Consider the following 64,369-nt stretch of genomic DNA (forward strand, 5'->3'; position numbering starts at 1 on the left):
AGATACTCGTATAATCTAAAGTGATAAATAATCTATAATTTTGTAATGTGTATTCCAGCTTTCATCTTTTCCCTTTTGCAACTCTATTTTTTAATAAAGCCTGTGTATTTTTTAAAGACAAAAATCCTATACATATTTATTATCTTGCAAACAAATAGAAATTCATTTTATCAAGATCTTTCATTCCAGAAGCCCTTACATATCCTTATGTGAAAAGATTGCTCTAGGGCTTCTCACCTGCCTTATGAAAGCAACTCAGTGGCAACAGCTAAACCCTCATTTTGAATTTTGAAAGTTGAACCAAGAGTAACATTAGACAGTAGCTGACCCCAACAAGGAACTAAAGAACAATATTTCTATGTAACTATATAGAATAACCAGGGTATAAACAAAAAAAAAAACTCTGACTACATTAAGTAATAAGTGAATTTATTATAAGGATGTGGATATGCTCAGGATTAAGGCAAAAGTTAAAGAATCAGTCTCGGAAAAAAATAGAAAGTAGGCAACTTCGACACAGTAGCAGGAAAGAACTGACAGTCTCTTCTGCTAGAAGGAATGAACTCCAGTGCCCTTACACCCTTTCTCCTGCTCACAAAATTCCTGTTCAACAGCAGGGATGGAAAGGGGGCATCCAACTACTCCATTGGGTACCTTGAGTGACATCCACCACACTGATTCCAATGGGGCAGAGGCAGAGTATTAGTTTCCTATGGCTGCTACAACAAATCACAGCAAATTGGGTGGCTTAAAGCAACAAAAATATATTCTCTCACAGTTCTAGAGGCCGGAGTTCAGCATCAGTTTCACTGGGCTGAAATCAAAGTACAGGCAGGGACTAGGCCTCCCTCTTAAAAGGATAGATATAGTTTCGTATAGGATAATCCAGGATAATCTGCCATCTCAAGATCTTTAATTTAGTCCCATCTGCAAACTTCTTTTTTTGCTATACCAAGGAACAGTTACAGGTTCCAGGGATTAGGACCTTGATACTTTTTGGGGGCACAGGCAGAGTGTAGGTACTGGCATCAAAAGAACAGGATAGCCAAAAATTGGAAGCAATCAAAATGCCCTTCGATAAGTGAATGGATGAACAAACTGTGGGACATTAGTACAACAGAATATTATGCAGTAGTAAAAAGCAATGAGCCATCAAGCCATGAAAAAACATGGATGACTCTTAAACATATGTTGCTAGGTGACAGAGCCAATCTGAAAAGGCTACATCCCATATGACTCCAATTATGCAGCATTCTGGAAAAGGGAAAATTAGACACTGAAAAGATCCATGGTTGACAGAGGTGTGGGGGAGTGAGGGAGAATAGGGAAGGGATGAATAGATGAAGCAAAGGGAATTTTGAGGGTGGTGAAACTATCCTGTACGATGCTTAATGGTGGATACATGACATTATACATTTGTCACAACCCAACTGTACAACATAAAGAATAGACCCTGATATAAACTCTGGACTTTAGTTAATAATATTTCAATATTGGTTCATCAGTTGTAACAAATGTATCACGCTAATGCAAAATGTTAATAATAGGGGAAACTGGGAGGGAAAAAAAGGAAGTATTTGGGAACTATCTGTATTTTCTGTTCAATTTTTCTGTGACCCAAAGCTGCTCTAAGTTATAAAATCCATTAACTTTTTGAAAAAGAATAGACCATATGCTGAGGAGCCATAAGAATAATAATAGGAATCTCAGATAGATTGACTTTCAAAGTCAGATTCCATTACAGCTTCCAAGCTGGCTGGATCTTGCTCCAGTTCTCATGGAACACTGGATAAATCAGTAAATTTGTTATTATATGATATCATGAGAAAAAAGATAGTATGAATACCATAGCCTGTAAAGAATCAAAATATAGTATCATTTATAAAATATAAAATCATTTAAGTAGTAAACAAACTGCCTTCTTCTAACCCTGATCATATCCCCGAATACTTAACATGTGTGAGTAATGGAATGATACAAATTTTACCTCCTTTTCCCTCCCCAGATTACCTCTGTAAGAAGTGTTAAATACGAGGAGAAAAGACCAAAAGAGAAATCACAAAATGGATGAAATAGTGAAATAATGGATAAAAAATATGGGCCTGAGAAATCCGCAAATTGTACCTTCATTCTCCAAATTAATTGTTATTTAAAAACCCACCTTAGCCAGGTTCATTGATTGCACACCTGAAGTTCCAGCTCAGGGGGCTGAAGTGGGAGGATTGCTTGAGCCCAGGAGTTTGAGATCAGCCAGGGCAACATATTAAGACTCCATATGTTACAAATTAGTTAAATAAATAATTTAAAAAAAAAAAAAAACACGCCTTGCCCTAATTTAATATCAGAGGGCTGAAGGAAAAAAAAAATAGCCTTCAGTTTGCAGATGACTCTCTAACTTGAAAATTAATAAATCAGAGTATGGCACTGTGTGGTGTAATTATCTCACTCCCACTGCCAGGCCCCTCTGACAGCACCTCATCAGAAGTCAGAAAAGGTGGGGTGTGGGAGAGAAGGGGCAGAGGAGAGTTCTTTGAAGGAAGCAGAAAATAGACTATTGAAATTAGTATAATTCTGTCCAGTAAAAGTTGACTGCATAAATCATTTCTAACAATTGATTTGTCCTGGCACATTTGTGCTGCTGGACTTATTTAATAAGTCCAATAATTAAATATATAATTATTCAGCTGATACTTATTTTAAGCCTCCAACTGATCCCTTCCTTTAAAATAAAGTTACAGTTTCATACACCTTGGAGCACTATTGGATCAATCATTTCTGTGGCCCCTAAATTATACCTTACCAATCATTATGAAGTTTTTTTGTTTTTTTTTTTTGAGATGGAGTCTTGCTCTGTCACCGAGGCTGGAGTGCAGTCGCGAGATCTCGGCTCACTGCAGACCCTGACTCTCAGGTTCAAGCACTTATCTGCCTTAGCCTCCCGAGTAGCTGGGATTACAGGCACCCGCCACCACGCCCAGCTAATTTTTTTGTATTTTTTGTAGAGACAGGGTTTCACCATCTTGGCCAGGCTGGTCTTGAACTCCTGACCCCATGATCCACCTGCCTAGGCCTCCCAAAGTGCTGGGATTACAGGTGTGAGCTACCGCGCCCAGCCTTCATTGTGGAGGGATTTTCAAAGGGATAGTAATCCCTGAAAACTCAACCCCTAAGAAAACATTAATTTTCAACCTCTCCATATAAAATGGGTTTCATGTACATGTGAGCTCTAGCACACTGTCTACACAGTGCAGGCCAGATTCGAATCTGAAGGGTTACACTCTGCCATTTCATTAAAATCCTGCCAATTCAAGTGAGGTAGCACTTCTCAAGGGAAGAAAAACAAGTACAAGTTTCCTATTGCAGAATATTCTGACATTCTGTCTCCTATGCCTGCAGTCTATTATGAGCAATATATTTGCAGAATCACATACCAGAAATTACTATTCTCAGTTCCCTCTTCTAATTCTCTGGAGTTATGTGCATATCTTGAAGCCTGAATCTCCCACTTTCTGCCTCATTCATTGACAGATTCAAGAACCACTGACCCTGAATTCCATCACCTGCCCCAAATATATAAAAACAAGCCTTCCCAACACACAACTAGCCAACCTTTTGGTTATTTTACTCTTCAAACTGTGCCAATTTATAGATACCTATTTCTTTAAAACTCTCCTAATTTCCTTTGTTTCAGATGAACATCTGAAATGCCATAAGAGCATCCCTCTGCAAAGTTATATTGCAAGTTTTAATTACAAGAAAATGCCAAATTTGCATATAAAGGGCTATATCACTTGTTTATGCGCACAGAGATTTCCTGAGCCGCTACAGGCTGGCAGGTCCTGTCACCTCAAACACAAGCCAAAATATGAAGACTGTGCTGTTTTTTGATTCCAGACTCAGTTATGTTGCTAGTAGATGTAATGGCACCAGGTCTATCCATCAGTGAACAGTAGTGAGCCAGAAAGGAAATCTGTGTGAAGATCTGTTTCTCTTCACTCTAGGCTGATAAGGATCCTAAATCAGCAAGATTAGGGGAATACTTAACCTTCACTCTATGGACCCTGTGGTCTGCACTAAGGTCTGCTATTTCTTGCTCCGGGGCCTCTATAATTGTAGTTTTAGTCTTTGCTTATGCCCATATGCAAAGTATTTGGGTAACCAGCATTTATTAGTTGATTTTCTGCAGAGGCCTCTGCTTCTATTTAGTCCACATTCAGAGGTATTTAATACCTACTATATGCCTGGTCCTGGTCTAGGCAATGGGAATAGACCAGTAAATAAAACAGACTCCCTTTCATCCACACATTCTGAAAAATAAACACTTCTTGCTTCCCACATTATTACTTCCTTCAGAATCTTCTCTAAACCTGTCCTGCATCTGCACTCTTTTTCCCAGCATGATCCTGGGAAATCCATAATTCTCCTACATAATCCCTGTCACTAAGAAAAGGAGACTTATTTTAAACATTTCCTACCAGTAGTGTGGAAGTTTGCAATCTATACAAAAAAGATATTCTCTCATTGAGCAAAATTATGTATGATACCACAACACTTTCCCAGTACACATCCATCTCAAAATGTGTTTCTCTTCAACCGTTGTCAGCCAATTATCCTTAGGACTCCCTAAGGATGGTAGTTTTCAAGGAGGTCTTAGTGGATATTCCTGGTGTAGATTATCAAATATCATTACATGGATAACGCAGTCAGTCTTTTCCCTGATTTACAGAGTGGAAGTAACCCCCATGATTTAATCATTTCTCTCTCTATATATACATATTGGCTAAGGTTGGCAATGCTTAAATTAGGATACAAATTTGGGGTAGAGGAAGGGAGACTTTTGTCACCTAGTACTGCCAGTACTACAAACTCACTGTTCCTCTCATTTGTTATTGTGACATAGAACATCACAATTAGCACTTTCACATGAAAGGCAACCAGACAGAAGCTGGAATACTGTTAAAATCAAACTGCCAGCCTGGATAATATAGTGAGACCTTGTGTCTATAAAAAAATTTTTTTTAAATTAAACTACCAGGCTGAGCACAGTGGCTCACACCTATAAGCCCAGCACTTTGGAAAGCTGAGCCAAGAGGATCGTTTGAGGCCAGTTCAAGACCAGACTGGGCAATATAGTGAGGCCCCATCATTACAAAAAAAATTTTAATCAATCTGCCAATAGTTTGGTACCATTTTAATTGGCAAATAAATGAAAACAGCTGAACTATCTATGGTATAATGCATAAGTAAATTGTGGGTTTATCCCATGGAAAACTGCACAGCAATGAAAATGAACAAATTACAATTCCATGATATGGTCGGATGTCACAAACATAATGTTAAGCAAGAAAAGCCAGACCCAAAATAATATCTACTATGATGATTCCATTTATAAAAAGTTCAAATATGTACAGAGCTAATCTATAGCATTAGAAGTTAGACTAACAGTTACCCACGAGGAGGCAGTCACTGGAAGGGTATAATTGGAGCTTCATGGGTGTTGATTATGTTTTCTGACCTGAGGACTGGTTACACGGATGTGTTCTTTTTCTGCATAATCATTTATTTGTAAACTTAAAAGTTGTGACCAAGATGGCCAAATAGGAACAGCTCTGGTCTGCAGCTCCCAGTGTAATTGACGCAGAAGACAGGTGATTTCTGCATTTCCAACTGAGGTACCTGGTTCATCTAACTGGGACTGGTTGCACAGTGGGTGCAACCCACAGAGGGTGAGCCAAAGCAGGGCGGGGCATCGCCTCACCCAAGAAATGCAAGAGGTCAAGGGATTTCCCTTTCCTAGTCAAGAGAAGCTGTGACAGACTGCACCTGTAAAAACGGGACACTCCTGACCAAATACTGCACTTTTCCCAAGGTCTTAGCAAGAGGCAGACAAGGAGATTCTCTCCCGTGCCTGGTTAGGCAGTTCTCACACCCACGGAGCCTTGCTCACTGCCAGCACAGCAGTCTGAGATCAAATTGTGAGGTGGCAGCCTGGCTGGGGGAGGGGCATCCACCATTGCTGAGGCTTGAGAAGGTAAACAAAGCTGCCGGGAAGCTCGGACTGGGCGGAGCCCACCTCAGCACAGCAAGGCCTACTGCCTCTATAGACTCCACGTCTGTGGGCAGTGCATAGCTGAACAACAGGCAGCGGACAACTTCTGCAGACTTAAACGTCCCTGTCTGACAGCTCTGAAGAGAGCAGTGGTTCTCCCAGCATGCCATTTGAGCTCTGAGAATGGACAGACTGCCTCCTCAAGTGGGTCCCTGACCCCCATGTAGCCTAACTGGTAGATACCTCCCAGTAAGGGCTGACAGATGCCTCATGTAGATGGGTGCCCCTCTGGGATGAAGCTTCCAGAGGAAGGTTCAGGCAGCAATGTTTGCTGTTCTGCAATATTTGCTGTTCTGCAGCCTTCACTGGTGATATCCAGGCAAACAGGGTCTGGAGTGGACCTCCAGCAAACTCCAACACACCTGCAGCTGAGGGACCTGACTGTTAGAAGGAAAACTAACAAACAGAAAGGAATAGCATCAACATCAACAAAAAGGACATCTACACCAAAACCCCATCTGTAGGTCACCAACATCAAAGTCCAAAGGTAGATAAAACCACAAAGATGGGGACAAACCAGAGCAGAAAAGCTGAAAATTCTAAAAACCAGAGTGCCTCTTCTCCTCCAAATGATGGCAGCTCCTCACCAGCAATGGAACAAAGCTGAATGGAGAATGACTTTGATGAGTTGACAGAAGTAGGCTTCAGAAGGTCAATAATAACAAACTTCTCTGAGCTAAAGGAGCATGTTCTAACCCATCACAAGGAAGCTAAAAACTTTGGAAAAAGGTTAGATGAATGGCTAACTAGAATAAACAATGTAGAAAATAACATAAATGACCTGATGGAGCTGAAAACCATGGCATGAGAACTTCATAACATATGCACAGGCGTCAGTAGCTGATGCAATCAAGTGGAAGAAAGGGTATCAGTGATTGAAGATCAAATTAATGAAATAAAACAATAAGACAAGTTTAGAGAAAAAAGAGTAAAAAGAAATGAACAAAGCCTCCAAGAAATATGGGACTATGTGAAAAGACCAAATCTACGTTTCACTGGTGTACTTGAAAGTGATGGGGAGAATGGAACCAAGTTGAAAAATACTCTTCAGGATATTACCCAACAGAACTTCCCCAACCTAGCAAAGCAGGCCAACATTCAAATTCAGGAAATACAGAGAACACCACAAAGATACTCCTTGAGAAGAGCAACCCCAAGATATACAATCGTCAGATTCACCAAGATTGAAATGAAGAAAAAAATGTTAAGGGCAGCCAGAGACAAACGTCAGGTTACCCACAAAGGAAAGCTCATCAGACTAACAGAGGATCTCTCTGCAGAAACCCTGCAAGCCAGAAGAGAGTGGGGGCCAATATTCAACATTCTTTTTTTTTTTTTGAGACGGAGTCTCACTCTGTCGCCCAGGCTGGAGTGCAGTGGCCAGATCTCAGCTCACTGCAAGCTCTGCCTCCTGGGTTCACGCCATTCTCCTGCCTCAGCCTCCCGAGTAGCTGGGACTACAGGCGTCCGCCACCTCGCCCGGCTAGTTTTTTGTATTTTTTAGTAGAGACGGGGTTTCACAGTGTTAGCCAGGATGGTCTCGATCTCCTGATCTCGTGATCCGCCCGTCTCGGCCTCCCAAAGTGCTGGGATTACAGGCTTGAGCCACCGCGCCCGGCCCCAACATTCTTAAAAAAAAGATTTTTCAACACAGAATTTCATATCCAGCCAAACTAAGCTTCGTAAGTGAAGGAGAAATAAAATCCGTTATAGCCAAGCAAATGCTGAGAAATTTTGACACCACCAGGCCTGCCTTATAAGAGCTCCTGAAGGAACCACTCAACATAGAAAGAAACAGCTGGTACCAGCTACTGCAAAACCATGCCAAATTGTAAAGACCATCTATACTATGAAGAAATGGCATGAATTAAAGTGCAAAATAACCAGCTAACATCAAAACGACAAGATTGAATTCAAAAATAACAACATTAACCTTAAATGTAAATGGGTTAATGCCCCAATTAAAAGACACAGAATAACAAATTGGATAAAGAGTCAAGATTCATCACTGTGCTGTGTTCAGGAGACCCATCTCATGTGCAGAGACAAACATAGACTCAAAATAAAGGGATGGAGGAAGATCTACCAAGCAACTGGAAAGCAAAAAACAAAAAGGCAGGGGTTGCAATCCTAGTCTCTGATAAAACAGACTTACAGACTTTAAACCAACAAAGATCAAAAGAGACAAAGAAGGCCATTACATAATGGTAAAGGGATCAATTCAATAAGAAGAGCTAACTATCCTAAAGATATATGCACCCAACACAGGAGCACTCAGATTAGTAAAGAAGTCCTTAGAGACCTACAAAGAGACGTAGACTCCACACAATAATAATGGGAGACTTTAACACCACACTGTCAACATTAGACGGATCAATGAGACAGGAAGTTAACAAGGATATCCAAGACGTGAACTGAGCTCTACACCAAGCAAACCTAATAGACATCTACAGAACTCTCCACCCCAAATCAACAGAATATACATTCTTCTCAGCACCACAATGCACTTAATCTAAAATTGACCACATAATTGGAAGTAAAACACTCCTCAGCAAATATGAAAGAACAGAAATCACAACAAACTGTCTCAGTGCAATCAGATTAGAACTCAGGATTAAGAAACTCACTCAAAACTGCACAACTACATGGAAACTGAACCTGCTCCTGAATGACTACTGGGTGAATAACGAAATAAAGGCAGAAATAAAGATATTCTCTGCAACCAATGAGAACAAAGACACAATGTACCAGAATATCTGGGGCACATTTAAAGCAATGTGTAGAGGGAAATTTATAGCACTAAATGCCCACAAGAGAAAGCAGGAAAGATCTAAAATCGACACCCTAACATCACAATTAAAAGAACTAGAGAGGAAAGAGCAAACAAATTCAAAAGCTAGCAGAAGGCAAGAAATAACCAAGAGCAGAGCAGAACTTAAAGAGATAGAGACACAAAATCCCTCCAAAGAAATCAATGAATCCAAGAGCTGGTATTTTGAAAAGATCAACAAAATTGATAGACCACTAGCAAGACTAATAAAGAAGAAAAGAGAGAGAATCAAACAGATGCAATAAAAAATGATCAAGGGGATATCACCACCGATCCCACAGAAATACAAACTACCATCAGAATACTATAAACACTCTACACAAATAAACTAGAAAATCTAGAAGAAATTGATACATTCCTGGACACATATACCCTCCCAAGACTAAACCAGGAAGAAGTTCAATCTCTGAACAGACCAATAACAGGTTCTGATATTGAAGCAATAATTAATAGCCTACCAACCAAAAAAACAGTCTAGGACCAGAAGGATTTATGGCCGAATTCTACCAGAGCTACAATGTGAAGCTGGTACCATCCCTTCTGAAACTATTCCAATCAATAGAAAAAGAGGGAGTCCTCCCTAACTCATTTTATGAGGCCAGTGTCATCCTGATACCAAAGCCTGGCAGAGACACAACAAAAAAAGGGAATTTTGGACCAATATCCCAGATGAACATTGATGTGAAAATCCTCAGTAAAATACTAGCAAACTGAATTCAGCAGCACATCAAAAAGCTTATCCACCACAATCAAGTCAGCTTCATCCCTGGGATGCAAGCCTGGTTCAACATACACAAATCAATAAGCATAATCCATCACATAAACAAAACTAATGACAAAAACCACATGATTATCTCAACAGATGCAGAAAAGGCCTTTGACAAAATTCAACAGCGCTTCATGCTAAAAACTCTCAATAAACCAGGTATTGATGGAACGTATGTCAAAATAATAAGAGTCATCTATGACAAACCCACAGCCAATATCATATTGAATGGGCAAAAACTGGAAGCATTCCCTTTGAAAACTGGCACAAGACAAGGATGTCCTTTCTCACCACTCCTATTCAACATAGTGTTAGAAGTTCTGGCCAGGGCAGTCAGGCAAGAGAAAGAAATAAAGAGTATTTAATTAGGAAAAGAGGAAGTCAAATTGTCCCTGTTTGCAGATGACATGATTGTATATTTAGAAAACCCCATTGTCTCAGCCACTTAAGCTGATAAGCAACTTCAGCAAAGTCTCAGGATACAAAATCAATGTGCAAAAATCACAAGAATTCCTATACACCAACAACAGACAAACAGAGAGCCAAATCATGAGTAAACTCCCATTCACAATTGCTACAAAGAGAATAAAACTTACAAGGGATGTGAAGGAATTCTTCAAGGAGAACTACAAACCACTGCTCAAGGAAATAAAAAAGGACCCAAACAAATGGAATAACATTCCACGCTCATGGACAGGAAGAATCAATATTGTGAAAATAGCATACTGCCCAAGGTAATTTTTAGATTCAATGCCATGCCCATCAAGCTACCAATGACTGTCTTAACAGAATTGGAAAAAATTACTTTAAAAGTTCATATGGAACCGAAAAAGAGCCCTCATTGCCAAGACAATCCTAAGCAAAAAGAACAAAGCTGGAGGCATCAAGCTACCTGACTTCAAACTATACTACAAGGCTACAGTAACCAAAACATCATGGTACTGGTACCAAAACAGAGATATAGACCATGGAACAGAACAGAGGCCTCAGAAATAACATCACACATCTACAACCATCTGATCTTTGACAAACCTGACAAAAACAAGAAATGGGGAAAAGATTTCCTATTCAATAAATGGCGATGGGAAACTGGCTAGCCATACGTAGAAAGTTGAAACTGGATCCCTTCCTTACACCTTATACAAAAATTAATTCAAGATGTATTAAAGACCTAAATTTTAGACCTAACACCATAAAAATCCTAGAAGAGGGAGGCCGAGGCGAGCGGATCATGCGGTCAGGAGATCAAGACCATCCTGGCTAACACGGTGAAACCCCGTCTCCTAAAAAAAAAAAAAAGTACAAAAAATTAGGCAGGCGTGGTGGTGGGTGCCTGTAGTCCCAGCTACTCAGGAGGCTGAGGCAGGAGAATGGCATGAATCTGGGAGGCGGAGCTTGCAGTGAGCTGAGATCGCGCCACTGCACTCCAGCCTGGGTGACAGCGCCAGACTCCATCTCAAAAAAAAAAAAAAAATCCTAGAAGAAAACCTAGGCAATCCCATTCCCATTCAGGAGATATGCTTGGGCATGGACTTCATGACTAAAACACCAAATCAATGGCAACAAAAGCCAAAATTGACAAATGAGATCTAATTAAACTAAAGAGCTTCTGCACAGCAAAAGAAACTACTCTCAGAGTGAACAGGCAACCTTCAGCATGGTAGAAAATTTTTGCAGTCTATCCAACTGACAAAGGGCTAGTATCCAGAATCTACAAAGAACTCAAACAAATTTACAAAAAAAACCAAACAACCCCACCAAAAAGTGGGCAAACGATATGAACAGACACTTCTCAAAAGAAGACATTTATGCAGCCAACAGACACATGAAAAAATGCTCCTCATCACTGGTCATCAGAGAAATGCAAATCAAAGCCACAATGAGATACCATCTCACACCAGTTAGAATGGCAATCATTAAAAAGTCAGGAAACAACAGGTGCTGGAGAGGATGTGGAGAAATAGGAACACTTTTACACTTTTGATGGGACTGTAAACTAGTTCAACCATTGTGGAAGACAGCGTGACAATTCCTCAAGGATCTAGAATTAGAAATACCATTTGACCCAGTGATCCCATTACTGGGTATACACCCAGAGGATTATAAATCATGCTACTATAAAGACACATGCACGCGTATGTTTATTGTGGCACAATTCACAATAGCAAAGACTTGGAACCAATCCAAATGTCCATCAGTGATAGACTGGATTAAGAAAATGTGGCACATATACACCATGGAATACTATGCAGCCATAAAAAAGGATGAATTCATGTCCTTTGCAGGAACATGGATGCAGCTGGATACCATCATTCTCAGCAAACTTTCACAAGGACAGAAAACCAAACACCACATGTTCTCACTCATAGATGGGAATTGAACAATGAGAACACTTGGACACAGGGCAGGGAGCATCACACCCCAGGGCCTGTCGTGGGGTGGGGGACTGGGGGGAGGGTTAGCATTAGGAGAAATACCTATAAATGATGATTTGATGGGTGCAGCAAACCAACATGGCACAAACCAACATGGCACAAAACCTGCACATTGTTCACATGTACCCTAGAACTTAAAGTATAATATATTTTTTAAAAACTTAAAACTTGTGTACTTTTCTATATGCATTTTAAACTTCAATAAAAATTTATCAAAAATAAAAAATAAAACTATCATTAAATAACCTAAGCAAATTTTAAAATCTAAGGTGATAGAAAGGTCACTCATCCATGAAAAACAATCAATGATATCTTAAAATATTTCCCCTACCACTACCCAGATGACTTTGGACATCTGTAGCAGTGAATTTAAACTTTAGCTAGTGACTAAAAAACAGTGACTGTAAAATAATTCATCTACCAAAAGCCTTATAATAACGGTCAAGAAAACAGAAAATCTGGATGGCATAAAAATTAATGGAAAAGAAGAGGTATTTTTTGCTTTGTATTTATATTTGAGAACTAATTCAAAAATCCACAGATTAGCAAATTTAAATAGCTATGTGTGTCATAATAACATTGACAATCTGGCTCAGATTATCTAGTATGCATCACCTATTAACTCTAACACTAAAAATAAATTTAAAGAATTCTATTTTTCGTATGCAATCAAGTTGTAATATCTTTGGAGTATATGCAATATTGTAAAAGAATTTAATCAACTTCTACAGCTAAGATCAGAATATTGTTAGGTTCAAGGAGATGGGACTAAAAGACAGAATGAGAAAGAGATGATACTTGAACAGGTATCGGGACCTGTTAGACTAAACCTAGCAACAGGAGAGCCCTTAATTCCCAGCCTCATCTCTTGCCATGTTTTGTATCGCTGTGTGCATTTTACATTTCATATCTACCCAAGTACTTTCATCTCCCCTAACACATTGTTTAAATGGTCTCTCTACACTGCATGCATCTCCTCCTCTAGCTACCTGACAAACACCTGACTTTTTTTTTTTCAACTTTTATTTTAAGTTCTGGCGTACATGTGCAGGATACGCAGGTTTGTTACATAGGTAAATGTGTGCCATAGTGATTTGCTGCACAGATCAAACCATTACCCAAGTATTAAGCCCAGCATCCATTAGCTCTTCTTCCTGAAGCTCTCCCTTCCCTCACCCCCAACGACAGGCCCCAGTGTGTGTTTTTCCACCCAATGTGTCCACGTGTTCTCATCATTCAGCTCCCACGAACAATTGATTGAATTTTAAGACCCCACTCACATATAATCAGCTTTCTGAAACATTTTTTAACCCGCATGTTTTCCCTCTTACTCTGTTAAAATCCCTCTTTCTTTTATGCCCACTCTCTATGTACATTATTGCTCCAACGCCTTTAATTCACATCACATGACTTCTTTTATATTTGCCTGTCCCGAGGACAATAGATGCTGGGCCTCCTCTGATTCATATTCGTGTCAATATTACTTAGCACAGTATCTATTTCACCTAGCACATCTCAGATAGGTGCAGTTCTCAGTAAACAATTTTTGAATCAGTAAGTATCAGTAAATATTTCTTGAATCATTGAGCTGATTATCTGAATGCTATTCAACTGAAAATCTAACCTTCTACTCAAATGACACCTATCATACCTAACCACATAAATTTAATAGGATTTAGAGCAAAGTTTCAAGAGTAAAAAGACTGAGTTTTGAATACCTCACTCTAGAGTTAAGCATGTTGATGACTTCTTTCCATTTTATTTTTATTATTATTATTATTATTTGAGACAGAGTTTTGCTCTTGTTGCCCACGCTGGAGAGCAGTGGTGCGACCTTGGCTCACTGCAACCTCTGCCTCCTGGGTTCAAGCAATTCTCCTGTCTCAGCCTCCCAAATAGCTGGAATTACAGGCATGCACCACCACCCCTGGCTAATTTTGTATTTTTAGTAGAGATGGGGTTTCTCCATGTTGGTCAGGCTGGTCTCAAACTCCTGACTTCAGGTGATCCACACGCCTCGGCCTCCCAAAGTGCTGGGATTACAGGTGTGAGCCACCGTGCCCAGCAGATGAGTTATTTCTGGCCCACACCCATCAGTTAAAGATGTAGAGCAGGGAAAGGGGCGTTGACTCCTCACGAGCAAACAATTCTACAAGTGACTTCCATATCATAGCTCAAGATATTTGAAGCACACAGAACACAAAACAGCGCTGAATCCCCCAAACAGTCCTGGGATGTAGATGACAATAAAAACCATCTAATTTTTCTTTCTCTTTTAAGATCATTTCTCAATCGAAATTCTTCACCCCCGACCCATAGACAAACATTCTTCTAAGTTTAAGGTATAACTGTGTGATCTCGCCAAGTATATAAGGTTGTCTTGTATGCATGTGTTTTTATTTTATGTAAATTATAATTTCAGATGCATACATGTATACACATATACATTTACACACATGCCTATAGACAATCTCTGTCACACACGCACGCACACACACACACAATTTCTATTTTCACTCAGCACGATGCTTTAGGCTCCCTCCAGGTTGCTATGTCTAACTGCTGCAAAGCACTCTGTAGATGCGTCTCTCACATTTTACCTACCCACTTTCCCAGCCATTATTACCCAGTTTCCACTTATTCCTCAACGTCACAAATAGTGCCACAAACAAACATCCTCATGTGTGTCTCCTATGAAGTATGCTTGGACTTTTTTTGAGATTTACACTCAGGAGCAAAATTGATGGGTTACAGGGTTTGTTTATATTTAATATGACCAACTATGGCCATATCGCTTTCCAGAACACCTGTACTATGCTGCCACCATCAATCCATGAAGATTCTATATTCCCACATCACCAGCAATGCTCAGCACCTCCCAGCCAAGCTGATATACAGTAAGCTGTGTGTATTTGAAATGCACAAGCTAATAAGTTTTAAAATTTGTATAAACATGAAATATTAATACAAGATAACAAGAATATTCATCACTTTCAAAACTATCTTCATAACCTATTCTTGTCTTTCTGTTTTCTATTTCATTGATTTCTGCTTTGATCTTGTTTTTCTTTCTTATTACTTTGAGTTTCATTCACTCTTCTTATGGTTTCTTTTTTTTTTTTTTTTTTTGAGACAGAGTCTCGCTCTGTCGCCCAGGCTGGAGTGAAGTGGCCGGATTTTAAATTGGAAGCTGAAACCAATTTAAGAAAGCTTTTTCTCTAATATAGGCATTTACAGCATTAAATTTCCCCTAAGTACTGCTTTAGATATAGTCCACGAAATTTTATACATTGTGCTTTTATTATTAAAATATGTTAGTTTCCCTGTGGGAGGCCCAGGCCAGTGGATCACCTAAGGTCAGGAGTTCAAGACCAGCCTGGTTAACATGGTGAAACCCCGTTTCTACTAAAAATACAAAAAATTAGCTGGGTGTGGTGGCGTGCACCTGCAGTCTTAGCTACTCGGGAGGCTGGAGCAGGAGAATTATTTGAACCTGGGAGGCAGAGGTTTCAGTGAACCAAGATTGCAGCATTGCACTCCAGCTTGGGCAATAAGAGCATAACTCCATCTCAAAAAATAAAAAAAAAAACTGTTAGTTTCCAAATACTTGGGGATTTTCCAGATATCTTCTTGTGATTAATTATTAGTTTAATTCCATTATGATTAAAGAACATACTTTGTATAACAAATTTTTTAAGTTTATTGAGACTTTTATTATGGTCCAATGTATGAGTTATCTTGATATATGTTTCATGTACACTTGAATATGTTTTCTACTTTTGTTAGTTTGAGTGTTGTACAAATGTTAATTAGGTCAAGTTAGTTAACAGTGTAGTTTAAGTCTTCTATTTACTTACTGCTTTTCTATTTGTTCTATCAATTATTGAGAGAAAATATTGAAATATGCAACTACAATTTTTTATTTTTTCTTGCATTTCTAAAAGAAAATACATAAAGTTTTTCATTGTATGTATTTTGAAATTCTGCTATTAGATACCTAAACATTTAGGATTATTATGTTCTATCGGTTAACTGACACTTTTATCTTTAAGAAAAGGCCCTCTGTCTGTGGTAATAGTTTTGCTCTGAAATGTACTTTGATACCACATAGCAAGACTAACTTTTCTTTTATCAGCCTCTCACAACATCAACATCTCATGAGTATAGTACAATATTAAGAAATTTACATTGATACAATCCATATTACTTATGCATATTTTGCCAGTTATGCATGTACTCATGTTGGAGAGGGGGCAGGAAGGAATACCTCTGTTGAATTTTATCACATGTAGCTTTACACAAACTACCACAATCAAAACACTCAACTGATAAAATTCAGTAGCGTTACACTTCACTGCCTTCTCCCCAACGTGAGTATATGTATAACCTGCAATATATCTATAAGCCTATGGATTGTATCAATGTCAATTCCTTAATAGTATACTATAGTTGTGTAAGATGTTTACATTTGGAGAGGCTGAGGAAAGACCGCATGAGACTGGCTGCAATCTCCTGTCAATCTAAAATTATTTAAAAATAAAAAGTGACATATAATATAGTACATACATGATCTTTTGAAATTATTTTTTCACTCAGCATCTTGCCCTTTAGGCCATCCAAGTTGTTACATGTATTAATAGTTCATTCCTTTATATTAATCAGTAATATGGTATGGATGTACCACTGTTTTATCACCATTCACACTTTGAAGGACATTTGGGTAGTTTCCATTTATTGACTCTTATGAGTAAAACTGTTATGAATGTGTACAAGTACCTGCATGAAAATAAGTTTCCTTTTTCTTTTCTTTCTTCTTCTTTTTTTTTTTTTTCAGACAGAGTCTCATTCTTTTATCGTAGGCTGGAGTGCAATTGTGCGATCTCGGCTCACTGCAACCTCTGTCTCCTGGGTTCAAGCGATTCTCCTGCTTCAGCCTCCCTAGTAGTTGGGATTACAGGCACTTGCCACCATGCCCAGCTAATTTTTGTATCTTTAGTAGAGATGCAGTTTCACCACGTTGGCCAGGCTGGTCTTGAACTCCCTGAAATAAATTTCCAGGGGAGCAATTGCTGGGTTTTGTGTTAAGTCCATTTTTAGTTTAGAAAAAAATTGCTGAACTATTTTCCAGAATGACTATACCATTTTATATTCCCATCAGTGGTGTGTAAGTTTTGTTTTCTCCACATCTTTGCCAGTATTTGGTGCTATGACTATTTTTTTAGCTGTTCTGATAGCTATGTAGTGATATCTTATTATAGTTTTCATTTGCATTTCTCTAATGGCTAATAATTATAAACATATTTTTACTTATTTGCCATCTGTATATCCTCTTTGATGATCTGACTGTTTATGTCTTCTGTACATTTTCTAATTCGATTGTTTGTATTCTTGGTTGGTTTTGAGAATTTAACACATTGTAGATAAAAGGCCTTTGCCAGTTATGTGACTTGGAAATATTTTATCCCAGTTCATAGTTTATCTTTTCATTTTTATAACAGGGTTATTCATAGAGGAAAAGCTTTTAATGTAAGTAAAATTTATCAATTTTCTCTCTTATGAATCATGGTTTTGGTGTCAAGTCTAAAAACTCTTTACCTAGTTCTAAGTCCTGACGTTTTTCATCTATATTCTTTTCTAGAAGTTTTATAGTTTATTTTTATATTTTAAATCTGTGATCCATTTTGAGTCAATTGCTGTTTCAAGTGTGAGGCTTAGGTTGAGGTTCATTTTCTTTGCCAATAAATGTGCAATTATCTATTGGCTTTTTAAGTTGATCTTAATTCTGGCAAACTTGTTGAATTCTGTTACTAGTTACAAGTTGCTGTTGATCCTGATGCTTTTTCTATATAACATTATTATCTCCAAATAAGGTGTTTTATCTCTGCCAATATTTATATACTTTAGTTGCTTTTCTTTCCTTGTAGAGTTAGGCAAAACCTGTCACTCTATATTAAACTGTAGCAATGAGAACAGGCAACTTTTTCTTATCCCTGATCCTAAAAGGACTGCATCTGAGTTTCTTCATTAACCATAATATTTGCTACAGGACTTTGATACATACCTTCACCACAGTAAGGAAATTGTCTTCTGTTTTTTACTTACCAAAAAAAAAATTATTTTAAATCAGTGTTGTATCAAGTACTTTTCTGTATCATCTGAGATAACTATTTTTCTCCATTAATATTTTAATGTAGGAATTACATTGATAGATTTTTCTAATGTAAAATCATCTTTGTATTACTAATATAAAGCGTCTTTTATCATAATATACTCTGGTTCACACAACTAGATTTGGTTACTGATTTTTTATTTACTATTTTTACCTCTATTGCCATAAAGAAAATTAAGCAATGATTTCCTTGCATTACTCTTACCTGGTTTTAGAGTCATAATTTAACTAGCCTCATAAAACAAGGTGATCAGATTACTAGTGTTTATTTTTTTCAGAATAATTCAAATAAGAAAGGAATTTTTCTTCCTTGAAAAATGAGAACTCATCTGTAGAAATATCTTGGCTTGAGGTACTTTGATTATAATGTCAATTTACTTAACACTTACTGTTTAACTCAAGTTCTTTTTGTCTTTTTTCTTGTCAATTTTGATGACACTATTTTCTGTAAGAACTTTCCTTGGATTCAGTCTGGTATTCAACATTGCAGACACATAGCTAAGATCTCCATGGGGATTACAGAGAGCATAAGAAAAACATGTCCCCATTCACCCTAGCATGACACAAGAATCATCATCTGAAGCCTATTCAGGGACATCCCAGAGGTTCTGATGGGATCTGGCATGTCCAAAGACTGCAGGGTCCTGCCGGTCCACACTGCTGAAGCATATAGCTTATTGGCTACAAGCATGACATTGGCTTTTAGACCATAGTTCTCCATGTTCCCATAATATAGCATATTCAATATTTTATTTCCCCTCTTAGAGTTGGTTTCCGACTCTCTTTCCTGTATTCCACAACTTTCTTGTCCTGGCTGGCTTAATATTTACCTTCTCTTGTTATTGATTGTTAACAATCAATAACTTTCCTCTAGACTGTAAAATACTTTCTGCCTCTAATTATATCTGGGCTGATGGATGTGTAACAAGCTATGCGAGGACTTCTCAATTGAACAAGATGTAAAATGTAGCTGTGACTACTTCAGATTCTTAGCTGTGTGCCTGATGGTTGCCTATCCCCCAACTTCACTCACTTAACTACAAAAAAGTAATTAGAAGAAATGGCTTCATTCAGCACAAATTATTCCCTTCAAGTTCCCATTTTTCTGGTAGGATGATTGAACACCATAGCAATGTGTCTGCCCTCACAGTAGCTTGTCTTTACTTTATTACTTGTAATCTGAAATCAAGTCAATAGCCCCATTTTTCCCTAGGATCCTCATTGATAAAAAGCCATATGCAGTAAAAAAAAAAAAAAAAAAAAAAAAAAGTTTGGGGATATATTCAATTAACTGGTTTAGTTTATAGTGAAGGATGCACAATTTAAATAGTACTGTTAAATTGTACCTTATAAGTAAATTTCACTACATTAAGTGTTATGCTTTAAATAGAATGAAGTGATCTAGCATCTAGATTTATAGAAGTCATAAATTTAAGATAATCGGAACTAAACAGCTAAGTGTCTTAACAAATTGGCAAAAAAATGCAGAAAGTTTGTCTCTTATCCTTGAACATAAAATACAAGAGCATGGTTCCTCAGATATTCATCATTGTCTATCCGTTCTTTGGAGGCTTGCTTCCTGGGGTTAAGAACTGTGGAATACTATGGACTGAATGTTGTGCCCCCTAAAATGTATATGTTGAAATCTTAACCTCCAATGTGATGATAACAGGAGATGGGGCTTTTGGGAGGTGTGTAGATCATGAAGGTGTGCCCTTGTAAGAAGAGACAGGAGAGAGTTTGCTTCCTTTCTCTCTGCTTTCTGCCATGTGAGGGTACAAGATGACTGCTATCTGCCCAGGATGCAAGCAGGCCCTCATGACAATAGAAGTGCCAGCACCTTGATCCTGGACTTCCCAGACTCCAGAACTATGAAAAATAAATTTCTGTGTTTAAGCTACCTAGTCTGTGGTATTTTTGTCATAGTACCCAGATTGGACTAAGACACTAGGCATGAAAGCAGAAAAACTGCAAGAAAACATCCTTCTGAAAGCCTCTGAAAATACAGAATCACAACCACATATGGTCATTCAGGTAAATTACTATGCTGATGGTGCTTGTAAGGAATGATAGCGTTTCCTGACCACAGTACTTAGGAAATCCAAATTTGAATGCAGAGACAGAAAGAGAAGTCTATGCAGTCAATTTCTAGAATAATCCAGTCTTCAACTAGAAAGAGAAGACTATGTAGTCAAGTTCTAGAAGAATCCAGTCTTCAACTGAGGGGCTAAGGATCACCAGTGCCCATTTGCCCAAGTTCAACCTTTCTGGGGCATTTTTTAAGGCAGCTTATCATTAATCTTGGTCTCTAGCTGTGTTAGAGTTCTTCAGAAAAAGAGACCAATAGGACTATGTGTGTGTTTGTGTGGGGTGGGGGGTATGGAGGGAGATTTATTTTAAGGAATGGGCTCACATGATTATAGGGGTTCCAAGTGCAAAGTCTGTAGAGCAGATCAGCAGACTAGAGGCTTAGTAAGAGCTGATGTTGTTCACTTGAATCTGATTTCTGCAGGCACTGGCTAGAAACCCAGACAGGGTTTCCATGTTTCGGTCTTGGGGAGAATTTCTTCTACTTCAGGAAACCTCAATCTTTGTTCTAGTAAGGCCTTCAACTAATTGGATAAGGCCCACCTACAATACAGAGGATGATATGGTTTGGCTGTGTCCCCACCAAAATCTCGTCTTAAATTCCAGTATGTTGTGGGAGGGACCCAGTCGGAAGTAATTGAATCATGGGGGCAGGTCTTTCCCTTGCTGTTCTTGTGATAGTGAGTAAGTCTCACGAGAGCTGATGGTCGTTATAAGGAGGAGTTTTCCTGTACAAGCTGTCTTTTTGCTTGCTGCCATCCATGTCAGACATGACTTGCTCCTCTGTCATGATTGTGAGGCTTCCCCAGTCAAATGGAACTGTAAGTCCAGTTAAACCTCTTTGTTTTGTAAATTGCCCAGTCTTGGGTATGTCTTTATCAGCAACATGAAAACAGACTAATACAGAGGATAATCTGTTTTACTCAATGTCTACTGATTTAAGCGTTAACCACATCTAAGGCAAATACTTTCACAATAATATCTAGGCTGGTGTTTGACCAAACAACTGGGCAAAGTCAGCTTGCTCATACCCTAGCCAAGTTGACACATAAAACTAACTATGACACTACCTCATATATTTGGATTTTGGAAGTCCTAGCTACATCTCTAAGGCATAGTACAGTTTCATCATATCTTGTAAATAAATGCCTGAAATTTGTCCCTTTCCAAGGTAAGGAATTAGATATTTTTTAATGCAGGTCTGATGTGTAGCCAATGCTCATCCATCCATCCTATCATTCTGTCCACTATTGTTAATAGCCCATCACTATTTTGAATGTCAACCCTGTCTTACCAGATAGTTGCACAATGTGTTAACATTTAGATTTTTTTGTTTGAACTGTCATTAAAGTGTGGAGTTTAAGGTCCTAATTGATTTCTCCAATGTGAGAGTGAAGAAGTTTTGATATACATATTGGGATAGGACTTGGATTAAACTTCCAACCATATGAAGAGTGTTTTTATTTTTCTAAGGTTTTGTTTGTGTGTGTGAATTTCTTTTTAACTAGATGTATTACATTTTTATTCAGGAAATAAAATTTATTTCATTCATTTATTCATTTCATTTCATGAAATGAATTCATATTCATTTCATTCAAATTTATTCATTTCATTCAAGTAGAAAATGATTGTTGGTAGAACTTAAAGGGAATAAAGAAGGCATATAAGCAGAGAAGCTGAGAAATAGTTCCAAATGTAACAATTTAGGTGATAAGAAAGACAGTAAAAGAAGTTGCAAAAATCAATGAGGCAGCTCTGCTCTGAAAATTCTATTAACATTTTGAGATATTCTGGCAATCACTTTCAAGTTTTACAATTTCCACAAACAGCAATATTTTGGAAACTTCTAAGACTTGGTAGCATTTCTAAACATGATTACAGTATCCTCAAACTGTCACAGAATTATAAAATGTATGTGGTAATAACTAGGTTATTATTAATAGGTAAAAGCACTAGTTATCAAGACACGCTGTTCTTTTTTGCACATTGGTCTGAATATTATATTCTTATCCAACAAATAATGATACTTTCAGAATAACTATAAAATCATTTCAGTGACTTTTATCTACTAGATTATAAACATTCTATAACTTACTTCACTTTTTGTGCAGGAATGTTGCAGAATCACCAATGTGTTAGGCTGCTTTGCTAAGGCAAAAGATTTGGCGCAGAGATAAAGAGGTGCCAAATGCTAAACAATGGTAGATCATGAGCTAGTTTTCAAAGAACAGAGACCTCAGCCCATAGTTCAAGTGATCAGGACACATATGAACCCTCTAATGCAAACTTGTCCAACCCACAGCCCGTGGGCCACATGCAGCCCAGGACAGCTTTGAATGCAGCCCAATACAAATTCGTAAATTTTCTTAAAACATGAGGGCTTTTTGCGATTTTTTTTTTAAGCTTATCTGCCATTGTTAATTTTAGTGTATTTTATGTGTGGCCCAAAACAATTCTTCTTCTTCCAGTGCGGCTCAGAGAGGACAAAGGATTGGACACCCATTCTCTAATGGCTGAGAGAGGACTTGGACAAGTGACTAGAGACTCCGGAGTCCATCTTCATAGGGAAGCTCCAGCCACTTCCTCCCACGAGATGAAAGAAACTCCTATGCTGAACTATTTCAAAGAGTTCTCATTCACATGCACACGAGCTGGAGCAATCTAGGAAGGAGGTAGAACTGTTCCAGCATTATCATCGTAAAGCTCTGCTTCCCCAAAGGTCAGACCTGGGGTAGTAAATGTGCTGAGCACAGACTTGCCTACCAAGAAACTCCTGACAGCCTATTTCCAATACCATTGCCCTAGATCCCACTGTGCCTCTCCTTAGTGCATAAATCATTCACTTTCAGGGGTCTTAAGAAAAATAGGAAATTTTTAAAAGGAGTCCTCCTTAGAAATTGTGCCTTTTACCCAGGTTATGGTCCCAGTGAGGCAACTGAAGTGAATTGAATCCATCTCTTTCCAGGCCACATATCTGAGCAGTTCAACCACCAGCACTGGCAACCATCCAAGGTACCCACCCACAAGGAGGAGTAACAGGAAGTTCTTGGGGAACAAAGAGTTGAACGTGTGTTTCAATATATAAGCCACAAGGAAGGGACAATCTGGTCAGGCTGAAAAAAAAAATCTGCAGCACAGCATAACATAAGGGAACACATCTTAAGATACATGTAAACAGTGGCGATGAGGCATGAGGTCTTGCTTGCACTTTCTGATTACATTATTTATATTTGACTTAGAGTGTCTTTTGCATAGAGAGAGAAGCATCAAGAAAAATTTGTTGACAGCTGTATTTTTGAAAGAGTTATGACAACCCAAGTGGCAATAGGATGGAGTGAAATCAACTCAGCACTAGAGGTAGACATTCAGCGTCCTGAGGTATCACTCAAATCTTTAAGAGAAGCAAGATGAATACTTGGCAAATCAACTGATAAGATATACCCAGGCCTAGGACAAGACACTGTGATTGTCTTAAGGATTCAAAGCAACTGTTAGAAAGGAGAGAAAAGAGCGCCAAGTACTATAGAAGGAAATAGTTCCAAGCGCTTACACAACATAACACAGTCCACCCAAGGACCCTGAATAATATTGCAGGAGGGGATGGCTTAATTAAACATTCAGCTCTTGACCCAAGGAGCCCTCAACCTTGGAGCTGGGGCTACTTTAACCCATTAGATACGGTCCTATTCTGACCTCCAGGATCAATGTTCTTTATAAATATGTTTAACTATAAATGTAATACTCTCCATAGTACATTTTTTCCATAATATATATGGAGAAATAGATATACTGTAGACACATATACACACACTGCCTCCACTCTGTTCTTTGTTCATCAAAAGAAATAACAAAGATGAAGCCAACACTGAAGGTGTACCCTAACTCTACTATTACTCGCTATGTGACCTTGAGAGCAAACCACTTAGTTTTCCACAGCTATATTTTTTCCTCATCTACAAACTGGGAATAATATCCACACCGTTTTTACGAGCACAAATGAGTTATGGGTAAGTGAAAATGATGCATAAATGTCCAGCACATTTCCCTCTTGTTCACTAGTGCAAAATTCTCCACTGTTTTGTGTCCGAAATTTCCACATCTCTGGGATTAGGAGTCAAAATCAACACCATCAGTCTTTCTTCACTGTCCTTTGCCTAGGTTTTCACTACCAGCTGCTGCCCTTCAACAATCCCCTTTTGACTGAGTTTCTCACAAAGGCTTGCTTCTGGCCTCTCCTAGACATCTGCTCAAATATCTTAGGACTCTAAGGTTCCTGATATCAGATACTCTGAGCTACATTGTCCAAGTGTCTCTAACTTGCACTCCATTTTCAGAGCAGCATCTACAGTAGTACTTGAGCCCAGTGGCTTCTAAAGACTTCCTGGACTCAGATTACTAACTCTCTTTTCCTATTCTAGACTCACATGTTTCCATGGGAGGGGAGACTCTCCCAAGATTTAGCAATTTCATTTAGTGTTGAGGGAGACAGAGGAAAGCTGATGTCCAGTATGTCTATTTGGAGATCATGACTTAAGTCTATAAGCCCCATTACTGAGGTAATTAACCTCTCAAAATTCCAGATGCTTGTATGCCTTTCTCTGCCATCTTCCCCACTGATGAAATATAAGACAAAAGGCAAATATTATGAAAACCCTCTCCAGTGAGATCCCCTGCAGAGCCCATTGCCTGCCTGCAGGAACCAAGAAGAGGATTTGTCGAGAAGAATTCCACAGCAGAGGAGTCCAAGGGTTGTACATAAAGATTCTAAAGTTGGGAGTAAAATTGGACAACTATATTTTATATATAGTAGCATGATATATAAAATTAGATTAAAATGGATCATAGACCTCAATACAAAGTCTAAAACTTTAAAACTTCTGAAAGAAAACATAAGAGAAATTATTTGTGACCTTGGGCTATGCAGAGTTCTCTGCCTTCTTAGGAAAAAGGACATGAGCCATGAAGGAAAAAGGGAAAATATAAATCCCAGACTAGAAGAAAATATTTGAAAAACACATATCTGGTAAATAATTGGTATCCAGAATATATAAAGCACTCTCAAATTTCGGCAGCAAGAAAACAAATAGGCAGAAGAATAGGTAAAAGAGCTAAACAAACATTTCAACCAAAAAGGCTATACTGTGGCACATAAGAATATGAAAAGATGCTCAGCGTTGTTATTACTAGAAGTGCAATGAAAACCACTGCACACCTATTATGGATACGACTACACACCTATCAGAATAGCTTTTTAAAAAAATAATAAAAGCTCGCAATACCAAGTGCTGAGTAGAATGAGGAACAACTGAAACCCATGCATAAGTGATGGCAATACAAAATTGTGCAGCCACACCGAAAACAAGTATGTCAGTTTTGCATAAAGTTAAACGTAAGCTCAAAGTTAAACATATGAACCCAAAATACCCAAAAGTTATTTACAGGGAAATAGAAACATATTTAAACATTTTTTTAAAACTGCAAAAAAACGTTTACAGTAGCTTCATTCACAATTTCCTGAATGAGATAAAAAGTGTCCATTTTCTCGTGAATAGATAAACAGATTATGGTACCTCCATAGAGTGGAATCTTACAGAGCAATGAAAAGGAATAAACAATTGATACAGCAGCATGTATAAATCTCCTAAGCATTACTTTAAGTGGAAGAAGCAAAAACCAAAAGTTTCCATTCCAGAAACAGCAAAACTGTGGGAACAGAAATGAGATTAATGGTTGTGGCTGGGGACAGGAAGAGGAGATCGACTATAAATGAGGCCTAGGAGAACGCTTTGAGGTGATGGAAGTGTTCTGCAGCCTTATTGTGCTAGTGGTTATATAGCTACCATGCATCTGTCAAAATTTAAAACTATACACCTAAAAAGGGTGATTCTACTACATCTAAAATATATCTCACTAAGTTTGACCTTTCAAAAAAACACAAGTGAGAAACTACAGAGTTCTGTTACCATTTTGTCCACTGGTCTCCAGCAATCACACTGTGATGTTTGAAAAACGTGAACGTGGGCTATGCCACACATTAAAAGGTCCAGGAACACCTTCTTCCCATTTCTGAAGACTCAGAGAGCCACAGGGAAATTCAGAACTGCGAGTCCTCTCGGCAGCAGCGGTCAGTGGTAAAATAGGAGTATTACTCTAAGAAGGCTCTCCTACCACCAAGGCACTGGGAGCAGAAACTGGGGGAGCCTCAATATATCCCTGAGTCATCTGCTAAGTCAAGTTTCCTCAGCCTCATGCATACCAAGATTTTGAGCCAAATTATTATTGCGTGGGGCTGGCCTGGGCATTGTGGAATGTTTAGCAGCATCCTTGGTCTCTGCCTACTAGATACCAGCAGGCAGCCCCCTCTACTGTGAGGGCCAAAAATGTTTCCAGACATTGCCAAATGTCCCCTTGAGTGGGGGCACAATAGCCTCCAGTTGAGATCCACAGTGCTACATGGAAAGCAAACACTGAAGCAGACCCACTGCCCCTGGGGACGCTCAGAGTGACCTACCGCAGGGGTGGACTGATCACTCATGAAGGATTTCATGAGAAAATGTAAACCCAGATGAGAACAAGCTTATCATTACAAGGCTGGGCCCAGTGAGAACCATAGAAGAAGTCCTCTGGGGGCAAAGAAGACAGACGAAAAACAGAAGAAAAACAGAAGACGAGGATGAATACGTTCTTACAAAAGATCCTACCACTGTCGTGGGTATGTACTGGGATAATTAAAACATGCCAGAAAAGAGAGATAAAACCTCCAGAAAGAAAAAGCAAAGATCCAGAAATATCTGAAAAGAGCCCAGAAATTAGAAAGCCTACAAAAATTTAGTGCATTTTTACTTTAACTTTCCTTCTCAGTTCCACACCAAGTTAACCTCATGAAGTTGAAAACAAAATAAATAATAAGTAACAACAGCTAGCCCATATTAAAAACAACTATAAACTGCCGGGTACAGTGGCTCACACCTGTAATCCCAGCACTTTGGGAGGCCGAGGTGGGTGAATCACAAGGTCAGGAGTTCAAGACCAGCCTGACCAACGTGGTGAAACCCTGTCTCTACTAAAGATATGAAAATTAGTCAGGTATGGTGGCATGTGCCTGTAATCCCAGCTACTGGGGAGGCTGAGGCAGGAGAATCACTTGAAAACCTGGAGGCGGAGGTTGTGGTGAGCCGAGATCGCGCCACTGCATTCCAGCCTGAGTGACAGGGCGAGACTCCGTCTCAAAAAAAAAAAAAAAAACAACTATAAACAATCATAAAATTCCTGTGGCAGGTTCACTCAGGGCTCCCACTTAGAAATGGGCTGGAGAAAGAAGCTCTTAATGTAAATGCACAATATTTAAAACATACCACAAAACCAAATGCATATAATGCACACAACAATCAAAAGGTAATTTCACCACAGATAAAATTCAGAAAAAAAATCAGCAAACTCAGAGAGTAAGAACTAGGTACAATGATTTCAAGGAAACAAAGACAGAAGTTCAGGTCAGACAACAAAAAACAGGATAGAAAGCAGTGAAATAATTGCCCAAGTCCTCGTGCTAGGAGTCCGGAAAACTAAGTATTTGTTCAAGAAGTATGGGGGCAGCTACAGGGTATTATATAAAAAGTGGAGTTTTATACAAAGACCAAGACCTTCTGAGTGGGGTCCCTGTGTAATTTTTGCCCAAGACCTGGACTTTTCGAATTAGAACTGACCTGAGCCTATTAATACAAACTAGTAGGTATGGTGAACTGAAGAGAGTCGTGAGAAAGTGGAACACCAGGGCTTTTTTAAATCATTATTTAGATTTCTGCAAAATTTAAAAGGATAAAAAATAAATTTCTTCTTTCTTTCCTTTTTTTTTTTTTTTAAGACGAAGCCTTACTCTGTCGCCCAGGCTGGAGTGCAGTGGCGCGATCTCAGCTCACTGCAACCTCCGCCTCCTGGGTTCAAGCGATTCTCCTGCATTACCCTCCTGAGTAGCTGGGACTACAGTCACATGCCACCACGCCCGGCTAATTTTTTGTATTTTTAGTAGAGACAGAGTTTCACTGTGTTAGCCAGGATGGTTTCGATCTCCTGACCTTGTGATCCGCCTGCCTCAGCCTCTTAAAGTGCTGGGATTACAGGCGTGAGCCACCGCACCTGGCCTAAATTTCTTCTTAGCCAAAATGGCTAAGTGACAGTCTTAAGTTCAATATTAGAACAATTGTTGCATCCTTCTTGGGAACCAATACCTCCAGTTCAGCAAAGTTCAAAGTTGTAGGGAAGGGAAGAGAAAATTCTATGGGTGGGGTTTTTTTTGTTTTTTTGTTTTGTTTTGTTTTGTTTTGTTTTGTTTGAGATGGAGTCTCACTCTGTGGCCCAGGCTGGAGTGCAGTGGCGTGATCTCGGCTCACTGCAAGCTTCGCCTCCTGGGTTAGTGCTATTCTCCTGCCTCAGCCTCCTAAGTAGCTCTGATTAGGGTGGGTTATTAATGTAATAGTGAGAGGAACAATTCCCACATATACACTTTGATTGTTGCACTCACATATTGGTCCATACACTCAGCCAATGGAAGAGGAAGCCTCATATATTGGTTGATGATTCAAAGTACACCCTTGTGTTGTAAATGGGGGAGTGAGTCTCCCTTACAGGGTCTTTAAGGATCGTTTCAACATGGCTGGGGAAATAATACTCAAAGAGAACTATGAAATTAAATGATTTATTATACTCATAGGTCCTAGAGACAGGAGGTATGCCACCCCACACCACACAAGGAGCACATTCAACCAAGCAGGGGTGAGCCAAGAGAGAGTTTAGGGGGAGAACGCTTCAGCAAGAAACTTTACTGGGGGTGAGGGTGGAGTACACAAGCAAAAGATGTGGTGGGGTTATACAGGTGTGTTTGAATGTCACTAGGTTACAGTCCAGGGATGCAAGACATGGAACTTGGGGCAGGGACCAGTTTTATCACACCAGTGTACCTGGGAAGGGGTCATAGCCTGTTTGTGGGGATAAAAATAAAAGTGAAGTTTTGTTGCAATACAATACTGCCTCCTATATGACAGAACCACAATCTTTTCAGCTTGTTACCTCCCAACTGAAGTTATAACTGAATCTCCAATAAGCTATTTCAGCACTGTGTTAGGACAGCTGATCTGGGTGATAAGGTAAAGGTCAATCTCATGGACATGAGCCCATTGTCAGACTTGTTTTTCTGTGACATTAGTTACTTAATGAGAAGAGTAATAGGCAGATTACTTTGATAGTAACACAGATGCTGGAGAGAATATCATGACCATGACATTATGAACTGCAAAGTCAAATCCATAGCAAGAATACATGTGTCTTCAAGTGAAATCAAGTATCCCCCTGCCCATGATGGTAAAAGGTGAGCACTAGGTGGCTGGCTAATTCCTTCTGGGAATGGTGCCATGCCAAGGGCTCGGTGTTGACCTCTGCTCTTGACAGGGCAGCTTATCAACAGTAGCAGCAGCCTCTGAGAGGTAAAATTCGTGTTGCCAAGCCCATAAATGGCCTTCACCCCGCCACTGTGGTCACTTTGTACATATGTTCAGTTTGCAACACTGGAGTGGCTGAGTTTGAGGCTGATGTGCACCCACAGAATGTATCATTTTGTTCAACTATTAAGAGCCTCCTCTGCAATTGGTGCCCTTTGATTAGAATTCAGATGGGGTTCAAGTATCTTTATATTATGTACCTATTCTGAAAAAATCTAACCACAAACCTCTCCCCTAGACCTCCTTATCATCTGTCATCCTGTTCTTTCCAAGTCTCTGACCATCCAACCAAAACCATTAGAAACAGTGAGGATCTGTAATTCTGGCCAGCTCTCTATCCAAAGTGAACAACCAAATGCAACCTCAAAGTTCTGCCCATTTGGAGGATTTTCCTTTATCACTGTCCTTCAGGCCACTCCTGACCAAGGCTTTTATGTGACAGATATTCAATCCCATAACCATCCATAAACCAGGCCTACAGTTTGTTTCTTCTTGGTCAAAACTTCCCAAAGAATTTTCCATGAAGCCACAGGTATGGAAGAAGAAAAAAGACAATACAGCAGAAGTTAGTTTTGAACGAGTCTGGGGTATCTACTCGTGCAACTTTCTTATGCCTTTCAGACCAGCCCAAGCTCAATTTCTTATATTCCATTTCCATGTAATAATCCATTGCATTGCTTATGGCTAAAATTATGGCTTGGTAAAAACATCTAGATTATGAGAGGAACCTTAGGTCACCCGATCGTTTGATGTCTAATGACTGGACATTCAGTCTCTACTAAGGCCCAGTAGCAAACCTGGAGATCTTTCTCAAAAGAAGAATAGCTATCTATAGAAGGAAGTGTGGATTTGTTCAAAAGTCTAAATATCTGCTCTGTAATTATTTTATTGGTGCTTGCCAAAGACTCCATAGAGCATCCCTATTTTCCACAGCGTGTTCAAGTTTATCAAATCTGCTGATTGATTAAAGCCTAAGTGGAAGAGCCTTAGGCTTTTCACTGCTGCAGAGCCTTCTCTGACTGTTTCTATTCAAAACTGACAACCTACAGGTTACTCAGTAGGAGGTATCGTAAACATTCAAATATGACATATGTTGCCTCCTCAAAAATACCAAAGGCAAAATCCACCTAGCATTGTGCCCCTTTGTTGGTTGGTGGTACAAGTTTTTTTTGTTTTTTTGCTTTTTGTTTTTTTTTTTTGAGACAGAGTCTTGCTCTGTCGCCCAGGCTGGAGTGCAGTGGTGTGATCTCGGCTCACTGTAACCTCGGCCTCCCGGGTTCAAGTGATTCTCCTGCCTCAGCCTCCCAAGGAGCTGGGACTACAGGCACCCGCCACCACACCCAGCTACTTTTTTTTTTTTAGTAGAGGCGGGCTCTCACCACGTTGGCCAGGCTGGTCTCGAACTCCAGACCTGAAATGATCCACCCACCTCAGCCTCCCAAAGTGCTGGGATTACAGGCTTGAGCTACCACGCCCGGCCCATTTTCTTCACATCCTATCAAGGGTACATACTATCAACATGACTTATCACTATTGCTCTTGACCTTGATCACCTGACTGAGGTAGTGTTTGTCAGGTTTCTTCAATGTAAAGTTGCTTCTTCCTCCTTTCCGTACTGTATTATTTGAAAGGAAGTAACTACGTGCAGATCATAGCTAAAGAGAGGGGAATTACACTCTGTCTCTTCAAGGAGAGAGCGGTATGGTACTTTCTGAGCATGCCCACCACCCTCTTCTCATTCTCTTCCCCTGCCATGCTAGGGGGAAAAAGTGAAATTATGCCTTTCCCTGACAGTTAGCGAGAAGCACTGGATGAAAAAGGAGCCATGTTCTGCTAAGAGGGCAGGGCGCGCATCCAATGCCAGGTGACAAGACCAAGGGCACATATGCTGTCACAGGTGTCATCACTAATGGTAGGTGCATCATGTTTTCAGATTGAACTCCCTGCCTGTAATCTGAAGACTTCCTTTTCCCCTTGCTGGAACCACCTGGCTCCTACTTGCAGGCTCTACCCTTTCCATCCGTAGGCGCAACCCAGACCTTGGCATTTTGGGGCAAGCTGGGCTCGCATTCAGTACCAAGCCAGCCTTACCATGAAGCCCAGTACCTTCTAGCACCAGTTCCAATCACTGATTACTCTCTCTTGTTTGCCATTTTTAGGAAGCCCCCTAGTAACTTAATATCTCTAAAACAGATGGTTCATCTTGCTACTTCCAGGGTTCTCCTTTCCAGGTGCCAGGGTCCAACAAGAATGTTCCGTCACTTTAAAAGTCTATTGGATTATTAAGGAAGTAAAGATGAGAGGCAAATGTAGAGAATATTCTTTTCAGCATTTTTAACTAGATATTGAAAGCTATTTAAACATCCCACATAGTAAAATAATGATATAGCCAGATGACGAAATAACATACAGTTGTTGAACGTGATGTATAGTTGAAATATATTTATTGACATGGAAGGAAATAAAATAGTGAAACAGAAAACTGATAAAATATTTTGTAAAACAGGACTCCATTTTGATAAAAATCGCATGTGCATGTAAATAAAAATTCAAAAAGGTCATACTCTTTGGACATAATACCAAATGTCAATAGCTGTTATCTATGGGATTACTGATTACTTTTTTTCTCTTCTTTCATATTGTATTTTCTTTTTCTACTATGAACATGTATTAATTATGTAATAATTGTATTTGTTTATTTTAAAGACAGGGTCTCATTCTGTTGCCCAGGTAGCAGTGCAGTGGCAACGTCATAGTTCACTGAAGCCTCAAGCTCCTGAGCTCAAGCAATCCTCTTGCCCTCAGTCTCTTAAATAGGTTGCACTACAGGCATGTGCCCCCACGCAAGTGAAATTTTTTTTTTTTTTTTTGGTCAGTGGGGACCAGACTGGGGTCTTGCCTTGTTGCTTAGGCTGGTCTCAAACTTCTGGCCTCAAGCAAAAAGTGCTGGGATTATAGGCATTAGCCCACCTCAGCCAACCTTGTAATAATATTTTTAACTATTCCCTGAATTCGTGAACCATAAAATGATTGCATGTACCACAGATAGTAATAGTTGATGTCCTTAATTTTAGTCTCATCCTTATTTATAATAGCATTGACTTCAGAATTAAGGGCTCATATGTTTAGAAAAACAAGAGGCAGATTGAATCTATAACATTTTATGAAAACCATTTACACTGAAAAATACTGTAAATGGTTTTTTCAAAAACCAAGTCATACAATAAATTTTTAACAGTGGTTAGTTCTGATCACTATGATGTTAAGTTTTATGTTTTTATTTTGCTTTGCTTTGCTTTATTTTCCTACTTTTCAAAACATGCTACCCTCAAAATGTGGTTTTAAATGGGAAGACAATGAAAAGTTATTGATATCATCATTTGTCATTATTCCATGAGAGTCTGGGAATGCTGGAACAGAGTAACCCAGGACAATAAGCTCTGCAGACTGCCCTGTTAGTGCAGGGGTACTCAACCACATACCACTGATGGCTCTAGAGCGAAAGGCTTTACTGAAAATGCATCTACATTGTCAGCCACTTGACTTCAGGGACCATGTCTTAAACAATTTGTGCTTGCCAAGTGCATTGCATAAAGAAGGGGCATAGTATATTTGTCAAAAGAAATAATGATCATGGGTGCTAGGGAAGATGATGAAAGAAGTGAGTTAAAGGGCACAAACAAACAGTAAAACATAAGGAATAAATTCAATATTTGATAGCTGAGTAGGATGACTATACTTAAAAAATGTATTGTGCTAGGGTAATGGAAACTTTAAATACCCTGAACACTGTGAATTATATTCATATGAAAAATTTCTCACATACCCCATAATTAGCACAAATTAAAAAAAAAAAAGGACCATGGTAGAAAGGAAAAAAGAAATAATAAAGATCTCAAGACACTTAGAAGTTATAGGTAATTGACAGTCACCTGGATCCAACTTTAACAAAAATCACTACATTCATAGTGTTTGACCTCATAGCCTTTGATCATCCTTAGTTAAATAAAGAGACATCCAGTCTCCTGCTGCTTGCCCAGTTCCTAATTCCACATCAGTCTGTCTTTGTTTCAAACATATCCAGAGTTTCCCAACCCCTGCCAGTTGTCCCCCACCCCCACCAATTTTCTGGCTATCAGAGAGGGCTCAGCTGTCTATCCCTGATATATGACTGTGGTCTGCCCTACCCAGGGAGACCACATAAGCTTTTCCAAAAAATAAACCTCTTCCCAAGTTCTGGAACTTGACCTAAACAATGTATAGATAGAAATAATTACATAAACACCACAGATGCCCTGTCCTTCCTTCCTACCATAAATATCTTTAGAATCAGGCTATAATTAAATGTATATGTCATCTAGACAGACTAATAATATGGTGCCCCCACAAAACAACATTTTGCAAATATTTATCCAACATGTTTTAGTGCTAGCAGGATTAGTGCCAGCAAGAAATAATTTTTATAGCACTGCCATTTGTTTTCCTAATTTCTCCTTGAGGGAACTTTCTATGTTAGCAGGAATAAGACTTGGAAGTCTTCTGAAAATAGTAACCGTATAAGAAAAAGAAACGTGATGAATCTTCTTGGCATCCTTTCTAAGAGGTCAGACTTCATGTACTCCATGAAAGAGGTACAATGGGTTTAAGGAAATAACATTCTGAAATAAAATGTCAAGAAAGGAAAGAAGCAAATTAAGAGGATTACAGAAAAAGTAAATACTCGATAACACTTCTAATTCATGTTGAAAAAAGAAAAGATCTGAATTAACATTAGAAAACCCTGAGAACGTGAGGGAGAGGACAAAACTGAGACGTATTTTAAAGCACAGAGAATAATGATAAAGAAATAAAAACCAATAAGGACAGAGAAGACAGAATCAAACTAATAATTCTATTTTTCTCTCGGGAAGAGACTAAAACAATTGACAAAATTCAAACTTCTAATTAAAGAAGTATCTAAATTTTAAAGAGACTTTGGGGTCACAGATTAAACAGTTCACCTCATTTCTGGGAAAATAAATCCATAATTAGACACACTTGGATAATTATTTAACATTAAAATAATAAAGAAAACAATCATAAATTTTCAGGCTAATGGGGTAGAGTGAGAAGGGAAAATTAGCTTCACTTTTCTGTCTTATAATGTTAAATTAAAAATAAAAACTACAGCTTTTGAACAAAAACAAATTTTATAACCAACCAAGTTGTTTTCCATGAAGAAAAACACTAAAAAGACACAAATATGCATGAACTCGGAAAACATTTCACAAGTATCTGTGTTAAAAATACTCATTGAATATACACTGGCCGAAAATGAGATAAATCAAAGTAATAAACATTAATATTAGAAAATTATATATTAAAAGACTGAGGAGTTGTTGCTGAAATTAAACTCCAAATTCAGGATCTTAATCGGATAATATATACTAAAACAAATTCTGTGGATAAATTATGGTCCTGCTTTCCCTGAGTTTCTCTTTTATTCATTCATTAAATAATTATTAAGCCCCTCCTTTGTGCCAGGCACTGTTGGTCCCTAGAGATACAGTGATAATACAGTAAATAAGATAGTTGTAACCTCTTCTTTAAATCATTCTGCAGTCTAATTTTTTCAGTTCTATTCCTTTTCTAGCAGAAATAATTATTGAGTCACATTCTTCACCCCCAATTTAGCAATAATTTCTTCTCAGATATGAAGTCTGCTTAAAATAATAACAAATGTTATTATAGTTCAGCATTTTAAGAAAAATAATTAAATTATTTTATAGTTGGGACACTGTGCCAGAAGAATTATTTTACAAAAGGTCTTTTGTTTCCCCTCCACAAAAGCAGAATCGCTCAGAGCAAAATAATAGCCGTTTTCATTGCCAAGAAACTTAAATAATAAATTTTTCCCACTTTAAAGATCACATTTAACGGCCAGGTGCAATGGCTCACGCCAGTAAACTCAACACTTTGGGAGGCCGAGGTGGCCAGATCACCTGAGGTCAGGAGTTCGAGACCAGCCTGGCCAACATGGTGAAACCATCTGTACTAAAAATACAAAAATTAGCCAGGCGTAGTGGCAAATATCCATAATCTCAGCTACTTGGGAGGCTGAGGCAGGAGAATTGCTTGAACCTGGGAGGTGGAGGTTGCAGTGAGCTGACATCACACCATTACACTCTAGCCTGGACAACAAGAGCGAAACTCCATCTCAAAAACAAAAAAAAAATCACATTTAATGAACAGAATCCCTTGGGCTCTGTAAGTGGAAAAAATGCAGGTATTATTTGTCACCATGCCCATTTTCACATTGCCTCACCTCTAGAACTTGGGTTGTTTCTGTGCTGACTATACTTTAAAATAAGCCCTTATAGCAAGTAAACACATGAAAATGGTAATGGATGTTATAAAAGGACTTAACTGAACTTGGCTTCATTGCCCCTTCATTTTAGGGTCCTTTATTCTTTCAAAAACAAGTTGATTCTAAGGCCTTGGATATTTTAACTCAATATTCTTTCTCTCTCCCAAGTTTGCTTTGCTAGTACTTCAGACCTAAGTAAGTGAAATTTTGAAATACCAGAATAGTTCATTATAAAGTATTGAAACACTTTATAATGCATAAAGGGAGGATTATCAGTAATTAATCAGTTCTGTGTAAAGGGAGGATTAAATCAGTACTGCATAAAGGGAGGATTATTTTCAAAGTTTAATTCTATTTCACAAATCTCTTTTCCTCTTGGATTAATTAGACTGAACAAATATTTTTGTGTCAAAAGTTTAAGTAAATAAAGTATGTCTAATCTACTCAATATGAAATATTCTTCTGCCATTAAAGATGATGTTTATACAGAACTTGCAACAATATGGAATCTCAGAAGATGGATTAGGTTGGTTGTGAGGGGAAAAATAATAGTCACGGTTTGGTCAGAGAAGCAAACCCACTAGGAAATTTACATAAAATGCATTTACTATGGGAATTTTTCCCTATCCAGTTGTAGAATCTAGTTAAACAATCTATGTGACTCTGTTGCCTCTGTATCTAGTGCCTTAAGTTCACAGGGTGGGCAGTTGGGAAAGAAAGATAGACACAAAGAGGAAAGAGCAAGGACAAACAGGAAGCTGCTGTCAGGCTAGGATATTCCCCTACTTGCAAGCTGATAGATTCACCTCCTACTGTTTTATGAATGTTGGCAGAAGACACAAGACACCTGGATCACAGATAAAGTACTTTGTTACTCACAATACAGCAAATGGCATGAACATCATGCTTGTCATAGTCCCCCTTGCTCCCCAAGTCCCACGGGGGCTTTACAGAAAATCTCAGATGGTTACTGCACATGCAGTGTTATCTATATCACAGCTGAGAAAGACTGAGTTTGGAGAATCCATTACTTCTGTAATAAGCAGTAAGTAGCTTGTTCTTTGTCACAGTGGGAGATACGTCATCTTCAGCATTCTTGCTATAAACACAACCTCGAGAAATGACCAAATAAAAGGAGCCTTAAATTCTTGGCACATTCAACAAGAACACAAAGGCATGCTCACAGCCCATGGTGGATTGCCTCTTCCAATACCTCTGAGGCTGAGCTGAAATCCATGAAAGATAGATTGGAACCTTCCCTTATTTCTCACCACTTCCAAGTCTCCAACTTTGCTGATAGGTGTGTCCTGCAGGGAAGACCAGTGTTTTTCATCATAAAGTGAAATACATGTCTGGTCCAGGAGTTGGGGAGACTGAAGGAGAATGAGGCAGGAACTGAAGCTGATACAGGTCCAACTATGGTACAACACTGACCAGGTGAGCCTAGTCTGTTCACAGTTCCATTTACGTTATAGTTCACAATGTACAGAGAAACCTTTAGGCCGAACTTAACATATATAAGGAGGCAGCTTTAGGCTAAACTTGATTTAACACTGGGAACTGAAGGAAGGAACAATAGAAACCACACTATCCATGTTGTTTTGGAGGGCTCCAAGAATACCTCCCAGTTCAGTGATACTCTAGGAGGCCTCAAAGGTCCTGGTATAAAGTCACAGTGAGGAGCTGTTACAGCAAAGGGGCCCAAAGCAAAATCAGCAGAGGAAAAGTTCTACAGGGCAAAGTCCAGATGAGGCCACACACAAGCTTCCAAGAACCCTCTTCCAGTGGATTCCTATGGGACACACTTCTTATCCCAGTAATAAGTTAAAGGAAGATCGTTAGAGATTTACTTCTCAAGATTTTTATTGAGGGCTAGTTGTGTTGACACTCCCTGCTTAACATGTATCAAAATTCCGAAATCCCAGAAGGAAAGCAGGAGTTCCACATAATTCATATTGTTTGAACAATTTAGGCATAGTGAGCTTCTCTTATCAGTTCTGGTCATGATGAAAACCCACTCGAAACCCAAGTTTCCAGATGCCATCCAAAGGCAAATCTTTCAAGCAGGCATTTCTAAGACTAGCAGTCCCAAACCTGCTATGTAAACTCTTTTTTTACACACGTGTCTTGATATGACAACAATCGTGTCTCCATTGAAACTCTTGCTTTGTTCTCTTTATATGAATGTAGAAATATGTTCTTCTGTTTGTTTTCTAAAAACTCATAAAAATAAAACACCTTTTCCCATTCCATTTTCTATAGAAAGGATTTTTTTCTAAGCTCTCCTCCTAACCTCTCCTCTTCCCTTAATTCACACTGGCAGTAGAGAGGTATAGTCAGTTGGGCTAACTGATTGCTAAATTTGGAAAGAATAACTGAGGGTGTTTGACTCAATTCACACTTAGGATTGTCCTGGCTTCAGGGAACTCATGTCCCTCTGATATTCCAGGAGTCTGACCCTTCAAAGAGAGGGTTACTACATGCACTAGTATTGCTGGCACATTCAATATTAGCAATATTCAATGTTCAATCAATATTCAATATTAGCAAACCCACATGGCAGACCAAGAGCCCTTATCCCAACAGTAAAGATAATTTTTAGACCTCTTCTGCCTTATTTTTTGTTTTAACTTATTAACTTTATCAGAACCAAGTGGGAAGGAGTGTTTCTGTACATGGAGTCCCTTTAGAGGCTCCAACAAAGAACAGGAAGAACTATTTTGAAAATGGTAAAACACTATTAGGGTATTTTTTTTTTCTTTTTCTTTCTCTATATCCTCAGTTTTCCAAAATATGATCCTATTACTTTCACAATTTTTAAAAATTATTTTTTATAACCAACTGAAAATTATATGCTCAAAAGTTCTTGCTATCTTTAAAGTCAGAAAGGAGCTGATTCTTACATAATGAAGTCATGGGGAGAACTACCTTTACACATACACATGGTAAGTTGCAATTTATCTGAGGGCTTTGCAGAATCAACAACTGTGGAAAATCACAGGAATCACACTGAAAATCTTAAATCATGATTGCATAAGATAAAGGATATATTTGCTCTAGATGGGTAACTCTGAATTATACAAAGTTATGGATAAATGTATAATCTATGCAGCAATGTTGAGTATATTTTAAAGAATAAGCATGCAAAATACAATGTTACAGCTTCTCCAGCAGTTTGCACATTTGAAGTTGAAGCAGATTTTTCAACGTTTATGCCCAACGTTTATAGTTGGCTTTCAATTCCTTTGTACCTCTCTTCTGCAGAAAATCTGAAAGCAAAAACCTTTGTAATTGATTTACCTTTTTGGTTCAATTTTACAACCAAAAGCCTTTCTAACCTCTTACCTAATGCTTTTTTATTCAGTTTAGTATTTATTAGAGTTCTTGATGTCAAGATTTGATAAAATCCTCTCTTTCAAGATGCCAATTTTTCTGAGCTTTGCAACAAATTGCTATTTATTCACATGACACCATGTTTCATGAAAAGTGTATTATCATTAAACATTAGAATCCAACACCTTGTGGTGGGATGCTCAGGCTATGAGAAGCAAGAGGGAATGGATGTCTCCACCCTCTCTCACTACAGGTAAAGAAATCTTAAGTGCAATGTTATACGAACTACCCAAATTTTCTCCCCGCAATATTTCTCTCTCTTTCTCTCTATCTCTGTCTCTTCTTCTCTCTTCTATTCTCTCCCCCCACCCCAATTAAATTTACATTGGCTAAAGTGTATGGTGCTATTTCCTTAATAGAGTTAGCAGTGGAAAGATAAAACTGCTTTCTTAGGCGGGGCGCAGTGGCTCACGCCTGTAATCCCAGCACTTTGGGAGGCCGAGATGGGCGGATCACGAGGTCAGGAGATCCAGACCATCCTGGCTAACACGGTGAAACCCTGTCTCTACTAAAATACAAAAAAAACTAGCCGGGCGACGTGGCTGGCGCCTGTAGTCCCAGCTACACGGGAGGCTGAGGCGGGAGAATGGCGTAAACCTGGGAGGCGGAGCTTGCAGTGAGCTGAGATCTGGCCACTGCACTCCAGCCTGAGTGACAGAGCGAGACTCCGTCTCAACAACAACCAAAAAAAAAAAAAAGATGGTTAAACTAGTTTACCTACCTTAAACAAGTTTCTTTCTTTGTATCAAGGACACTTTATTTGTGTCAAATATAGTGTCAAAGATGAAATTACCAGAATACAGGGATAATGAAGAGTCTAAACAAAAATAAGATGATTATTAAAACATGAAATGGATACCCTTCTTACCTTCCTCTTCACCAGATAATCAGGAAGATGAATATACTAAACACCTCTTGGATGGCTACCTATGGAGGTGGGTATTCAACAGCCATGACTGTTCTTAGTAACTTTACTGCACAGTTATAGCTTCTTGATGCAGGAATGGTCAGCTAACACAAGCTGGACCACTCAAATACTGTCATTCTCAATATTTGAAATTTTGAACTGAAAGACAAAGAGACAGGGAATTGTTGGAATGGAGTCATAGTAAAGGCAACACATAAGGGATGAAAAATTCATGTATTCCTGCTGCTAAGTTCCCAAAATATACTCTGCTGTTTTCCATCATACTCAAGATTTAGTTGTTATTTCTCCTATTTCTTTGAGATGAATCAGTGTTGGTTGTTCATCCAACAGTAATTTTCTTCCCTACCTCTTCCTTGATAACAGAAGCCCTACTTGGTAGTTTGTCTAGGAGTCACTGGGCCCCTTCCCAGACCCAAGGCAGTGAAGTCGAAGCCAGGTATGGAGAGTCTCATTCTCCTTACCACTGATTGGTTTATGCACAGGCACACTACAGAGCTTGGGATAAAGTCAACTTTTTATCAACCAAACTTTTTATCACCCTCTTCCCCCCTTATCTGGATATCATCATATCTGCACATGATTCCTGGAACACCTAGAGCCATCTTAAAGCCACAAGAAGAGACTCACCAACATGCTGTGGTTAGAGAGAACAGCTAGACAAAAGGTACCTGAGTCTCTGATTGAGCTACTAAATTAGCCAACTCTGGGACCTCTGGACTTCTTGTTACTTGAGATAATGAAGGTCCATATTGTTTAAGCCAGATGTAATTGTGTTTTTGTTTACTTTGGAGTTAAATAAAACCAAGTGATATATCTAATATACTCACAATCAATTTATTTTGTATACAAAGTACCTGAGTTTATTTCTGCTACTTGTTACCAAAGACTATAAACCAGTCGATTGTGGAACTGTGTGTTCCAAGTTTTACTTGGCTGCATGAACAAACGAGGTCACCTTTACATTAATACTCCAAACACTGATGCTCTGACCCCACACCTGCTTGACTAGCAGAAAACTCCATGTTTTATTTATATGTTTCTCCTTAAAGATTTTCAAAAATCCCATGGGAATTCTTAGACGTCTTAAAGATTTACTAGTTATTTGTTTGCTTTTCATTATAATTTTATTAAATAAATCTTGATTCTTTTTTCACTCAACAATGTGTATGCAAGATGTATTCACATTATTTGGTGGAGCTAGAGTTTTTTTTTTCCATTGCTGAATATTCCTTTGAATGATATGTAATAATTTAATTTATCCATTCTACTCTAGATATAGACATGGTTATATGCAGTATTTTTCTTGAATATTTTCTGTCCATGGTAGAATTATACTGTCTTTAAAACTATATATTCTATTTTCATCATGTAACATTTTAGCATAAGCATTTTTGTGTTGTTAAATTCTATTCCTAAGGATTATATCTAACAGCTGTATAACATTTCATTATGTGTACATACTATAATTTATTTAACCATTTCCCTAGGGTTTTCATTTAGATTGTTTTCAATTACTTGTTACTATGAATAATGTTATAGTCAACATTTTTTACATAGATTTATATCTGTATTTCAAAGCATTTCCTTAGGTCATTTCCAAAAACCTTAATTACCGTGTCAAGCAGTATAAATATTTTAAATCAAATTTCCCTGCAGAAGGATTAGACTCATTTATTCTTTCATTAGGAAGAAATGAGAGTGCCTATTTCACCTCATCCTCACGAGCACTAAATACGCTTGCATGTCGTTCCCTCTCTCTCCTCCCTACCCTGTCCCTCTCTCTCATCTCCTTCAAGGGTTTTCATACAAACCTTGATCACTACTTGGTCAGGTACCAAAAAAGGACTTTTTATGTATAAGAAATTCTAGATTAATTAGACCCTCAAAAAGAAAAAGCATTCGACAATAATAAATTAAAATATTCCTGGATTTTTAAAGAGAAAAATAGAAGAGGAAGGACAATAAAACTGTGGCCAATACTAACTAGATGCTCACCAAACACGTGTTCTCTTCTAAGCACACGATGAAATTACATTAACTAGTCTCCCTTACAGCTGTGTCTGTAACAGAGTTCTAGCTAACGGAATATGGGGAGAAGTGGTGCATGCCAACAAAACTTCCCACACATCAGCCTGCTTTCTCCTTCCATACACTAAATGGAGAAAATTCTAAGGACATAGAGGACAGAGTCATAAAAAGAAAGGAGACTTAGTTCCTACATGATTACATGAAATTCCCTAAATAATCACATAAAATTCCTCCCATCCAGAAATACACTGAAATGAGTGAGGAATAGATTTTATAAAGTTAAGTGCCTGAGAATTCTGGATTTAGATATTAACAGCAGCTTGAATTGTTTATCTTAACTATTACAAAATATTTATTGACTAATTACTATATTCTAGGTGCTTTGTTAGATGTGTTACTTATGTTTCCCTATTTAATCATCATAGCAATTTTACGCAGTAGTTCTTATTAGCACCATCTTGAAAATAAGTGATTTGCCCAATTAAAGACAAGTGATTTGCCCAAGATGGAAGAGTCACAATTTAAATCTGAGTTCCTCTGATGGCAAAGGCCATGCTCATCACACTGTCTCATGCTGCTTGCTGTAAGTGTTTTATATACAGAGGCTGTAAAAATACTTAGGGACTATGATGCATTCATTCAATAACCAATCATTGAGTGCCTACAGGCTCTTTTTTTTTTTTACATGTATAATGGGGCCTATATCTTCTCATCTCTAAATTATATCTCTTATAAACATAGAAATTAAAAATTAGTCATTTATATTTAGCTCATATCATAATAAATTGTTTAATATTTTAAATATAAAGGCCATGTATTTACATGTTTTGAGTGGAGGAAAGTGAGGTGGGGCCATAGAAGGGCAGAAGAGAGATTCCTTCTCAATGATTTTGTTCCTGCACCCCATTTCCAAGTCCCATGAGTTTCCCTGGAATGTGTCAAGGCCTTTGACGCAGTGGCTGATGGAAAGCAACAGGGGATGGGGAATGTTGTAGAGCTGCCTCTTAAGTGAACCACGCAGCAAGTCACTACAGCAAACTGTTCAAATCACTATGGCATGTTTTAGGCTGCCTGTGCCTCAATAACAACCTACACAAATTTAGCAATCCAGATCCTAAAGAGAAAATAATTTGTGAATGTACACCTTAAAGCTCAAAATTTACAGAGCAATGTCTATCATCAAAAATTAATTTTAGATAGCTTCCTTTTATGTCCAGCTTCAGCTAATTATCAGCTAAACTGTATACTATAGATGCTTCAAGTTTGCCCCACAACACTAAGATGAAAACATTTCATGCTATTATCTCTTTTTCAAAATCATATTATGGCAGAATCTAAATTCTTCATCTTCCATATTAATAAAAGATTTCCCCAAACTTTATCATGCTTTGTGAGTCACTTCCCTTTCCTTGATATCACAAAAGAAACCGGTAGAGCTTACACAATCTTCTAAGGTAATCAGTTCATCTTTGCTCTCTAAAAAGATACAAGTTTAGATGATTCACTTGAAGGGGCAGCTCCGAAATACTCCCATTCTTCAGCCCCTACTGCCCAACATCAGCAACCGCATCAAAGACCTTTCCATCTTCCAGGGTACTTCATGGGAACTGGGACTGGGATACAAACCAATCCCACACAAAGGGCCCCTCTGTACTCTCCCTGCCATCCCAGCCTTAGGGCACTACCTCACCTTCTCTACTCAAAGCCTACCTTCCTGCTCAGGGGTAATACTACATATCCCTGCATCTTACTTCCAATCCTACCACCCAAAACTCATGAACCAGAGACGCTTCCCACAGGTCAAACCTAAAGGAACACAACACCAACCTTTTCTTTCTGGGTTTCAGTGAGGAAATGAGATCTTAATTCCTTCTGGTGAGGATGCAGCAGCAGCAACAACAAGAGAAAAAAACCCAGGAAATTAATAATAATGATCCTTTCACATATATAAAAACAGAATCTAGCAATAGACAATGATAACATAAAACTAGTCATTTTACTTAAGATAATATTTTAATAAAAAGCCACTGGAATCAGGATATTCTCAGCAACATTCATTAACTACTCAGGAATGGTCTACTTCATTCGTCTCACAGGCAGTCTGACATTTATTATTCAGCAAATGTTTGTCACATGCTTTCTACATGCCAGCCATGGCACTGGAGGCTGGGAATATAAAAATGTCCATGCTTGAGCATTTCCTCTGTCCAGGTGTGCCTTCACAATTATTAACTCATGTAATTCTCAGTGAAGTGCACCAATATTATCTTCATTTTATACATAAGGAAAATGTCAGAGAAATCAAGTAACCTGCTCAGTCATAGAGCTGGTAATTGGTGGAGAAGGGATTCTAACTCAATTGGTCTCACTTGAGAGCCATACTCTTTATCAGTACCCTAATGAGATATATTAGGTATTTCTGTATAGCACCCATATTAGCAGAATGATTGCCAGAACACCCCATCCACATCCCCCTGCTGAACCCTGGAGTTTCCCATTCCAGCATCCCTTTCCCTAAGACCCACCTAACTCAGATGCATCCCGCTGTGTAGATCCTCCAGCCGAAACCCTGATCTGCACTTCCCCAGGGTAGATATAGGCCTTTAACACCCTAAACACTAAAAAGATGTTGGTAGGCTTTCCCACCCAACATGTACTGAAAAACACAATTCAATATTTTGAAATGATACAAGCTTAACTACACTGTAAGAAAAACCATTCAGGCCAGCCAAAGTGGCTCATGCCTGTGATCCTAGCACTTTGGGAGGTCAAGACTAGGGGATCACTTGAGCCCAAGAATTTGAGGCCAGCCTGGGCAGCATGGTGAAACCTCGTCTCTACAAAAAATACAAAAATTAGCTGAGTGCAATGGTACACACTTGTAGTCCAAGCTACTCGGGAGGCTGAGGCAAGAGGATCGTTGAGTCTGGGAGGTCAAGGCTGTGGTGAGCCATGATTGGGCCCCTGCACTCCAGCCTGGGTGACAGAGTAAGACCTTGCCTCAAAAAAAAAAAAAAAGAAAGAAAGGAAATCATTTTGTTCTAAATTTTTAGATATAAATTTATATGAAAGTTTGTTGAAACTGAATCAACATCTCTTCGTTTTCTCCCCCTTTTTTCCCCCTCTGTCTTCCTGATATAAGCTTACGCTTAATGTAGGGAATCCAGTCCAGCCCAGCCCGGCAAGGTATTTAGGAGGCCCACAGGGGAGGAACCTCCATTAGACTGAAATTACTTTAAGCTCTTAAGCAGAGATTACTTCTCTCCACAAAAAGAGATGATCCTCAGTAGCAGTGATTATCTGTAATTTCTTGAAGTTCTCATGAACTCTGAAATTCTACGTGGCTCTAGCTGTTATAATCATTGTTTGCTTAGGTTTTTTCTTCTAAACAAGGAGAAATGAAATACCATGGACTTAGTCGTCTGTGGAGTTTTTGGTTTATATCTGCAAAACATTGTGCTCTGCTTGATGATAAATGTACCCTTTATCTTAGTTAGAAAGATAAAGAAATATATTTTTTTAAAGTTACATGAATCTATTTCTTTACCTCATCAACAAAATTCCTCCTATTACATCTCTCTCCAATACATATGCTTGAACTTTGTGTTAATTGAAATTAGAAATAATTAAATAAACTACCAAAAAATATCAGTGTCAACTGCACAAAGGACTCTTTAGGCAGAGAAGAGCATAAGGCTCAGAAATGCCCTTCAGGGGCCGGGCGCGGTGGCTCACGCCTGTAATCCCAGCACTCTAGGAGGCTGAGGCAGGTGGATCACGAGGTCAGGAGATTGAGACCATCCTGGCTAACACGGTGAAACCCCGTCTCTACTAAAAATACAAAAAAATTAGCCGAGCGAGGTCGGGAGCACCTATAGTCCCAGCTACTCAGGAGACTGAGGCAGGAGAATGGTGTGAACCCGGGAGGCAGAGGTTGCAGTGAGCCGAGATCGCACCACTGCACTCCAGACTGGGCAACAGAGCGAGACTCCATCTCAAAAAAAAAAAAAAAAAGAGAGAAATGCTCTTCAGGGACTTACATTCTCTTGGAGGAAAGAGCTGAATAGTATAGCTAAAGTACATAGTAATAAATTTCCGTCAACTGCAGAATATAGATAAGATATACTGCTGAATATAGAAAAATGAGAGATCTCTTGGCTGAAGTGATTAAGCAGGTTTTAAATATGATATTGAGGTTTGGACGGGACATTAAAACTGAATGGATTTTCATAGGGAAAAAGATGAGGGGAAGATATTCAGGTAACATACTGGTGAGAGCAAAGTAGAAAAGCAGAAACTGTGGTTAAGAGTATGAATAGCAACTTAACTAGAGTGGATGATCTATGTCAGGAGAGAAGTGAGAGCTAGGACTAGAAAGATGGTTAGGGACATTGTTTACAGAATGAGGAATTGGGGCTTAGGCAGTTGACTGTGGGAGCTACCAAAAGTGTTTGAGTTAGTGAAGATATGACGAAAGTGGTGTCTGGAAAGCAAACTGACAAACATGATAGCAGTATTGTCAAGATTTGTTTCCATGGCCGGGTGCGGTGGCTCATGCCTGTAATCCCGGCACTTTGGGAGGCCGAGGAGGGTGGGTCACGAGGTCAGGAATTCAAGACCAGCCTGACCAACATGGTGAAACCCCATCTCTATTAAACATACAAAAATTAGCCAGGCATGGTGGTGGGCACCTCTAATCCCAGCTACTCGGGAGGCTGAGGCAGGAGAATCGCTTGAACCCGGGAGGCAGAGGTTTCAGTGAGCCGAGATTGTGCCACTGCACTCCAGCCTGGGCGACAGAATGAGACTCCATCTCAAAAAAAAAAAAAAAAGAAAAAGATTTGTTTTTATTATTGTCCCCCCACCCCAGAACCTTCATAGACATTTTTCCCCTAATTGCCATCCCCTATAAAGTGTTAATAGCACAGATTAACTGTATGTCTGTTTATGCACTGTGTGTATATATCTGTGCTTTTTATATGTAAACATGAAAAGAGTATGATTTTTTCAGCTCCCAATAATCAGTTTTCATCCTCTTATGAGTGACATTGCCCCCACTGAGAATGTGTAGATTGCAGGATGTGTAAAATTGGATGATGTCTTAGTCCATTAGGGTTACTATGACAGAATACCATAGGCTAAGTAGGTTATAAACAACCAAAATTTATTTCTTACAGTGCTGGAGACTGGGATGTCCAAGATCAAAGTGCCAGCAAATATGGTTGCTAGTGTGTGCCGCTTCCCTGGTTCATAAATGGTACTTTCCAACCATGTCTTCAGATAGTGGAAGGGACAAACAAGCCCCCTGGGGCCTGTGAACAAGGGCACTAATCTCATGCATGAGGCTCTACCTCCCACAAGGTCCCACTTCCTAATATCACCACTTTGGGGGTAAGGATTTTAACATAAATTTGGAGAGACACAAACATTCAGACCATAGCAGAGAATGATATATCAACAAATGGGAGTAGGAAATATCTTTGTATTCCATGTAAAAGCCCAAATGAGCACAGGGGATAAAGAAGACAGGGCCTAATGAAAGAAAATATGTTAGATCAGAGCACAGTTTGGAGGTGGACTGAGCTAACAGCAGGGCAGTCAACCAGGAGGAGGGACAAGGAAGTGTTCTAAAGAGGCGGCCACCTCAGAATAGGTGCAGGCAGCGGTTTGCACCTGGGTTTCCAGGAGAAGACTATGAGGTCCCAAAGAAGCAGACAGCACCCACTAACAGGGAATCTGAGCTGGAGACTGGGGCCTGAGAGCCACAATCATCTTGGAACTGTGGCAGATTCACAAGATTGCCAACTGGCAAAAGGAGAGGTTGACAACAGACAAAGCTGCTAGAAACAGAAGCAAAGCAGAAATTAAGTCCTAGGAGCCCAGGACATAGGGGACAAGAGAAGCTCTGATTTGCAGACTAATCTGGGACCCAGAGATGGGCACTCAGACCTGGCCCACAACCCAGGAGGACAACTAGTGATTCTTGGTGAAGGAGGTACAGAGGTGGTTAACCATGACTTTCTTCATGACAGGTTGACTTGGCCTAGTAATAGAAGTAAGCCTGAGTCTTCAAGAAATGAGATATACTGGTCATACAAAGGAATCTAGGGATGACAAAGGCACCAGAAATCAGGCAGTGTTGGCAGAATGGCAGAAGAAGCTGTAAACAGCATGGGCACTTAAGAAGTCATTTCAGAACATCCAGTTCAAGATGGAAGTCTGAGCCATGGACTCAATTAAATGAGGATAATGGGAGTAAAAAACTCACTTGTAAGAGAATGGAAGGAAGGCCATCAGCACAAGAGAGATGTCATCAAATTTTTGAGAAATGGAAAGCTGAAGAAGTGGTGACTGATGAAGCCCTAACCAGAAATACACAGAAAAGAGGCTCAGATGAAGAGAAAGGCTCTCTCCAAAAGCAGACATACAGTTTATCTGTGCTCTTAAAATGTCATGAGGAGTGGCATTAGGGAAAAAATGTCTATGAATGTTCTGGGACGGGAAACAATAATGAAAAAAAGTCTGAAAAATACTGCCCTAACATTTGCCAGTTTACTTTCCAGATACCATTTTTGTCATGCCTCTGCTTGCCCAGGAACCTTCAGTAGCTCCCATGGGCAACCATGTAAAGCCCCAATTCCACATTCTGTAGTTTAAAGCTCTTCCTATTTTGCCCCCAACCAAAGGAGGATGGTGAGTTCTTGCTCTATTAGTTCCCATGAGAGCTGGTTGTTTGAAAAGTCTAGCAGCTCCTCCGGTCTCTCTTGCCTGCTCTTTCGTCATGTGACCTCTGCACAAGCCAACTTTCCTCCCACTTCTGCCATGAGCGGAAGCAGTCTGAGGCCTTCCCCAAATAGAGATGCTAGCACCATGCTTCCTGTACAATCCACAGAATCTTGAGCTAAATAAACCTATCTTCCTTATCAATTACTCAGTCTCAGGTATTTCTTTATGACCCAAATGGACTAAGACAGCCACCCTCACCTGCTGACATTTAGAGGCCCCCAGGATGATGGCTGTGCAGCAAGCCTAGAGAGAAATCAATGCAATCAAAGGATGGAGGCTTCAGGAAAAAATTTTCAGGAAGAAAAATATGTATAAGGTGCCATCAACATCGCATAATGCTTGGATATTTCGAACACTTAAGAAACAATAAAGGCAGGTGTCATGAGGGTGGGAAGGACAAATACACAAGGGGAATGAAATCATAGAGCACAGCTGGGTTAGATATTAGCCAATTTATCTAAACATTTTTCTTCCCAATTATAGAATCAATATACTGACAGAGCACACAAGACTTAATTGGGATCAGAGAATATAAATAGAATCAACCCTTAGAAACCCTAACAATTTCAAAGCAAAATTACACGTGACATGTTGGAAGATGAAAAGGGAAGAGGAGAGATGAAGGACATCTCTAGTGCTCTAACCTTTCAAAATGAGGAGATCCTTTCTATAGTTTTGGAACAAGAAATAAAAATGCAAATATATTATTTAAAGTGACATAGGTATTGAAAAGAGGAACTAAGAACAATCAGTAGAAAAGAAAATGAACAGCGAATGGGGTAAATGAGCTTAACCACCATCTATCATGGCAGGAATCCAATAGAAAAACCTGAAAAGAAGGAATGAAGAAATCATAGTATATGCATATTATTTATAAGTATGGATAGAACTACCTAGAACAAATAAAAATGGAAAATGATAAAAATGTTAAAAGAGTTCCCCACCATGGGAAATGGACTGGGAGTGGAAAAATTGAGAGAATAAGGACTTTTCTTTTTCCCAGGAAGACTTCCATATTATTTAACTTTTTAAACATTTGTATTTATTACTTCGATAAAAATAATAAATTTTTTCATTAATAAAAATAAGTCGTTTGTATAATCCAGATGCAGTAATTGGTTCCAAAAATAGGATAGCAGCAGAAATGGAAAGAAGAGGTAGATGGAAAAGACAGAATGAAGAAAGAAGTATGCAGGCTTGATCATTAATTTAACACAACAGACAAAGAAAGAGATGATATAAAAATATTCCCGATGGCCGAATAGGAACAGCTCCAGTCTCCAACTCCGTGAGTGACACAGAAGACCGGTGATTTCTGCATTTTCAACTGAGGTACTGGGGTCATCTCTCTAGGGAGTGCTGGACAATCGGTGCTGGTCAGCTGCTGCAGCCTGACCAGCGTGAGCTGAAGCAGGGCGAGGCATCGCCTCACCTGGAACCGCAAGGGGGAAGGAAATCCGTTTTCCTAGCCAGGGGAACTGAGACACATAACACCTGGAAAATCGGGTAACTCCCACCCCAATACTGCGCTTTAAGGAAACAGGCACATCAGGAGAATATATCCCACACCTGGCCGGGAGGGACCCACGCCCACGGAGCCTCCCTCACTGCTAACACAGCAGTCTGCCGCCATCTATCCGCAAGGTAGCAGCGAGGCTGGGGGAGGGGCGCCCGCCATTGTTGAGGCTTAAGTAGGTAAACAAAGCCGCTGGGAAACTCGAACTGGGTGGAGCTCACAGCAGCTCAAGGAAACCTGCCTGTCTCTGTAGACACCACCTCTGGGGACAGCCCACAGCTGAGGTCCAATAGGGAAAGCAGCGGGGGCCGGTGCAGAGGCGAACGACTCTGTCTGACAGCTTTGGGGAGAGCCATGGATCTCCCAAGGCAGAGGTTGAGATCCGAGAACGGACAGACTGCCTGCTCAGGTGGGTCCCTAACCCCTGAGTAGCCTAGCTGGGAGACATCCCCCACTAGGGGCAGTCTGACACCCCACACCTCACAGGGTGGATTCATCCCTGAGAGGAAACTTCCAAAGGAAGAATCAGACAGGTACACTCGCTGTTCAGCAATATTTTATCTTCAGCAACCTCTGCTGCTGATACCCAGGCAAACAGGGTCTGGAGTGGACCTCAAGCAATCTCCAACAGACCAACAGACAGTCCTTCTGACTGTCAGACGGAAAACTATCAAACAGGAAGAACACCTACACCAAAACCCCATCAGTACGTCACCGTCATCAAAGACCAGAGACAGATAAAACCACAAAGATGGGGAAGAAGCAGGGCAGAAAAGCTGGAAATGCAAAAAATAAGAGCGCATCTCCCCCTGCAAAGGAGCGCAGCCCATCGCCAGCAACGGATCAAAGCTGGTCAGAGAATGACTTTGACGAGATGAGAGAAGAAGGCTTCAGCCCATCAAACTTCTCAGAGCTAAAGGAGGAATTACGTACCCAGCGCAAAGAAACTAAAAATCTTGAAAAAAGAGTGGAAGAATTGACAGCTAGACTAATTAATGCAGAGAAGATCATAAACGAAATGACAGAGATGAAAACCATGACACGAGAAATACGTGACAAATGCACAAGCTTCAGTAACCGACTCGATCAACTGGAAGAAAGAGTATCAGCGATTGAGGATCAAATGAATGAAATGAAGCGAGAAGAGACACCAAAAGAAAAAAGAAGAAAAAGAAATGAACAAAGCCTGCAAGAAGTATGGGATTATGTAAAAAGACCAAATCTACGTCTGATTGGGGTGCCTGAAAGTGAGGGGGAAAATGGAACCAAGTTGGAAAACACTCTTCAGGATATCATCCAGGAGAACTTCCCCAACCTAGTAGGGCAGGCCAACATTCAAATTCAGGAAATACAGAGAACGCCACAGAGATACTCCATGAGAAGAGCAACTCCAAGACACATAATTGCCAGATTCACCAAAGTTGAAATGAAGAAAAAAATCTTAAGGGCAGCCAGAGAGAAAGGTCGGGTTACCCACAAAGGGAAGCCCATCAGACTAACAGCAGATCTCTCGGCAGAAACTCTCCAAGCCAGAAGAGAGTGGGGGCCAATATTCAACATTCTTAAAGAAAAGAATTTTAAACCCAGAATTTCATATCCAGCCAAACTAAGTTTCATCAGTGAAGGAGAAATAAAATCCTTTACAGATAAGCAAATGCTTAGAGATTTTGTCACCACCAGGCCTGCCTTACAAGAGACCCTGAAGGAAGCCCTAAACATGGAAAGGAACAAGCGGTACCAGCCATTGCAAAAACATGCCAAAATGTAAAGACCATCGAGGCTAGGAAGAGACTGCATCAACTAATGAGCAAAATAACCAGTTAATATCATAATGACAGGATCAAGTTCACACATAACAATATTAACCTTAAATGTAAATGGACTAAATGCTCCAATTAAAAGACACAGACTGGCAAACTGGATAAAGAGTCAAGACCCATCAGTCTGCTGTATTCAGGAGACCCATCTCACATGCAGAGACATACATAGGCTCAAAATAAAGGGATGGAGGAAGATCTACCAAGCAAATGGAGAACAAAAAAAAAGCAGGGGTTGCAATCCTAGTCTCTGATAAAACAGACTTTAAACCATCAAAGATCAAAAGAGACAAAGAAGGCCATTACATAATGGTAAAGGGATCAATTCAACAGGAAGAGCTAACTCTCCTAAATATATATGCACCCAATACAGGAGCACCCAGATTCATAAAGCAAGTCCTTAGAGACCTACAAAGAGACTTAGACTCCCATACAATAATAATGGGAGATTTCAACACTCCACTGTCAACATTAGACAGATCAACGAGACAGACAGTTAACAAGGATATCCAGGAATTGAACTCATCTCTGCACCAAGCAGACCTAATAGACATCTATAGAACTCTCCACCCCAAATCAGCAGAATATACATTCTTCTCAGCACCACATCGCACTTATTCCAAAATTGACCACATAATTGGAAGTAAAGCACTCCTCAGCAAATGTACAAGAACAGAAATTATAACAAACTGTCTCTCAGACCACAGTGCAATCAAACTAGAACTCAGGACTAAGAAACTCAATCAAAACTGCTCAACTACATGGAAACTGAACAACCTGCTCCTGAATGACTACTGGGTACATAACGAAATGAAAGCAGAAATAAAGATGTTCTTTGAAACCAATGAGAACAAAGATACAACATACCAGAATCTCTGGGACACATTTAAAGCAGTGTGTAGAGGGAAATTTATAGCACTAAATGCCCACAAGAGAAAGCTGGAAAGATCTAAAATTGACACTTTAACATCACAATTAAAAGAACTAGAGAGGCAAGAGCAAACACATTCAAAAGCTAGCAGAAGGCAAGAAATAACTAAGATCAGAGCAGAACTGAAGGAGATAGAGTCACAAAAAACCCTCCAAAAAATCAATGAATCCAGGAATTGGTTTTTTGAAAAGATCAACAAAATTGACAGACCGCTAGCAAGACTAATAAAGAAGAAAAGAGAGAGGAATCAAATAGATGCAATAAAAAATGATAAAGGGGATATCACCACTGACCCCACAGTAATACAAACAACCATCAGAGAATACTATAAATGCCTCTACGCAAATCAACTAGAAAATCTAGAAGAAATGGATAATTTCCTGGACACTTACACTCTCCCAAGACTGAACCAGGAAGAAGTTGAATCCCTGAATAGACCAATAACAGGCTCTGAAATTGAGGCAACAATTAATAGCCTACCCACCAAAAAAAGTCCAGGACCAGATGGATTCACAGCTGAATTCTACCAGAGGTACAAGGAGGAGCTGGTACCATTCCTTCTGAAACTATTCCAATCAATAGAAAAAGAGGGAATCCTCCCTAACTCATTTTATGAGGCCAACATCATCCTGATACCAAAGCCGGGCAGAGACACAACAAAAAAAGAGAATTTTAGACCAATATCCCTGATGAACATCGATGCAAAAATTCTCAATAAAATACTGGCAAACCGGATTCAGCAGCACATCAAAAAGCTTATCCACCATGATCAAGTGGGCTTCATCCCTGGGATGCAAGGCTGGTTCAACATTCGCAAATCAATAAATGTAATCCAGCATATAAACAGAACCAAAGACAAGAACCACATGATTATCTCAATAGATGCAGAAAAGGCTTTTGACAAAATTCAAGAGCCCTTTATGCTAAAAACGCTCAATAAATTCGGTATTGATGGAACGTACCTCAAAATAATAAGAGCTATTTACAACAAACCCACAGCTAATATCATACTGAATGGGCAAAAACTGGAAAAATTCCCTTTGAAAACTGGCACAAGACAGGGATGCCCTCTCTCACCACTCCTATTCAACATAGTGTTGGAAGTTCTGGCTAGGGCAATCAGGCAAGAGAAAGAAATCAAGGGTATTCAGTTAGGAAAAGAAGAAGTCAAATTGTCCCTGTTTGCAGATGACATAATTGTATATTTAGAAAACCCCATTGTCTCAGCCCAAAATCTCCTTAAGCTGATAAGCAACTTCAGCAAAGTCTCAGGATACAAAATTAATGTGCAAAAATCCCAAGCATTCTTATACACCAGTAACAGACAAGCAGAGAGCCAAATCAGGAATGAACTTCCATTCACAATTGCTTCAAAGAGAATAAAATACCTAGGAATCCAGCTTACAAGGGATGTAAAGGACCTCTTCAAGGAGAACTACAAACCACTGCTCAGTGAAATCAAAGAGGACACAAACAAATGGAAGAACATACCATGCTCATGGATAGGAAGAATCAATATCGTGAAAATGGCCATACTGCCCAAGGTGATTTATAGATTCAATGCCATCCCCATCAAGCTACCAATGACTTTCTTCACAGAATTGGAAAAAACGGCTTTAAAGTTCATATGGAACCAAAAAAGAGCCCGCATTGCCAAGACAATCCTAGGTCAAAAGGACAAAGCTGGAGGCGTCACGCTACCTGACTTCAAACTATACTACAAGGCTACAGTAACCAAAACAGCATGGTACTGGTACCACAACAGAGAAATAGACCAATGGAACAGAACAGAGTCCTCAGAAATAATACCACACATCTACAGCCATCTGATCTTTGACAAACCTGAGAGAAACAAGAAATGGGGAAACGATTCCCTATTTAATAAATGGTGCTGGGAAAATTGGCTAGCCATAAGTAGAAAGCTGAAACTGGATCCTTTCCTTACCCCTTATACGAAAATTAATTCAAGATGGATTAGAGACTTAAATGTTAGACCTAATACCATAAAAACCCTAGAAGAAAATCTAGGTAGTACCATTCAGGACATAGGCATGGGCAAGGACTTCATGTCTAAAACACCAAAAGCAACGGCAGCAAAAGCAAAAATTGACACATGGGATCTAATTAAACTAAAGAGCTTTTGCACAGCAAAAGAAACTACCATCAGAGTGAACAGGCAACCTACAGAATGGGAGAAAATTTTTGCAACCTACTCATCTGACAAAGGGCTAATATCCAGAATCTACAAAGAACTCAAACAAATATACAAGAAAAAAACAAACAACCCCATCAAAAAGTGGGGAAAGGATATGAACAGACATTTCTCAAAAGAAGACATCCATACAGCCAACAGACACATGAAAAAATGCTCGTCATCACTCGCCATCAGAGAAATGCAAATCAAAACCACAATGAGATACCATCTCACACCAGTTAGAATGGCAATCATTAAGAAGTCAGGAAACAATAGGTGTTGGAGAGGATGTGGAGAAATAGGAACACTTTTACACTGTTGGTGGGATTGTAAACTAGTTCAAGCATTATGGAAAACAGTATGGCGATTCCTCAAGGATCTAGAACTAGATGTACCATATGACCCAGCCATCCCACTACTGGGTATATACCCAAAGGATTATAAATTACTCTACTACAAAGACACATGCACACGTATGTTTATTGCGGCACTATTCACAATAGCAAAGACTTGGAATCAACCCAAATGTCCATCTGTGACAGACTGGATTAAGAAAATGTGGCACATATACACCATGGAATACTATGCAGCCATCAAAAAGGATGAGTTTGCGTCCTTTGTAGGGACATGGATGCAGCTGGAAACCATCATTCTTAGCAAACTATCACAAGAAGAGAAAACCAAACACCGCATGTTCTCACTCATAGGTGGGAACTGAACAATGAGATCACTTGGACTCGGGAAGGGGAACATCACACACTGGGGCCTATCATGGGGAGGGGGGAGGAGGGAGGGATTGCATTGGGGAGTTATACATGATATAAACGTTATGCACATGTACCCTAGAACTTAAAGTATAATAAAAAATAAAAAATAAATTAAAAAAAAGTGATTAAAAAAAAAATATTCCCAAAGATTTGAATCTGAAAACTTTTATTCAGAAGACTGTTAGAGTCACTACTAAAAACAGAAAAATAGGGAGGGCATATTTGTCTGTGGGAAATATGGTGAATGTACTTTGAGTCATTCGCATATGAGAAGATAGTGGCAGCAATAAGTGAATTTACATTTCTAAAGCATTTATTTATTTCAAATATCAAAACCTAGCTGGCAAATAGATTCTGCAGAAGGGAGTCCTTTTTCTTATGTGTGCCTGTGGCTATATATCTCATTATTGCCAGGTAACAACAATGGAGAGAAATGTGCAACATTCATAGAAAACATGTAAAAACTTTATGAAAGAGAGACACATTTCATGCACATTCTTGAAGGACTGGGAGCAGGAGAGAGGATAAGAATCAGACCAAGGAATACAGTTTTGAAAACAAAACTGAATGTCCTAAAATGAAAATTTAAAGTGATTCTAAACCACCAAGCAGCAAATGACTAACCAAGAAGAAGATTAAAATCTAGATTCACTTTTTGTCTGAGTGTTGGGGTGAGGAAGATTTTATAAGAATATCCTGTGATAACGCGGGAACAGAAAACCAAACACCGCATGTTCTTACTTATAAGTGGGAGCTGAACAATGAGAACACATGGACAAAGGGAGGGGAACAACATTCACTGGGGCCTGTTGAGGCAGGATGGGGGATGAGGGGAGAGCATTAGGGAAAAGAGCTAATGCATGCTGGGCTTAATACCTAGGTGATGGGTTGACGGGTGCAACAAAACACCATCGCACACATTTACCTATGTAACAAACCTGCATGTCATGCACATGTATCCCGGAACTTAAAATAAGAGAAAAGAATATCCTGTGATGCTGAAAAAAAAAAAAAAAAAAAATCAGTACAAATAGAAGTATAGTTTGAAGGTGATGGAAGTAAACCTATGTCAACAGCACCACCCTCTGGGCAAAAATAGACTCCCCAGACGGGATGTACACGCGTGTGCGCGCGCGCACACACACACACACACACACACACACACAAAAGGAAAAACATATCCACAGAAGTTTTTGATAACTAAAGTTAGATATAAGTTCTAAATCAAGTAATAAACTGTTTTGCCTCATTCATATCAGCTAAATTAACTGAAGGCATATTTGGAGGTTGTACTCCCGCCTATGACATAGAGGGCTGGAAAGAGCATCACTTTTACCCTAACAAAAATAAAATGGTGTGTATGCTACAATATCATGATTCTTGAAATGATCTTTGCTAAGCAGAAAAAGCCTTCCTCACCCACAAAGATGTTCACGTCTTAATTCCCCAAACTTGTGAATGTGGGATCTTACATGGCAAAAGGGATTTTGCAGATGTGATCTTGAGGTGGGGAAAGTATTCTGGATTACCCAAGTGGGCTGAATTTAATCACAAGGGTCCTCAAAAGAGTAATAGGGAGGAAGGAGAGTCCATCAGAGGAGATGTGGTGACAGAAAACAAATGTCAGAGTTAAGCAATTGCTGGCTTTGAAGATAGAGGAGGGCTACCAGCTAAGGAATGTGCGCAGCCTCTGAAAGCTGCAAGAGGCAGGAAAATAGATGGTCCTGAGAGCCCACAGAAAGGGACACGGCCCTGCCCACGCCTTTACTTTAGTCCAGTGATACTAATTTTGGACTTCTGACTTCCAGAACTATAAGATAACCATTTGTGATTTTTTAAGCCACTGTGTTTGTGGTAGGTATTCATAATTGATATTTATATATGAAAATTTATATATATATGTATAAATGCACACACATGCACATACACACACACATTGCTGTAGGAAGCAAAATGGTTTCACTATTGTGAGAAACAGTTTGGCAGTTTCTGATACAGTTACACATAGACTTACCCTATAACCCAGCAATCCCATTCTTATTTACCCAAGAGAAATAACATATATCCACATAAATATTGTACATGAATCTTTATAGTGACTTTATTCATGATCACTCAGAACTAGAAACAACCCTGATGTCTACCAACCAGTGAACGAATAAATGTACTGTGTTATATGCATACAACAGAATACTATTCAGAAAACAAAGAACAAGCTAATTACTGATACACGCTATAAGATGGTTGTATCTCAAATGCATTATGCTCTTTGAAAGAATTCAGACTCAGCCAGATGCAGTGGCTCATGCCTGTAATTCCATCACTTTGGGAAGGCAAGGGGATCGCCTGAAGTCAGGAGTTTGAGACCAGCCTGGCCAACATGACGAAACCCCATCTCTACTGAAAATACAAAAATTAGCCAGGTGTGGTGGACATCTGTAATCCTAGCTGCTCAGGAGGCTGAGGCAGGAGAATCAGTTGAATCCAGGAGGTGGAGATTGCAGCAAGCCAAGATCGCGCCACTGCACTCCAGCCTGGGCAACAGAACAAGACTCAGTCTCAAAAAGTAAAAAATAAAAAAACAAAAGAAAGAATTCATACTCAAAACGCTATACTGTGTGATTTCATTTATATGACATCTTGGGAGGAAAAAAAACAAAAACTATAGAAACCGAAACCAGGTTAGTAATTACCTGGGTTTGGGAGTAGGCAAAAAGGATTGACTATGAAAGGCTTTTAGAAGACTTTTGGAAGAGAAGATGGGGGTAATGATAATATCCTATAACCTAATTGTTGTGATAGTTTCATAATTGCATGCATTTAACAATGTTCAAGACACTGTACACCTGAAAAAAAAAGATGAATTTTACTGAAGGTAAACTCAGCCTCAATATACCTAACTCTAAAAAAATAAAAAAGCAAGTAACTTGAAACTGGACTTAACTTGAAACTGGACTGGCCATTTGCTAACTTCAAGATTATCCTGAATTGGTAATACCTGAGCTTTGCAGAATTGTGCAATCTCAAATCAAGCAGAGATTGAGCTGAGCAATAGCCATCATGTTTCCCCACACTGATATAGTTTATATGGAAAGTGTTTTAGAAACATTCATTATGTTACTCTTCATGTTTTTCCATTATGAATTATCAAAGATGTTATGTATTTATTTTAGGGTAATGTTTTAAAATATATATTCACCTGATTCAACAATCAAAAGATTTAAAAGGTATACAGTGAAATATCTCCCTCTTTTCCCTGGCCCTCATCTACCCCATTTTCTTCCCCACAGGCAAATATTATTACTAGTTTCTTATGCATCCTTCAAAATTATTCTATTCTTGCATAGCAAACGCATACATGAATTCTTATTTTTCCTTTTTCTACACAAAGGGTAACCGTATTGTGGCCATTATTCTGCATCTGAATATCTTCATTTAACAATATTCCTTAATTCTCAGTATTTTTCCACATCAGTACAAAGGGAGCTTTCTTACTCTTTGTGGCTGTGCTGTATCCATTGTACAAATGTACCATCATTACTTTACCCAGCCCCTTATTAACAGGCTTTTAAATTGTTTCCATATTTTGTTATTAGAAGCAATGCTACAATGAATAGCCTTATGTCTGTGTTACCGCACATCAGTGGTATCATAAGACGATTTCTAGAAATACAACTGTTGAATCAAAGAGTATATATATTTGTAAATGTGATCTGTAATGCCAGATGCCCTCCAAAGAGGATAGAACAATTCACAATGGCACCATCCAGTTATAAGAGCAGCTGGTTGAGAAGGCCTTTATCAACAATTATTTTTATCTTGGCTAATCTGCTCAGTGAAAAATTATACCTCACCATAGTTTTGTCTTGCATTATTTTTATTATGAATGAGATTAAATATCTTTCCAATTGTTGACTGATAACTTGTATTGTCTGCTCTGTAAATGACCTTTTCATGTCATTGGCCTTCATTTCTCATGAGTTATTGATCACTTCCTTTCAATGTGAAGGACCTCAATATATATTAGGGAAACTACACCTATGAGTTGCAAATATTTTTCTGTAGGTGATTGTTTTTCTTTTAAACTTGACTATTATGGCTTTGACCATTCATAAATCTTTAACTTTCAGTTCTAAAAGTTTAAGGTTTATTAGTTGAATTTAATCAGTCTTTTTGTCATTTATGACTACTAGATTTTATAACATATTAACACTTTTTGCGAAGTCAGATAATATAATTTATTTTAATATTTGTATGATTTCATTCTTTTCATATTTAAATCATTGATCATCATGAGCTGGGAGTTATGGATCCAGTTTTAGTTTTTTGAGATGTCTGTCTCAAAGAGGGGGGTCCTGGCACTATTTACTTGATAGTTGTATTTTCTCTCTTGACTTGAAATGAAGTTTTATACTACTTTCTATCTGTATTGAGACCTATTTCTGTCATTTTTATTCTATTTAATTGGTCTGTCTGCCTACTGTATGAGTACTACACTTCTTTTTAGAGCCACTACCAAAAATAGAAAAATTGGGAAGGCATATTTGTCTGTGGGAAATATAATGAATGTACTTTGAATCATTTGCGTATGAGAAGATAATGGTAGTAATAAGTGGATTTATATTTTTAAGACATTTGGGGGGCCTCTAAAAATGTTACAATAGTTGTAATTTTTGCTTTAGTATCTGGTAATTCTAACCCCTTATCACAGTCCAATTCTTTTTTTTTATTTCTTTTTTATTTGATTATACTTTAAGTTCTAGAGTACATGTGCACAACGTGCAGGTTTGTTACATGGGTATACATATGCCATGTTGGTTTGCTGCACCCATCAATTCATCATTTACATTAGGTATTTCTCCTAATGCTATCGCTCTCCTAGCCCCCGACCCACTGACAGGCTCTGGTGTGTGATGTTCTCTGACCTGTGTCCATGTGTTCTCATCGTTCAACTCCCACCTGAGTGAGAACATGCGGTGTTTGGTTTTCTGTCCTTATGATAGTTTGCTAAGAATGATGGTTTGCAGCTTCATTCATGTCCCTGCAAAGGACATGAACTCGTCCTTTTCTATGGCTGCATAGTGTTCCATGTTGGGTGTGTCCCACATTTTCTTAATCCAGTCTATCACTGATGAACATTTGGGTTGGTTCTAAGACTTTGCTATTGTGAATAGTGCTGCAATAAACATACGTGTGCATGTGTCTTTATAGTAGCATGATGTATAATCCTTTGGGTATATACCCAGTAATGGGATCGCTGGGTCAAACGGTATTTCTGGTTCTAGGTCCTTGAGGAATCGCCACACTGTCTTCCATGATGGTTGAACTAATTTACACTCCCACCAACAGTGTAAAAGTGTTCCTATTTCTCCACATCCTCTCCAGCATCTGTTGTTTCCTGTGTGAGATGGTCTCTCATCGTGGTTTTGATTTGCATTTCTCTGATGACCAGTGATGATCAGCTTTTTTTCATGTCTGTTGGCTGCATAAATGTCTTCTTTTGAGAAGTGTTTGTTCATATCCTTTGCCTGCTTTTAGATGGGGTTGTCTTTTTCTTGTAAATTTGTTTAAGTTCTTTCTAGATTCTGGACATTAGCCCTTTGTCAGATGGGTAGATTGCAAAAATGTTCTCCCATTCTGTAGGCTGCCTGTTCACTCTGATGATAGTTTATTTTGCTGTGGAGACACTCTTTAGTTTAACTAGATCCCATTTGTCTATTTTGGCTTTTGTTACTAGATTCTGTTTGTCTATTTTGGCTTTTGTTGCCATTGCTTTCTGTTTTAGTCATGAAGTCTTTGCCCATGCCTATGTCCTGAATGATGCTGCCTAGGTTTTCTTCTAGGGTGTTTATGGTTTTATGTCTTACATTTAAGTCTTTAATCCATCTTGAGTTAATTTTTGTATAAAGTGTAAGGAAGGGATCCAGTTTCAGCATTCTACATATGGCCAGACAGTTTTCCCAGCACCATTTGTTAAATATTAAATAGGGAATCCTTTCCCCATTGCTTGTTTTTGTCAGTTTTGCCACAGATCAGATAGTTGTAGATGTGTGGCATTATTTCTGAGGCCTCTGTTCTGTTCCATTGATCTATATATCTGTTTTGGTACCAGTACCATGCTGTTTTGGTTACTGTAGCCTTGTAGTATTGATGGAACGTATCTCAAAATAACAAGAGCTATTTATGACAAACCCACAGCCAATATCATACTGAATAGGCAAAAACTGGAAGCTTTTCCTTTGAAAACTGGCACAAAACAAGGATGCCCTCTCTCACCACTCCTATTCAATATAGTGTTGGAAGTTCTGATCAGAGCAATCAGGCAAGAGAAAAAAATAAAGGGCATTCAATTAGGAAAAGAGAAAATCAAATTGTCTCTGTTTGCAAATGACATGATTGTATATTTAGAAAACCCCATTGTATCAGCCCCAGATCTCCTTAAGCTGATAAGCAACTTCAGCAGTCTCAGGATACAAAATCAATGTGCAAAAGTCACAAGCATTCCTATACACCAATAATAGACAAACAGAGAGCCAAATCATGAGTGAACTCCTATTCACAACTGCTACAAAGAAAATAAAATACCTAGGAATCCAACTTAGAAGAGATGCGAAGGACCTCTTCAAGAACTACAAACCACTGCTCAAGGAAATAAAAGAGGACACAAACAAATGGAAGAACATTCCATGCTCACGGATAGGAAGAATTAATATTGTAAAAATGGTCATACTGCCCAAGGTAATTTATAGATTCAATGCTACCCCCATCAAGCTACCACTGACTTTCTTCACAGAATTGGGAAAAACTACTTTAAAGTTCATGTGGAACCAAAAAAGAGCCTGCATAGCCAAGACAATCTTAAGCAAAAAGAACAAAGCTGGAGGCATCATGCTACCTGATCACAATCCAATTCTTTAGAAAGAATTCTCCTGGCACTCTTACTTGTCTGTTTTTTCACATAAACTTCCAAAAATTTGCGCTGGGTATTTTAATGAGATCACATTAAATGTATAGTTGAATTTAAGGAGAATTGACAATGTCACAATAATAACCTTATGCACACATCATTTCATAAATGCACGTGATGGATAGAAAACTGCACAGAGCGCTATTGCTGGGTCAGAAGGTAAATACATTTATAGTTTGGGTAAATATTGCCAAACTGCCCTCCAGAGGGGTTATACCACTTTTTATTCCTACTGACCATCTGTGAGAATTCCTAGTTCACTATAGCTTGCCGTCACAACAACAATGTTCTCCAACTTTTGGATTTTTGACAATCTAATACGTGGAAAAAGAAATCTCAGTGTAATCTGAATTTGCACTTCCCTTATTAAGAGTTAAATCAAGCATCTTTTCATGCTTAAGGGCCATATTTCTTATTCTATGAACTGCCTATTCATCTCTTCTGACCTTTTTTTAAACTATAGTACTGGTTTGGGTTTTTTTCCCTTTAAAAATTTAATACCTTAGGCCGGGCGCGGTGGCTCAAGCCTGTGATCCCAGCACTTTGGGAGGCCGAGACGGGCGAATCACGAGGTCAGGAGTTCAAGACCATCCTGGCTAACACTGTGAAACCCTGTCTCTACTAAAAAATACAAAAAGCTAGCTGGGCGAGGTGGCTGGCGCCTGTAGTCCCAGCTACTTGGGAGGCTGAGGCAGGAGAATGGCATAAACCCGGGAGGCGGAGCTTGTAGTGAGCTGAGATCCGGCCACTGCACTCCAGCCTGGGCGACAGAGCGAGACTCCGTCTCAAAAAAAAAAAAAAAAAA

At 39.0% G+C, this 64,369-nt stretch overlaps 1 long non-coding RNA gene across 1 annotated transcript; it reads right to left on the reverse strand.

The window, feature by feature from the left end:
* Positions 1 to 38,078: 38,078 nt before the first annotated feature.
* On the reverse strand, positions 38,079 to 44,470 carry LOC117085856. Its single transcript, XR_004438102.1, has 3 exons — positions 44,414 to 44,470; positions 40,352 to 40,447; positions 38,079 to 39,506 (listed from the first exon to the last, which is right to left on the reverse strand). It is a non-coding gene; the product is annotated as an uncharacterized LOC117085856 (long non-coding RNA).
* Positions 44,471 to 64,369: the final 19,899 nt, after the last annotated feature.

Source organism: Trachypithecus francoisi, unplaced genomic scaffold, assembly GCF_009764315.1.
Source record: "Trachypithecus francoisi isolate TF-2019V2 unplaced genomic scaffold, Tfra_2.0 Lachesis_group1, whole genome shotgun sequence".
Lineage (NCBI taxonomy): Eukaryota > Metazoa > Chordata > Mammalia > Primates > Cercopithecidae > Trachypithecus > Trachypithecus francoisi.